Source organism: Pinus tabuliformis, chromosome 1_1 (genome assembly GCF_031772625.1).
Source record: "Pinus tabuliformis cultivar Carrire ecotype Pingquan chromosome 1_1, CPIR1, whole genome shotgun sequence".
Lineage (NCBI taxonomy): Eukaryota > Viridiplantae > Streptophyta > Pinopsida > Pinales > Pinaceae > Pinus > Pinus tabuliformis.
In genome coordinates this window covers 76116672-76188760 of record NC_142297.1, presented here as the reverse complement: position 1 = coordinate 76188760, position 72089 = coordinate 76116672, and positions in this window count along the sequence as shown.

Genomic DNA, 72089 nt, shown 5'->3' with positions numbered 1-72089 from the left:
GTCAATTTACCTGGAGTGCATTGGGAAATCATGTTAGACAAGTAGAGAGTATTATTAACCAATTCAACCAAATTACTTGTGGTTGATTTGCATCTTGAAATTGCCCTCTCTGCTTTCATTAACTGGGACTGCCATTCTGTAAATAATATTTCCTTATGTGATTCTAAAATCTTTGGTAAGTTTTCCGCCTGTCCCTGATCGGTATCTTGCCACTCAAGAAACTCAGTTAATGTTTCATCAGCTTGATCCAAGTCTGTTCTAGCTTTTTCTGATTGTTTACTTATTGATGTCGTCAAATCGCATAATGGTTCCGCCTGGGCGATTTGTTGACATAAAAGCTTGATCTGTGTTATTAATGCCTTATTTATCTATAATGCTTCTGATTTGAATTCGGCTATCTGTGGAAGATTCTTTGTCTTCTCTAGCTGGGCTGATAGTTGAGCAATCTGCTCATCTTTTGACTTCAGCATTTGTTCATTCGCTGCCCTCAGTTGTGCCAATGCCTCAGACAACTCTTTCTGCTTCTGGACTGTGCTGTGATCAATCCTCTGTTTCTCTTCCTGCAATTGTTGAGTTAATTGATTATTTATTTGCTGTTGTGTTAACAATTGTCGTTCTACCTGCTCTGCCTTCTGTTGTACTTCTGATAGTTGCGCTTGCAATGAAAAGATCTCTTGGTCTTTTGTTTTTAATAGAAGACTCACCTCTGATGCCTTATCTATTGTTGCTGCCGAATAGGCTCCAGCATATTGTGATAGTTTTGTTAGGTCGTCAGAGGGGTCAAATTCTTCCTTCCAAACCACATTGCCCATCACCGTTTGTTCTGGGAATAGGGAAGGTTGATCAGTCCTTCTCCTCTTCCTCTGTCGTTTTACCACAGCTTTGTGTCTTGGGCTATACAAGACATCCAAGGGAGGAATTTCTTCTATTTGCAAAATAATTTGATCGGAGGGATCCTTTGCGATTATCTCTACTTCTTTCGAACTGGGTAGGCCGCTGGTTCCACTTGGAACCTGTTTTGAAGTTTCGGTGTCCTTTGTATCTGCCGCTTTTGAAGTTTCGGTGTCCTTTGAGCACTCAAGATTACTGATAATTGAATCAAATTGCTGCCATTCCTGGAGCAATTTGGGATCAATTTGAGTATCTACATTTACCTCTATGCTGCTCTGTTCCTGCTCTTTAGTCTGGGTTTCCTCTTGCACTTTCTCCTGTTCTTTTGTTCTAACCGGAGGTTCCTTAGTATGTCGTTGTTCAGGCTCGCTTGATTCTGTTGTTGGGGTTGTCGCTAACAGATCTAGAGGCAAAGTTTGCAACCTCTATTCTCTAAGTCTGTTGAATTCAACTAACCCTTCATCTTTATATTCCATTATGGCCAGCGATCTAACTTGGTACATTGATTCAGCTGAGGAGAACAGGTCATCAAACTTATCTTCTTTATGATCAAACTTTGCCAATTTGGCCTGTTCAAGTGCATTGTAGGCGACTTTGTTGGGATCAAATCGCCTATTAGGGAGAGTTGCTAGAGTTAATGATTTCATCTTTGTAGCTTCTTTCTTTGCATGTTTGAAATCATGCAAAGTGTAGACACCACATCTCAGAGGAAAAGAGGACCAGACCTGCTTCTTATTTTTCTTTAGAGTTTGTGTAACTCCTTCGGAAATAATCTGATAGGCTATCTCCCTCACCAGCAGTTTATCAGGTATGTACAAAGGAAGGACATGAGGTTCGGCTTGGCTGCTGAAAATTCTTATATAAGTAAATTTTTCCTCTCCGAACCATCTTCCTATTGATGTCAAATCAATCCCTGCTTGGTAAGAAATTTTGGGAGCAGGTTTATTAAAAATAGAGTAATGAATGGGTAACATGAAGCCATTGTAGACTTGGTATAAATGGTGCTTATAGGAAGTTTTCCACAATTTCTGATGGTATATGTGAATAGGCATGGGGTCTTGTGTAGTCCACCTCCAGCCGAGCACGGGAAATTCAGAATTAAAACACAGGGTATCTAGTATATAAGCACTGTAGTAGAATGGGGGAATAAGCCTTTCGGTGACGCGGGTTTTAGTTCTAAAATCAAGAACTGTTGTTGCTAGCTTATCTGACAGTATAGTTGCCCAATCCATTATTTCACTATTACACGTCGCTTCCATCAAGGGGACCATTTCTATAGTGAAATTAGCGGAATCGTGCAACCCCCACAATCTACACATCATTATCCCAGCATAACAATAAGGAGAACATAGGGAATCAACAGAATACTTACCGGAAGTTTCATGCTTGTGTTTCGTCGGATTTTGCCTCCAATCCCGAATGGGCTCGGATTCAATTTCGTTCTCACTTCGGAATTTCTCCAGAAATGCCTTGTTGTACTTCTTCTCTGGCTCAGGCAAATGATACATTTGCCTCAAATCATTAGCATGAAATGAACCGAAGATTCTCCCATCTCTGGTGCAGAAGGTTCTGTCTATGATTGGGATTTCCTCAATTGCCCACCTCACTACATCCGTATATGGGAGAATTTGTTCCCGAGCCGCTATCCGATGAAGGAAAGAGTCAGCTAAGTCTTTTAAAGTACCATCATATTTTCGATTGGTATCCGCTGTGACTTGTACTGCTGTCACCTTTGGTTCTTCGGCCTCAATCAAATTATAGGTACTTTTCCAAGTAGTTCTGCCGAGTCCTGAACATGTAGTATCAGATATCAATCCTTTCTTTTTAATTCCTGGATCAGCGACGACTTGTCCTGTGGCTGGTGAAGCGGAAGCGATTGCAGTTTTCTTAGACTTCTTCCCCATTCTGCTTGAGTCTATTACTTCGGAATAATTTTGCACAGGAGTGAAAATAAGCGTAACACAGGGAATTGGTAGCGAAAACCAAATATGAGCGAGATATATTGATCAATGCACAATGAAGGATTAACTTAAAGTGGCCGCGGATACAATCTGTGAAAATATTTTTAAGCTTACTATTTCATTAAATGGCCGTTAAAACCTGCCAATCCTTTAAATGCCCATCATATCGTTTATCGGCCGAATGATTTGTTTAAGCGTGCCTCGGATGTTTTGGCGGTTGAGCGCAGGTGAATCACTGTTTGAAAGATAAGGCCTTTAATACGAATTAATCGTAATAACCCCGCTTTAACAATTCTTGAAGTTTGTGCTTTTGGCTTTATCGCAATCGGGCGTCGAGGGAAAACTTAAATCATTATATTGGTTCCTTTTGGAATCCCCGATCACCGATAGCGATATCGCATCGGAACGAAAGGGACTTGATCGCATTGCATCGAAGCGAAAGGCACTTTATTGCATCGCATCGAGGCGAAAAGCACTTTTGTTATGGAAACATATTATTGCCGATATCCGATAGCCTATTTCATGTTGTCGCGTCGGAGAAAACCAATGGGTCTTTAAGTTATGCCTCCTTTGTCATTGCGATATGTGATCTTGCGATCGCTTTATCGCAATGATAAAAGATTAATCATTTATATTATAAGACCAAATAATTGGTTTGTCAAAAAGGTTTTGTAATGTTTTCATTTTGCTTTCGGATTTTTTTGAACAATACAAAGTTGATACCAATTAAAATAAAAAGGGACCCATTTCATATGATAGTTTTGTGAATAAAAATGATATGAAATGGGGGGTTGTTGTAGACCACAATAGGTCCCAATCTTCAAATTTCATGGTCGGCACACGCCCAGGTGCATGCCTTCAAACATAATGCCATCTGGGAGGAGTGGGGTCTAGAGTGAACTCTTGGTCTCGTCTAGGTCCTTGGGCACTTTGGCCTTCCCTTTTCACGGGGGGATATAGGCAGGTAGTTTTGTCGCAGAGGGTATAGGTTGAGTGTCCACCTCCATGCCTTTTTCTTCTTCCTCTGTGATGATAAGGGCTTGCATGTCTTCTTCTTCATCATCTGTTTCTATAGTGACAACTTTCCCTTTCTCCTCCATCGACAGTTTTCTACGCAGTGGGTTCCGCGGGGACACGCGTACTGGAGCCATTACTTGTTTATCCTTCTTAGGTCTTGGCGTAGACGATGATTTAGGGATCTCTACCACAATCCCGGCACCTTCTGGAACATCCTCCACAATTAGGGCCTACGCGGCCTCGCTGGCGGTCACCTCTTCTATTCCCAGACCATCCTTAGTTGCTGTCATTGTATCTGTGTTGTAATCTGTCACTCATGAATTCAAGGGCTCAATCAACACTCGGCTCACAATACTCAAGGCTCTCATCAATTGCTCAATTCGCAAATGACCAAGTGTTGTTTGCTGGGTAGCCCTTTGTATTTTATAGTGCTTTTTGAATTCGAATTCAACCGTTCCCCCCAATTCTGGTTCATTAATGCTTTCTTGGTGGCAGATTTTCCCAAATCTTACCCATAAATCACGTCTTAAATGCCTGCCGCCCACTCCATTTGGCCTCAAGTCGAGCATCTCATCATGAATAGTGACTTCAATGGTCACTTCCTAGCCAATCCGCATGGCAGCGCAGCCCCTCGAGCACGGTCGCGGACCTGGTGACTCTCTGCTTCTGCACGCATCTCCAACATCACGCAGCCCCCTGGAAAGATAGTTTATAGTCTTGTGCTCCCTTCCAACTGCCTAGAGCACTAAGACTGTCCTTCCCTTGGCTAGTCAGGTGGTTGCACCACCCGTGTAGAGTTTCATCTTATCCTTCGTCATGGTTCCTGGAGAATCCCCACCTGGTATTGTTAGGTCGGCATCACGCACTTCACCATTTGCAACACGCTACCCTGGTCACTATGCTTAGCAATATTCTATCCAAGCCAAGGCATCAGACTGATCAATTCACGGTAATAGGCCTTAACCCTGTCATCGGGATCGCACACACCCTGTCTCACCAACCTGGTCTTTTCGCTGAGAAAATCTTTCGTTTTTTCGTCCTCCATCTTCTTGACTTCCACGTCCATCAAAGCGCTTTTCTTCCTTAACCGTAACCTTTCTTTTTCAAGTTCAAGGAGTCTAAGGTTTCCCTGGTGAATCTCTTCCTCAAGTCCCCTGTGTCCTGTTTCTTGCGGCTGTGTGATCCCTCCTTTCTGGGATTTGTGAACCATCGTATCTACAGGTGCTACCGTGCGCGGTCTAGGTTTCTCATGCTTCATAGGGATTATAACATCTACTTCATACTTCAGCTTTGGAAGTGCCCGCGCAGTCGGGGTTTTTCACATGGTCCTATAAGCCCATAGAATCGCTGGTACACACAGGTCCCAGTATTTCACATGGTGGACCGCGTTCAGTACGTCGCATACTTTGTCAAAGGTTTCCGCGCAGATACTCTTCGGTGTGCTTGGTCTTATCATACTTCATCATTCGCGCCATTGTCTTACCCACTCCTGTTTGTTGGTTGTGTTTCCTATCGCAAGGACGGTGTGTGTTCATGCAAGTTGCGCACCATACACCTGTACCCAGCGGGAGAGGTGGGCACGCAGGTTGTTTCGTCCATCATACCCAGCTTTTATCCACATCTGAGGCTTTCCAAACAGCATGAGTATCATCCTTCTGCATTCACACCAATCCTCAAAACTTCTTTGATGTGTACCCCATCATCTTACAAGCGTAGCGCGCAATGCCCATTTCAGAGCATCGAAACACTACTGTTTAGGTACTTCTCTTCCAAATCAGTTTAAGAAATCATCCACCTCAGTCAATCCATCATACATAGGTAGATCTCTTACTTCTGTTGTCATGCATCGCAGTGACATTGTCATCATGTTACAATTGAGCGTGGTTACCTCGTGTAACCGGTTCTGCCACCATTCTATCTCCTCATCCGAGTCTGAGGTGCAGGAGATTTCGTGCTCCCATGAAATCCTGCCATCTGTTGTTGGATTCACCCAGTCCTGCTCTTGCGCGGTTATCTTGTAAATACAGTCTAAATCGTCATCGCTGTCATAGTCGCACACTGGCTCTGTGTAGCGCAATCCTTCTGCAGGGTCTAAAGGTACCACTACGCACAGTGACTTTTTCTTGAAAATCATCTTGTGCTTCTTTAGATTTATCACCCCATTCATGTCAGTGGCCCAATCTATTCCCAATATCATGGGATAGGGATTTTTGTCATCAACAATCTCTATCACTTCGAAATCTGCAAGTGCGCTCGCACCTTCGGTATCTACCGTTATTCCCTGCAATCTTCCCATGGGTAGGATCTTTTGTTGGTTCACCATTCATAATTGAATAAAATACCATTACAAAGCGGGCTTGCCCATGTGCACCCATGTCTGCTTTGGCAGGACGTTCGCGTCCGATCCTAGATCCAAAATCACTTGATCCATTTCATATTCCCCGATCTATGCGGTCAATCTCATCTCCCTTCCTGTTTGCGTTGTGTGCTTCCCGAGCTTCTGGACTACGTGTGGTTCTCCTGGCACAGTCCTAGCACATCTAGTGATGAGTTCTTATAGTCCCTTCACCACTTTGCCATCACACAGTAGCTTCATGCATGTCTCCAAAAAGGTAGTGAGCATTGATGGGTCCGTTTCTGGTTCCATTTTGTCTTTACTACCTGAAGTGGAGGCCTCTACAAAGCTCTTCTTAGCTTCCATGAATGTCTCCTTAGCGCACTCTAAATCAAATTTTGGTTCCTTTGTTGGAGCCTTGCGAACCCAGGCACTCTCTTCGAGCTACTTGCCTTTATCATCTCCTGTCGTAATACCACTTTGGAACACGATATTTACATTCAGGTCTTCCTTGCGTGGCTCAAGCCTCATCATTTACAGGTTCTAAGTTGGGGGAGGTTGGCGTGCTCCTTTATCGCGCAACCTCTCTATTAGCGTGGGATAGTCCTCCGTCTCATGATCAAACTGGGTACAATATAAGCATGATGGTCTTGTTGGATTTGTACAATCGCGGGCATAATGCCCTGGCCCTCCACCATTGTAACAGATCAGCTGTCTGCGACCCCTTCCTGGTCCCATTCCACCTCAACCGCGTTCGTGCCCCTGAAATCCAGTGCGCGCCATCCCTGCATTTTGATTGAGGGCCTGTGTTTAGATCTGAACTCTGTAGGTAGGAGTTCGGTCCATCATCAGTTCATAACTTCTATAGGTGTACTCATCGTGGCCTACTAACCTGCAAAAGTTACAAAACAACTACTAGGAACTCTACGTATACTTCTATAATAGATGATAGTTATCTATAGCATGCTTTCCTCATATCTGACAAATCGCGCACCATAATGCAGGCGCCGCACTCAGTCCCTATTGGGTCTCTGTTCTCAATGGCATTGGTCCTCCTCCTGCCAGGTAGTTCGCGAATACTGGACAATGGTCCTTGTCATGTCCCTGGCCTTTGCACTTTACGCACCATACCTCCTCACACGCTTCTAGGTGAGTTGTCCTGTCTTGTTTCAAACTCTGCATCTCAAGGCACAAGTTTTTCAACTGTGCGTGGATCTGTTGGACTCCCAGGTTAGGATCTTGTATTGGGGTCTCATGTAGTCTCATTGCGATTTCCAAGGCCTCGGCTTGAGTGGATAGCTTCTATTGTGACAGCATGTTCCTCAGATGTAGCGTTAGCGAAGCTACAAACCATGCGCGGTGTTGCCCATCAGTCAAGGTCATGTTGGCTTCACAAATCATACACTTCAGTCTCTGATCTAGCTCCCAAGGGGTCTCACCTAGAAGCATCGCAATTTCCTTAAATCTAATAATCAACTATGTCTCTGATTTTGGCCTGCTAAATTCCCTATTTAGCGTAACTTGGATATCCATGATCCTTGCGTTTGGATTGTCATTGGAATGCTTAATGTACCATGTCAGTGCACGATCCTGCAAAGCGCTCACCAATGTGCCTTCTTTATATTGTCATTCGTGACTCCCTGCGCTTCCCATACAGCCTTTACCATGAACCAAAACTGGTCTGGATCTTCGTTCCCTACTCCTTTTAACATCGGCAACTTTATCACGCTCGCGACATTGAACTGTGGCAATGGCGAAGGTGGTGTGGGCGAAGATGGTGGTGAAGATGGTGAAACTGGTGGTGGTGTAGGTGGGGGTGGTATGCACAAAATTCGTTGCTTTATCAGACTGATCACGCTTCTTGGTGAGACTTTTGCAAGCTCTTCCTCGCTTTCCCGCGGAGGTGAAATCAAGGGGCTCAACTCTAGTTTTTCTCTACCTTCATTTCTGTAGATCCTCCCACTCCGCGTAGCCCCAAACATCAATTTATTCGCATAACCCGTTTTTCACACAGTAACATCTTAATCCAAGTGTTCAAAGATTTAACGTACTTACCTCACGATCCTTTGAGGAAGTGTCATTCCGCCTCGCTATGGCTGACTGAAGTATCTACCACGAAATTAGTGACAAACCCTCCTATAATTCGATCGAGCTAATGGTCCACAGCGCGGCGCGATCTTATCTTCTGATGCTTCCAGTCTACGCACTAACTCCGGAGTCCACACAATAGGTTTGTCGAGCCAACACCTTCCTTGGTTGTCTGCTAGCTTCGCGATCCACTTGTACAACTCAGAGGGGAAGGATGCAAAGAAAATTTCATGGATTTCCGTATATAAGTAGCAATCTAACCACTCTTCCTTTGATAACCGCGAATTCCTATTTTCCTGCACTGCGAACTCGTGAATATTTCTTTCCAAACACTCTTCAATTCCTTTCTTTTTCGGATTCTAGTGATATGACATTAGACATCTCTTATGCAGATCCCGGTCCTGGAAACAAAACCATTTGTTGGCTTATAGGGGCATGACCTAGGTTTAGAGTTAAGTTAGGAAGACAAATCCTGGTACTAGTGGCCCTTTCGGCAACATTCTGCGGAGCGCGGACTGAGGTCTCACCTGAAGTAGTATGGGAGGGTGCTAGAACCAGGTTTCCGCACCCTGGAGATGTCTGATGAGTTCAAGTGGGCCTCAGTTCGACCCTATGCACAAGTCGCTTCGCACACTTTCCCATACCTCATAGCCTGTTATACTGCCTTTGTGCGACCCAACTCGGGGGCCGAACGCTACGCTTCTGTGTTATTACCCAAGTCCTTACTAGTATTCCACTGTTAGTTGATTATTTTAGCCTACTTGTGTGCTTTAAGTTATATTTAACAACATAAACCACTCATACAGGTGCGCACAGTGAATAAACAGTATATTTTCAAATTATATCCAACATGCATTAACTTGAGAACAGGTACACAAAATGATAACAAACTTCTCTTTATTAATTTCTTCCTTGGTTACAGACTCGACTCTGCCCTGTGCACTCAGCTGTTAGGGTCCATGCACTCAGCTGCGGACTACTAGGCCTCTACGCACTCAGCTACAGAGCTTTCTCCTACTCTACGACCCAAAGACACACTTCACTTAGTCACTTGGACTCTTCCTATCTCTCTATTCTTCTCTATCTCTTTACACTTAGAGCCTCACTCTATTTATACAATCCCATGGTCCGCGGACCATGGGTAGGTCTATCTAGCCGACATTATATTACAAAACTAGGGCGGACAACCCTATGACTCTATCATATATTTCATGCTCCGCGCCCGCAATTTGCAGATCTTTACGACAAGAATGGGTCAAAACTTGGGCTTTGAGCCCCAAAACATGCCTTGGGGGGGGATTCCATGCCCAACAAAGAACTAAGTCTAGGAATTGTTAGATAAAGGTGTAATTCGTCCCTCTACTTCACCATGTGGTTCACTAATTGTTTTGGTACCCAAGAAATATGGAACCTGGCGCATGTGTGTAGATTATCGAGAATTTAATAAAATTACCATAAATAATCAATACCCACTACCTAGATTAGATGATTTCATAGATCAGTTGAAAAATGCAAAATATTTTACTAAATTAGACTTGAGAAGTGGATATCATCAAGTTAGAATAGCTGAGGAGGATATTTGGAAGACTGCTTTTAAAACCAAACAGGGATTGTTTGAGTGGTTGGTTATGCCTTTCGGTCTTTGCAATGCTCCAACTACATTCATGAGAGTTATGAATGATGTTTTAAGATCCTTTCTTGATGAGTTTGTAATTGTCTATTTAGATGATATTTTGGTATTCAACAAATCACAAGAAGAGCATGTCAAGCATGTGAGGAAAGCATTGGATGTCTTGAAAAATGAACAGTTATTTTTTAAGATGTCTAAATGTGAATTCGGGAAAACTTCCTTAGTGTATTTGGACCACATAGTTGGAGGAGGTGAGCTGAAGATTGACCCCTCTAAAGTTTCGGTCATTGTGAATTGGCCAATACCCAAATTAGTCACAGAAGTAAGGAGTTTTCTGGGAGCAGTGCAGTATTGGAGGAAGTTCATTGCCAATTTCTCTTCCATAGCAGCTCCACTACATGCTTTGACCAGCGTGAAGGTTGTCTTCTAGTGGGGAGGAAAACAGCAAAAAGCATTTGATGCTTTAAAACAAAAGATCATTTCAGCCCCAGTTTTAGCATTGCTAGATTTGAAACAACCATTTGAAATACAAATAGATGCAAGTGACTACGCCATGGGTGCAGTTATTTTACAACATGGTAAGCCCATTTCATTTCATTCTAATATTTTTAATGGTGTTGTTATTAACTATCCTACATATGATAAAGAGCTTTACGCATTGGTGCAAAGTGTGAATAAATGGAAGAATTATTTATTGTCAAAAGAAACCATTATTCACACCGATCATCAACCTTTGCAATATCTGCAATCTCAAACAAAATTGCAGCAATCAAGGCACTTTCATTGGATGGGATTCTTACAGCGATTCCACTTGGTAATCAGGTATAAGAAATTATTTATAACATATTTGTTGATATGCTTTCTAGACCGGTTGTTAATGTAACCATTTTAATCAATAATTATTCTGTTTTTCCTGAAAGTTTTGTTGAACAATACGCAAATGATGCTGACTTTCAAGAGGTATATTCAAACTTCAATCAAGGCCACCAAGATGAGGAATTAGACTACCATGTACATGATAATTTGTTGTATCATTTGGGAAAACTTTTTGTTCCGCAGGGAGAGAGAGTAAATGTCACAAGGGAAGCGCACACTTCTCTTATTATTGAACTTTTCAGTGTAAGTAAAACAGTGGAAAATATTCAGAGGTATTTTTACTAGTCTTGTATGCTTGAAGTGTGTCACGTTTTATCAGAGGTTGTTCATTGTGTGCAGTCAGTAAGCCTAGTAATAGGAAACTAGGATTTTTACACACCACTTCCAGTCCATGGGAGAGTGTTTCTATGGATTTTGTAGGAGGTCTTCCTTTATCAAGAAAATGCCATGATTATTTGTACGTAGTTATGGATAGGTTTAGCAAGATGTGCATATTAATGCCTTGTAAAAAAAAAATTGCAGTTGAACAAATAGCTCAACTTTTCTTTCAAAATGTATGTGTTCATTTTGGATTACCTACTTCTATTGTAAGTGATCGTGATTCCCGATTTGTTGGGAATTTTTGGTCAAATTTATGGAACTTGATGGAAACCAAATTAAAGAAAAGTACAACCTTCCATCCTCAAACAGATGGTCAAACTGAAGTGGTTAACAGGATAGTTATTCATTTGCTAAGAGGATATTGCAGCAAACATCCTAAGTTGTGGGATGAATAGTTGTATTATATTCAGCATGCTTACAACCGAGCAAAACACTCTTCTACTCTAACTTCACCTTTTGAGGAATGTCTTGGTTATTTGCCAAAATTGCCTTTGGATTCCATCTTTGATAAAGATGTAGTTGTATATGGACATAGCGACATAGATTGAGAAAATAAATTCATTCAGAAAATTCAGTTGATTCACCAAACAGTTCAAGAACAACTAGAAAAGAGTTAAGACAAGTATAAGGCAAGGCATGATAACCATCATGTGAATCATCAGTTTCAAGTAGGTGATGAATTTTGGCTTTAAATTAGCAAGGAAAGGCTTCAAGGTGAAGGTAAAAAGTTGAAACCAATCCATTATGGTCCATTTAAAATTCTAGAAAAGATTGGTAATAATGCTTTCAAGCTTGATTTGCCTTCATATATGCAAATTTATTCTGTTGTTAATGTTGAAAATTTGAGATTGTATGAGCCTCCTTTGATTAAAGATCAAGGATAAAGTGTACAGATTCCATCAATTGAAGATTTTTCTCCAGAATTTCTTGATGAGCTTCAGCAAGACACCATACTTAACAGAAGAATGAGGTCATCAAAGAGGGGAAATTTTGATTATCTTCAAGTGGGTCTCAAAGGTACAAATCCATCAAAGGCCAAATGGATTGAAGAGGGGAAGGTGAGGGAACAATACCCTCATATGTTCAATAACTGAATATAATCTTTTGGGGTCCAAAAGGCTTCCAGTGGGGAGGAGTGATCAGGTGCTCAAGTTTATGCTCAAAAATCAAAGTGTCAGAATTTTGTTAAACTTAGCTTCAAATCGAAGAGCTCGTCATTCTGAATCCAACGGTGCAAACGGAACTCAAATCCGAGCTCGTATGCAGAAGTTAGAGCAAGTCAAAGTTCAAGTTTGACTTGTCTACATGGAAGGATTGGATGACGTGGCATAGCCCTTCACTGAATGAGGAGGCGCCAAGTGGCAAGCTTCCATTGGCCCCTACATATCACAAATCGCAGTCGCAGGCAGAAGATGTTTGAAATCAGCCCCATCGCAGACAAGTTGAGATGTGATCTAATCGCAATCGCATATTACAAGTGGACGAGTATTACAGAATCTGCCCCTGGCAAAGCCCAGTTGCGATGTGATTTGTCGCATATCGCAATCACAGAAATAGGTTGTGTTTATGATGGTTTTGGTAGTAATCACTAAGTTGCAGTTTGCAATGGACTTCCCGGACGCAATATTTTATATATTCCAGTTAATACTCCCGTCGGGTCCATGATATCACTATCGAAACATCATCGCCATGTTAACAAGACCTTCAGCCTGCCAAACTTTGCCGATTGCGATTTACGATGCGACTGATAGGTTATAGCCCACGATGCAGCGAAATATTTTCCCGGTTAGCAGATTTTGGAGCGAAAATGGGGGTTTCTACTGGTTTTGGAGTAAATTTGTGGAACAAATAGTGGGAGAACTAGGAGAAGTCATAACTTCTTTAGTTCTTATCCAAATTGGATGAAAAAAGAGGCTAGATAGCCATTTTTGAGTATTCTGAACTCATTGAGACAGGTTTTAGAGGCATTTGAGAATTCTAAACACACTTTTGTTTTAATTTTGAGCATAATAGAGAGGCCCAAGCATTAAAACCTGGATCAAGGAGACGTAACCCAGGAGGGGTGAACTCCTGATCAAATCTTTGTGTTGTGTGTTGTATTTTGATGTTCTTTGTTGTTCTTTGGCTATTGTTCAGCATATGTTTTTATGTTAAATTGTTTATAATATTTACATAATAAACTCTCATGGGAATTAGTTAATTTAGCAAAAATGGTGAATCCTTAAGCACTTGATAAGAAAATGATAAGCATCTTGGGTTCTATTATGAATGGGGAATTATCAGAGTGTTACTAATCTTCTCCATTTCGAATGAAGGGGCTAGCCACGTATTTATGATGTAAAAGACTCTAGAAGAGTCTATTTGTAACTCTAGTTAAGAGTTGATGTAGTCAAGCTTAACCACTAGTAGGCTAACGGGTTGTGTTATAACCAGGCCACTAGTAGGCTAACGAGTTGTGTTATAACCGGGCCACTAGGAGGAAGAGGCATTCCATTCTTTTGAGAGCATTTTGTTTCATATCTAAGCAAATATATATAAGAGGGATAGGATGTAGAACACACAGGGAGGATTTGTGCACTGTAGCAACCCACGGGCCACAGGCCTTACTTCTTTGTACCTACAAGAATATTTCTAGACAGAGAAAGAGAACGAAGCGACCTCACCTTCCAACTGGGTTTTCTCCCGAAAGGGTTTCCAAGAGCATATCTTGTGTCTAATGTGTATGTGTGTGAGAGATTATTTTGTCATTCTCTATTTTTCTACATAGTTTTCATTTGCATGCATGCACTAATTACAATTAAATCTACAAATCTTTAAGTTTAATAAAATTGTAATAATGTAGAATCTTAGATTTTTAATATAATATTATCATATCCGTTGTGACGAACTTTCCAGTGGAACATTCACAACAGTTTATAGATCAACTTTTATTTTACCTTTTCCTCTTACAAAAATAATAATAAATACCAAAATTGGTTGCTTCTTGATTTTTTCTAACCAATATTTTATTATTTGACCATCTCAAATCTAACTTGGCATTTTATTGTAAATAGAGAGGTTTTCTTTCCTCATTTTCACCATGACCATTATCATTGTCGAACTTTTAATCTTATGGCATTTGAGTTCCCTCTATTAGAGCCTCACTACATTCCTTTTCTTTTCTTTTTATTTTTCAATCATACAACCAATATTTTGGAGAGAGGGAGTCACTACAACTATATGAAGGAATCATAGAAGAACCCTCCCAAATCAACATTTGTGGGGAGTCACGTTGAGATCTTGTTCTAAATTAATTAGCTAGTGGTCAGACCCTATACTTGCAAGATGGAGGCTTCCACAAACATGTCCCTCTCCAAGAGGACTTATAAGACAATGAATATATCAAGTTTACTTGTAATTTGATGTTTCCCTGTGCATCTATTATTCCAAGTAAAAATTCCATTCGCCATTGGTATATCAGTCACGTGTAACTACTGAAGGAGGGTTTTAAATTGTTTAGTTTCTAGATCCAGTCATCTGATTCCTCTTCTCTTCCGTCCAGAGATTTAATAATGTTAAAATATCCTCCTAAGACCCACAACTCCTATTGGTGAATTATCTAGATGGTATCTATACCTATGATGAATTTTGATTCATCAATGAGTGTATGAGGGCCATAAACTGTTGTCAAACAACCCCTCTCCATGGCTCACATATTGAAACCAACCATAAATAATATGGGGTCGTGCAATCTAATCACTAAATTTGATTTCTTGAGGGTTATATAGTAGTATGAGCCCCCCTTCACTTCCCCTAGTGTTAATGGAAACGTACTCACAACCCCACCAACATTGGTGTGCTATTTGGTTGACTCGCTCACCTGAAATATTTTTCTCCTATATCATCAATACTAACAAATTTCCTTTTAAATTCTTTCCTTCAGCATGCGCTTCTTACCCTTACTATTGAACCCATGAATATTCCAAGATACACTTTTCATTATGAGAGGTGTTTTTAGTAGGAAAATACCTCCGACAATAGTGTAACTTGGCCTATATTTACCAGGTGCGCTTCCAAAATCTGGGTTGAATATTTATTTTTCCTTCTTCCTCTCTTTTTAAATTATTTATTTTGTTGGACCTTCCTTCCATATTGTAGGTATGGACTCCCAAGTTAAGACTAATTGATCCAGTCTCTGTCATTAATTCTTGTAATTGATCTTTCAATCCAAAGGTAGATTTGATTGTATTGGAGCTTGGTGTTCCAGAATACTTGAGGGATCATTATCTTTCGATTCCTTATTTAGATTTAGCAAGGTTTGTTCATCCTTATTTAATACTTATGCTCCCTCTTTTGTGTCCATTCTTAGAGAATCTAGCATGGTTCCTCGTCCAAAGTAGGAGTCTCCCATGGTGCTTCTAGTGTCTTCCACTTCGGTGGGGTTTTATGTTGTTGTTCCTCCATGCTATCATCTAGGATCGTAACATCCTTTGGCAATTTTAGTTCTTCGTCTTGGTTCTTGAGCGTCAAATATTTTTTTGAGGTTTGGATCGAGCATGTCTCTTGGTTGGAAAGTGGCATTCTTTGGTTTAGTCTCATGGTAATTTCTCTCCTAAACCCTCCGAGTCAGCCATTTGAGATCCATGCTTAGTCTCATATTGGTGCAAAGGGCAATCACGGTATAAGTGGTTATATTCATGACATCATCAACATCTGAAGGTGACATGTTCGCTGTCCGAAGTTTTCTTCCACACTTCATCCTAATATGAGATTTCAATGGAGTTGGGCAAAGGATGGGATATATTCATGTAAACATAAATATAGATGTAAGCTATATATCACCATTTTATAATGACTTTTGATCTTTTTACAAAGGATCTTATCGCATTACCAATGACTTTAAGGATTTCTGGACCTAAAACTCTTTAGGAAGTGAGAACATTGTCACCCATACTCTTAAATTTGTCTTTCCATTGAACACCGAGCAAGAGTGTTGTTAGTTGGGTCTTGATCTCCATCATGGCCCATAGAACACTTCCATTTGATTAATCTTGGTTGGCTTTCCCTATGACTATATTCTTATATGAGGGGTTCACACCCCTCCCTCCATGGGCGCTCATATGATCATCGAGTTCCAAAGGAGATAGTTTAAGACCTACAACTAGTGGGGAGGTTGCTCATAGTGTTAAGAAAGCTGCATGGCAGGTCACGAGGTTAGAAACCCTAATCAATAGTTTGTGGATTGTTCCACTTTTCCAGTATTGTTATGTGATGTTTTAAATGATTATGTTTTTTATTTTTATTCGTATATTTTTTGGTAATTTTGTTTGAAATTTAATAGGGATTTGTTAAAATTAAAAGTTTGAGTTGTATAGTTTAAACTATTAGACTGTGTCAAAAAAAATTAAGAAGCGAAATCTATTTTTACATTCAAAAACACATTTTAAAAAAATAACAATATATCAAAACCTCATTTAAAGAAAAAAAATAAAAATATATAAATATATATATATATATATATACTTAAATTGTTGAATTTAGGCTTCTGTGATCCATATCAAGTTTATTGAGAAGAGTTTTCAGCGAAAATCACATCATAATTCATTTGTCGATGCATTTCGAAACAACGAGTGTGGTTCATCGTCAGGACAAGTTGAAGAGCCAGATCATGGTTGCATGCTAAATAGAGAGAGCAGGCCAACCAACGGTTAAATTTGACTAGAAAATGACTATATTTGACTGGGCAACTAGACTAGACCAACGGCTATATTGAACTAGGAAACGACTATATTTTACTGGGCAACTAGACTAGACCAAGGGATAGGGATAGGGACAATTAAATAATAATAATAATAATATAGGAAAATTAAATAATATGTAAATTAGTTTTGTTATATTTATTACAATAGTTGAATAAAGTTAATGGTTGTAATTAACTATCGAGAGTATGAATCAATTAGCTATTTAAAGATCTTTTTTCATATTAAAACAATATAAATAAATATTTAGTTAATTAATTTAAAAAGTGGTTTTGTTATATTTAATTTAAAAGGTGGTTTTGATCTTAATAGTTTGTATTTAATTATTAAGATCAATAACTTATTATAAGATCTATTTATTAATATTAAAACTATTATAAAATAATAATAAGAAAAATTAATCCAAGTTTATTAAATGTATAACCTATTAAGATAGTTTAATAAGTGACCTCATATTAACTTTAAGGAATCTATTAGTGTAGAGTATGTAGCAAATTATTCTAATTAAAACAACTATGAAATTAAATTAAAATCATTGAAGAACTAATGAAAACGAAAATAGCTTTTTATAATTGGTTAGTTAATTCATTATTAATTTTATTTAATTATATCTAAAAAGTTAATAAGTTAAATAGTTTACATCAATGATTAAGAACGGAGAATTATTATTTCAATTGTTTATATAATTATGTTAATTAAAAAAAATCTTATTAACTATATTATTTCAAAAGTGAATAGTTTTCCATAAATAATATTTATAAAAATAAAATGAAAGCGAACAAGCATTAAAGAAAAGTTAAATGGGAAATATAATATACATTAAAGAAAGGTTAAATGGGAAATATAATATATAGTTATACTAGTACACAAGTTTATTATACTAAAAAGTCTTATAAATTAAAATAAAGTTATCAAATAAAATAATAATATATACTCGACCCATTTTAAAAAATAAATATAAATAAAAGATATGAAAGGTTTACCATTGAAAGTCCATATATTTTTTAATTGTGATCCAAATTTGTCGATTAAAAATAAGGAGAACATTTGATTGATGTATATTGAGAGTCCCGAAGGGAGTGAGAAGGAAGCGTAGGAATTTTTTTAAATAATTGATTATATGATTTTCCTCTTTTTGCAAATGGTATGCTAGTGAAAAAGAAGAAAACCCCAAGAAAAACCCAGAGTGAAAACGTATTGATGGAATAATTTGTGGTGGGTGGGTACCACAAACAGTTTGTCAGATTTTGATTTTAGCGACGCGGAATCCCACGCGAGACTTTACATGTGTGACTACCACATCATATTTTGTCGGTTGTGCAGTGATGAAGGTAAAGGTCCATTTTCAATATATCTCGCACACTTGAGTGTTCGAATTAAAAATAGTTGGAATAAAAAATATTGAACACAAACGATTTGAAAATGTAGTTTTTTTATTGATATTATTAATTGAAAAAAATAGTATATGCTTATATAATAATATTGGAGTTTCTACAATGGCATGAATAATTATTTATCAAATAAATAAAAATAAGAGCACTGAAGTATAATCGTGGACTTTGGATGGATTTATTAGAGAAATCACACCCACAAAGTTTTTTTCCATGGGATCAAATTGGAACTGGCCACGCCAAGTTCTCGAGAAAAACACAATGAGATAGATAAACTTAGGATGCCCCAAATGCCTGGCTTCTATTCTCTTTTATAGACTTGATAGACTCTCTAGAAACCTTATTTTATAATTTTAACTCAAAAAATGAAGACAAATACCATGGGCAGATATCATGGGAAAATACCACATTAAATACCATTGGTAGATTTTGTCCATTTTGACCACATAAAAAAATGGAATATTACAAATCCTCTTGCCCCAAGATTGCTTGCCCTCGAGCAATCCATAGCTAACACATTTGTATACTGATATGAAGATCTCATACAAACCATTGTGCTACCCTATGCTTCCCTGTTAAGTAGACATGAACAGATCCTTCGATACCTCGATCCCAAAAAAGCCTCCGACCAATCTTGCCATTAATAGATCCACCTGGATCCCAATGCTACCCAAGTCTTGGGACATGTAGGTTATGATACCACCTCAACCCTCCATCATTGTATATGCCTAAGGGCCCATGTTGTGATATGCCCTTGGCTATGAGTATCCTCCTAAAAATCATCACATCAATAGAGTACTAACTCATAATCTCTCGCCAATCCATTATGTGGGAAAGATGAATACCTGCACATGGAATAAATCTACTTTCTTGATGTTGTTTAATGCCCAACTCATGTTGCTCCACTTGGTCACCCAACATGATCCATTAGGAGAATATTGCCCTGCTCGCCCTAATGTAAAAAGGTGGGTTGGTAGTGTAGCAAGCCCTATCTATATACTCTTGTAGAGGTCTTCTCTGGAACTCCCAATTGTACTCCTCTTGTTGTCGTGTGAGGGACTTGAGACATTCCTCTACACTAGATAGTTTGGTCGTTGACTTGGAACATACCCCAATGAGCTCCTCAATTATTCTGATCTTGCGTAAGACAGTGTCTCGAGTTATCCAAACTCTCTATTTCAACATCATAAGATTTTTCTTGAAATGCTTGATCTTTTCCCGAAAGTCCTCTACTGGAAATTTTGGTGCCCTAATGAATGTCTCTGTATCTGTTTGCACTAGATGCCCAACTATCAAAACTCCAACTTGAGCCTTTGACCGACTCTCTAGGAATGGTTCATCCTGCACACTATGTTTGTCATGCCCCCCCTCATGATCATGCTCATCATGTTGGTTCACTACTACTGGCTCCTCACTCAAGTCTCCCTAGCCTCCTCCACCTGTGAAGACAATTTGTTGTTCATCCTCTCTGGTTGTCGAACATAGATGCATTGGTGGACTACTATCTATACTTGACTACTCATATTCTTTATGGACATCCTCCTAGAGACCTATGGACTCAGTTGTATAGGATTCTACCTCATCAACACCAATAGGTAGAATTTCCTCATGCACTTTTGAATGCTTGTCATCCTGCAAGTTTCCCTGAATAATATGACGTTGTTTCTCACCATCCTGAAAATCAATAGACCCAACTATAAAAGACTCCCCATGATTTGACGCAACCTCCTCTTGTTCTGTCATTGTTTCCTCCTTCATATAACCTACACATGAATGGTTAAGTGCCCAAGATCACTTGCAGATAAAGCATAGTCTTCTTCTTCTTAGTTCATTCTTGCTGCAAGTTTTATTTCCTTTGCTCTTGGTCCCTTCATCAATCCTCTTCAACTCCTTCTTAGTCGGCACTCTTCTGAGCAAATTTATGTTTTGCATGACCAACCTTTTGACTAGATCATAGGTCATTGGTGATACAACTAGTTCCTTTCTCCAAATGGTCAATAGTTTGGATCTTCGTATCTTGCAAATGTCAGCATCTCCTTCTAAGAACATGGACACAATTTTTTGTATGCTTGTTTTGACACAGTCTCGACAAGTTGATGTAATGCTGGTGTAGAAGTTTTGAAACACCTAAAATATTAAGTTGTCACATTCCACACTAAACATGAATTTGCCAAAGTTGAACTCTGTCATGAGTTCTAAGATTTTGCACTGCTTCTAAAAGGTATGAAGCATGATGGTGTTCAACCCTTGTAGGGCTTCTACTATCAGTGGCAATATCTCCCTCATTATATCATTATCATAAGGGAATAGTGGTGATGTTAAAGTTATGATCTTGTTGAGACAAGAAGCAATTGGGAGCCTGACCTCTTCACAAGGATGTTCCCAAAATTTGGGTTGTATTAGCGCAAGCATGGATGGCTTGAGAGCCAAACTAAGTTTCTTCCATTCTAGTTGCCCCACCTTGGATAAACATGTGTCTAATTCCTCTAACTTACGAAGGTCTATGACTGACTTGGTTTGTTGCAACTTTGATCCAAGTGCAAAGAGCTTAGCCTCTCTTCCCTGTCCTTCCTTCACTTTCCATGGGCGCTTCTACTGCAGAATGACATAGACTCTTTTGAAGAAAGGGTTGTTTCTTTGACCATTATTTTGGTCTAAGGAGATATTGTTGCGTAAATGACCATATATTCTCACTAGTTGATCAAGAAGTTTCTGGGTGGTTTCTAAGGTCTCTTTAAGATGACCCATCTTCTCACATACCAAAGCAAAGGAATATGAATTCTTCAAACATCTAATTAAGAAATTAAAGCCCCTTCTTCTTTTATTCTTCTCTTTTTTTTTCTTTAATGATATCAATACTTAAAAGCACTTATATCTCCCAAAAAAAATCCAAACACACCCCTCTTCTTCTTTTATATATATATTGTTGAAATGTGGCAACAAGAATATTCCAATTTAATTTTTCCTTGAATTAAATTATGAATTAAAATCGAATTTGGTCTTAACAGCTACTTGGAAATAATTAATTAAGTTATTTTGACTTAATTAGTTGTAGAAATTCAAGTTAGAAGTATTTCTGAAGTCATGCAAGAGTTATCCCTTAGATTAAGGAGATAAGCCTTAAATTAAGGAGAAAAGATTGAGTTATATTTGAGTTGTAATTAGTTAACTCAGTTTACTGAGTTAAGTCCAGTTAAATTAGTTTCAAACTGTTTGAGGAACTAATAGAGAGTTAACAGTCAGTTGATGCATGCATGTGTTGAAAATGGCAACAAGAAATACTAAAAATAGAAGTGCTAAAAATAGCACTGGTATAAATAGCACTTCAAGTACCAATGTTGGATTGAGCAACAAGGAATGAAAAATGGAAGTGCTAAAAATAGCATTGTTATTTTTAGCAGTTCGGGATGGATTCCTATTTTTAGTCAGTCCTTAAACTAAAATAGTGAAGTAAAATTCGAATTTGAACTTAACAGCTATTTGAAAATAAATTAATTAATTCACCATGAGTTAATTAGTTGTGAAAAATCAAGCATGAAGTCTATGGGAGGACATGCAACCATTTTTCCATTAATTGAGGAATTTGTCCATCAGTTAAAGAGATAAGGATGAGTTCTAAATTGAGTTGTAATTAGTTGGCTCAGTTAACTGAGTCAAGTCCAGTTAGATTGATTTAAATAGTTTGTTTAAATTAATGTGAGTTCAGTTAGTTAATGCATGCTTGCATTAAATTGCTACACTTCAGATAACTAAATATTCTCTCATGAATAACTCATGCATGTCAGTTTAGACAGAGACCCAGTTGAGATCAGAGGAGGGACTGTGTACTATCAGTTGGATGGATTTTTCCTATAATGGAAACTCATCCATGGAGAAGTATTTATCTCCTTCAGGATTGCGCAGTTAGATCAGAGGTTAGTGAGTGTGTAAAGAGGCCAATTCACACAAGTGACAGCACTAGACCCCAGGAAAAATTGCGCAAAGAAATATAAGGTTTGGAGCCCAGAGGAGAAGGTTTGAAAGAGGCCTTTGACTGTTTATGAGTAGCAGAGGGATCGCAGAGAGAGCAGGATAGCTTGTGAGCTGATTCTTTTTGTAATCCAGACTATATTTCCACTTGTATGATAATACAGAGTTGGGGTTTTAGGCTGAGGCTTTCCCTGGGATATTTCTTCTGTGTTATGTGTGATTCATTTCTCATTCTCAGTGATATGTGTTCTCATTGATCGTGCTCAAATTGATTAAGCTTCCGCAAAGTGTTGTAGAAGTAGATCTTGTATTGTGTTTTAGTATATTGTATAATCTGTTGATCTACAGTGAGAATTTCTACATGGTATCAGAGCGAGGTTTTGTAGAAAAATTTCTACATCGTATCGGAGCAAAGGTGATCAAAGCTGTGAACAGTATACAAAGAAGAGAATTCGAAGTAAAAATAAATAAATAAATAAATAAAATTTGGCCGCGAGTTTGTAGAGCAGATCTGAACATTTTTGTGCAAAATTTTTAGAAACAAATAGCAGATCTGGATTCCTTGTGAAAAAATACCCAAATTCAAAAAAAATTCCACTGAATCGGAGTTCGGATGAGGGAGATATCGTTGATTTAAAATCAGCTCTTTTTCAAGAAAATTTCGTGACGATGGGAAAGATGAAACAGATTGGTGTGCTAACCAAGAACCTGTATGCACTTGAGATTCAAGATGCATGAAAATCCTTGAGGAGCAAGGCAAAGGTTAAAGACTTGGTGGTTGAGAGGGAGAGTACCTTACCTCTCAACATGCAGCGCCATAAGAAGTCTCAAACAATTGTGGAGGAGCCACAATTGATGAAGCAGCTTCAGGAGGTTGTGGAGCAGCCACAACTAGAGAAGCTGAGAGGAGACCGAGTGGAGGCATCCACTCATGTAGAGACCTCCAGTAGGGGGAAATTTCAAGCCAAGTGGGCAGAGGGATCACATGCATCCATACCTCCAGGTCGGAGGTGGGGCAATGTGGAGTGACAGTGCCAAGAAGGCTGGAATAGGGGCAGGATCATTGAGGTACCCAACCTCTTTGATTACACCTTGCTACAGAAGCCCCGATGAGGAGTAGTAGGACTGGTTGAGTGGGTAGAGACAGATGCGGATGGAGCGGCAGAGAGAGCTACAGTGCAGGAGTCCCAAGACAGTGTAGAGCTAGCAGGCTGCAACAATGCGAGAGGCACATGAGTGTTGCACCAGTGCAGGATGGCACAGAGAGGTGTGCAATGGTGCGAGATGCATGGAGTGTTGCAGCAGCTCAGAGGTCAGAGAGGGAGCACTTGTCAGCAGCAGATAGAGCTTCAGCATCAAAGTATGTTTCTAGCCCAACAAAGAGGTCAGTTGGGAGTTTTTTTTGTTTCTAGAGTTGCTAGAGCATCCACACTTAGGAGAAGTGTTGCATGCAGAACATTCCAAAGGTTCAGGATCGGGTTCGAGTTGAATGCCTTTCTTGTTGAGAGGGTGTGTTGAAAATGGCAACAAGAAATGCTAAAAATAGAAGTGCTAAAAATATCACTGCTATAAATAGCAGTTCAGGTACCAGTGTTGGATTGAGCAACAAGGAATGAAAAATGGAAGTGCTAAAAATAGCATTGTTATTTTTAGCAGCTCGAGATGGATTCCTATTTTTAGTCAGTCCCTAAACTAAAATAGTGAAGTAAAATTCGAATTTGAACTTAACAGTTGTTTGAAAATAAATTAATTAATTCACCATGAGTTAATTGGTTGTGAATATCAAACATGAAGTCTATGTGAGGACATGCAACGGTTTCTCCATTAATTGAGGAATTTATCCATCAGTTAAAGAGATGAGGATGAATTCTAAATTGAGTTGTAATTAGTTGGCTCAGTTAACTGAGTCAAGTCCAGTTAGATTGATTTAAACAGCTTGTTTAAATTAAAGTGAGTTTAGTTAGTTAATGCATGCTTTCATATAACTGTTGCACTTCAGATAACTGAATATTCTCTCATGAATAACTCATGCATGTCAGTTCAAATAGAGACCCAGTTGAGATCAGAGGATGGACAATGTACTATCAGTTGGATGGATTTTTCCTATAAAGGAAACTCATCCATAGAGAAGGATTCATCTCCTTCAGGATTGCACAGTTAGATCAGAGGTTAGTGAGTGTGTGAAGAGGCCAATTCACACAAGTGACAACACTGGACCCCAAGAAAAACTGCACAAAGAAATAAGAGGCTTGGAGGGTAGAGGAGAAGGTTTGAGAGAGGCCTTTGACTGTCTATGAGTAGCAGAGGGATTGCAGAGAGAGCAGGATAGCTTGTGAGTTGATTCTTTTTGTAATCCAGACTATATTTCCACTTGTATAATAATACAGAGTTGGGGTTTTAGGCTGAGGCTTTCCTCGGGATATTTCTTCTATGTTATGTGTGATTGATTTCTCATTCTCAGTGATATGCATTCTCATTGATCGTGCTCAAATTGATTAAGCTTCCGCAAAGTGTTGTAGAAGTATATCTTGTATTGTGTTTTAGTATATTGCATAATATATCGATCTATAGTGGGAATTTCTACAGCGTGCACTCAACTAGTGTACTCCAGTTAACTGAAGATTCACTCATCAGAAACTCATGCATGTCTATTCTGAAAAAGACCCAGTTGAGATTAAAGACAAGGATAATGTACTATCAGTTGCATGTGTTTTCTCTTGGATAAAACCCATGCATGTAGTCAAGGCATCATTCCTTGAGGATTGCACAGTTCTGACAGTGTGTGAGATCAAGAGATCATCCACTGGGTAGAAGAGGTTTTCCACTTGGTGAGGTGAATATCATCCACAAGGAACTACGCAAGGAAATAGGAGCTTGGAGGGTAGAGAGGAAGGCTTGAGAGAAGCCAAGATTGCCTGTGAGCATCTGTGAGGATTGTACTAAGAGTTGGCTAGCTATGAGAGCTAAGGCTTTGTATAATTCCTATGTATTTCCACCTTGTATGATAATACAAATAGTGGGGGTTTTAGCTCAGGCTTTCCCCAAAGTATTTTCATGTGTATTGTGCAATTGATTCATTCTTCTTCTGGTTATATTGTTCATCTCGATCTTTAAGCTTCCACAAATTGATAGTAGAAGTAGGTTATAGTATTTTTCTTTGATTTATATTGCATTATCAAGTTAACCTACATACAGATTTTCTACATGGTCTTAGAGGGAGATTTGTAGAGAATTTCTACATGGTATTGGAGCAGTGAACAGTATACTGAGAAGAGAATTCGACGTTTGAAGTTCAGGGTTGTAGGTGCAAATCGAATTCATATCATACTTCAAGGTTGGCCAATGGTGTTCTATAGCTTGAGACTCGAGTATGCCTTGGAAGGTAGCTCAAATTACATAGCATGGAAAGATAGAATGGAGGCTGTATTAGAAGACAATGGCTTGAAGGAATTCATTGATCAAGAAATCTCAAAGCCAGCTTCAACTAATGCACAAGAGTTGGCTGAGTGGAAGAAGTGTGTGGCGAAGGCGAGACGGATCATCCTTGAAGGAGTTTGAGACCATATTGTCTCGAGTCTCCATGGGAAGGATACTCCATTTTCAATGTGGAAGACATTGAAGGACCTTTACCAGAACAGTAGAGACCAAAGGAAATTGGCGCTCAAGGATAAGCTTCAAAGAATCAAAATGGAGAAGGACAATACTATTTCTACATATCTGAACAAGCTCACCACCTGCAGAGATGAGCTTGGCAGTGTGGGAATAACTACCGCCGATGATGATATGGTGAGCCTCGCTCTCCTTGGCCTTCCAAAGAATTGAATAGCTACCACGACTCTGTGAATGGAAGGGAGAAACTGCCGGATTGGGAATGAATGTAGTCAGATCTTATGCACGAGGAGATAAGGAGGAGCACACGAGATGGTTCTTCATCCAAGAATGATGATGAAGAAAATTTGGCCTTAGCAAGTAAGGGAAGTGGAAGGCTTCCCATTGAAAATCGAATTCTTCTCATGGAAGGAAGAAGGGTGACATGTCTAAAGTAAGATGCTTATATTGTCACGAGATGGGACATTATGCGACTAAATGCCCATCGAAGAAGTCCAAGAAGAGATCCTCGGAAGGATCGGAAGGTGAAGCATTAGCCTCTTAGTTCAAAATGGACTTTACCCTCATCGCATGCATGGTGTCATCGATGATGGGTTGTGTTTGGTATCTTGACAGTGGAGCCTCATTCCACATGACTGTGTTGAAATGTGGCAACAAGAATATTCCAATTTTAATCTATCCTTGAATTAAAATTCGAATTTAGTCTCACCAGCCGCTTGAAAAAATAATTACTTAATTCATCTTGAGTTAATTAGTTGGAGAAATTCAAGCTAGAAGTCTCTGTGAAGTCATGCAACAATTATCCCTTAAATTAAGGAGATTATCCCTTGATTAAGGAGATAAGGATGAGTTGTATTTGAGTTGTAATTAGCTAGGTCAGTTAACTGAGTTAAGTCCAGTTAGATTAGTTCCAAACAGGTTGTGGAACTGATTGTGAGTTCAGTTAGTCAATGCATGCCTGCATGAAACTAGTGTACTCCAGATAACTGAATATTCTCTCATAAATAACTCATGCATGTCAGTACAGACAAAGACCCAGTTGAGATTAAAGGCAGGGACAGTGTACTATCAATTGCAAGAATTTTCCTATAAGAAAATCTCTTGCATGCAGAAGGAATTCATTCCTTGAGATTTGCACAGTTTTACAGTGTGTTGGAGCAGTGTGTGAGATCAGTGTCACACAAGGTTATAGCTGGAGCACCCAGGGAAAACTGCACAAGGAAATAGGAGGCTTGGAGGACAGAAGAGAAGGCATATCAGCAGCCTATTCTGTCTATGAGCAATAGTGAGGGATTGTACTGAGAACTGGATAACTGTGAGAGCTAAAGTTGTGTGTAATCCTGAGATATTTCCACTTGTATGATAATACAGATAGCAAGGTTTTTAGCTGAGGCTTTCCCCAGAGTATTCTTCTATGTTTCATGTGTATTGATTCTTCTTCTCTGTTATATGTGTTCTGTTTGATCTTGCTCAAATCGATTAAGCTTCCGCAAGTTTGATTGTAGAAGTAGATTAAGTATTTTGCTTTAGTTATATTGCATAATCAGGTTAATCTACAGTGAGAATTTCTACATGGTATCAGAGCAAAGGTGATCAGAGTTGTGAACAGTATACTGAGAAGGGAAATTCGAAGTTTGAAGTTCTTGGTTGCAGGTGCAAAATCGAATTCTTATCACACCTCAAAGTTCACCAATCAATGGCTTGAGACTCGAGTATGCTCTGGATGGCAGCTCGAATTACATAGCATGGAAGGATCGCATGGAAGCAGTATTAGAAGACAATGGTTTGAAGGATTTCATTGATCAAGAAATCCCCAAGCCAGCTGCAGCTAATGCACAAGAATTGGTTGAATGGAAGAAGTGTGTGGCGAAGGCGAGAAGGATTCTTCTGGAGGGAGTTCGAGACCATATTGTCTCGAGTCTCCATGGGAAGGAGACTTCGTTTTCAATGTGGAAGATATTGAAGGACCTATATCAGAACAATAGCAACCAAAGGAAATTGGCGCTCAAGGATAAGCTTCGGAAAATCAAGATGGAGAAGGACGACACTATTTCCACATACCTGAACAAGCTCACCACCTACAGAGATGAGCTTGGTAGTGTGTGAATAACAACTGTCAATGATGATATGGTGAGCCTTGCTCTCCTCAGTCTTCCAAAGAGCTGGAATAACTACCAAGACTCTGTGAATGGAAGAGAGAAATTGCCAGATTGGGAACAACTATGGTCAGATCTGATGCAAGAGGAGATCAGGAGGAGCACAAGAGATGGTTCTTCATCTAAACATGATGATGAAGAAAATATGGCCTTAGCAAGTAAGGCAAGGAAAGGGAAAGGGAAGGCTTCCCATTCCAAATTGAATTCTTCTCATGGAAGGAAGAAGATTGACAAATCTAAAGTGAGATGCTTTAATTGTCATGAGGTGGGCCATTATGCAACTAACTGCCCATTGAAGAAATCCAATAAGGGATCCTCGAAAGGATCAGAATGTGAGGCATTAGCCTCTTAGTTCGAATTAGATTTTACCCTCATTGCATGCATGGTTTCATCGATGGTGGGTTGTGTTTGGTATCTTGACAGTGGAGCCTCATTCCACATGACCGGCGATAAAAGTTTATTCAGTACCTTGGAGGAGAAAGACCTCAAGATGCACATAGAGATGGGTGATGATGGAAAGTACTGTGTTTCAGGAGAAGGCATGGTTGCTTTTCAGAGGGAGCATGGAGCTCCTCTCACCTTGACTGATGTAAAGTATGTGCCTGGACTGAAGAAGAACTTGGTATCGGTCGTGATGTTGGAGGACAAAGGCTACGATGTTGTCTTCAATAAAGGAAAGGCGTTCCTGAGACACATAGCCACAGGTCAGACCAAGAGGATTGGGATTCAAGTGAAGAATCTCTATAAGCTAGAGGTAGATGATTGTGCTGCATTGAGTTTGAAAGCAGAATTGGTGCAAAGCCAAGAAATTGGCGAGTTATGGCATAGGCGGTTGGACCACTTTCATCATGGGGCCTTGAAGATAATGTAGCAAATCTCTACCAGACTTCCCAAAGGTAAACTTGAGAAAGTGGACACATGCAAAGGTTGTACCTTGGGAAAGTACACCAAGTCTTCCTTTCATGATCGAGACAATCGAGTTGAAGCAATCTTAGAGCAAGTTCATACTGATTTATGTGGACCATTCTCGACAGCTTCCACCGTGAAACAAAGATATTATATGATTTTCATTGACGATTTTTCTCGTAAATGTTGGATTTATTTCATGCAGAAGAAGGACCAAACCTTCTCAAAGTTTCGTGAGTTCAAAGCTTTGGTTAAGAAAGAGTCAAGGAAGAAGATCAAGGCCTTGAGAAGCGAAAATTGTGGAGAGTATGCCTCTCAAGAGTTTAAGGAATTCTGTGCAGCGGAAGGAATTAAACGGGAGTTGACGACACCTCATAACCCACAGCAGAATGGGGTGGCTGAGAGGAAGAACAGAACGATTGTGGGGGAAGCTCGGGCGATGCTACATGACCAAGGCCTACCACTTCATTTATGGGTTGAGGCATGCAACACAACGGTCTATTTGCATAATAGAAGCCCGCATCGTATACTTGGGATGAAGACACCAGAGGAAGCTTTCTCCGGGAAGAGACCAAATGTGAGTCACTTCAAGATCTTTGGCTTATCGGTATATTGCCATGTGACCAAGGATGCTCAGAAGAAACTTAAGCCGACAGCAGAGTTGGGGATACTTGTGGGGTACACTGATACACCTCACAACTATCGGGTGTACTTGCCTACCAGTCGAAGGAATATGGTTCACAGAGATCTCAAGTTTGATGAGAAGAAGGCCATGCAAGGTTCCCTTAAGAAGGAGCTCCAGCTACAGGCTGTGGAGGAACTTTTGGTTCCTAACGAGGAGAAGCCTCAGACTGATGCGGAGCAGCCACATGCAGAGGTTCCACGAGTGGAGACATCCACTCAAGCAGAGTCTTCCAAAGAGGGATGGAAGCGCACAAGAGAAGATGACAAATTGTTTTTGGATACGAGAGAGAATGTGGGAAAACCATCCTCTCAGCGCAGATATAGGAGGTCACCTGATAGGTACACTGGATACAAGGCCCTTGTTGGGGAATGTGTTGAGACCGAGCCATCTTCCTTTAAGGAAGCAGTGCAACAACCGATTTGGGTTGATGCTATGGTGGAGGAGTATAACTCCATAGTTCGGAACAGTGTTTGGGATGTGGTTCCAAGACTAGAGAACAAGCCAGTTGTGAGTTCCCGTTGGCTTTATAAGGTAAAGCAAGCTGTTGATGGTAGTGTGTGTTAGAGTCGGTCTGGTCAGTCCTCTGTCAGAGATCAAAACTCTTTATGCATTTCATTTCTAAGTGTCCCGCTCCATTCATTCAGCTGCATTCCGCTAGGGGCATGCCATGATCTGACGGAGAAGGTCATGTTAATCAGTTCCCCTCATGTTTGGCTCCTGCTGGCTTATGTCTTTGTGTCAAATAATCAAAAAGTCCATAACAGTCAAGGTCTGGTCCTTCAATGGACATAGGTCATTTTTGGTCATTAGGTCTAGGGATTGATCAATGTGGTCTTTAAATATGTCCAGTAAAGCCATGCAGGCCAGAGGGATGTTCTTGCAAAGAAATGATCTGCAGAGTTCCACCATCACAATGATAGACTTCGACTCTTCTTCAAAACTCTGTTTTGAAGAAAAGTCAAACAGTGTCATTTATGACAAAATTTTCCAGAAAATCGCCAGTTGACTTTTCAGAGGCAGTCATGGTTTCCATGGCCAGATGCTCCGTCATACAGTCCCTGCAAAGATGTGCCGAAAATTCCATCATTTGAGCCAAAATTGCAAAGAAAAAGTGAAAATCAGTGTGTTTAAAGGTCAATGAAAAAGTGCAGAATACAAACATTAGAAAATGGGTTTATAAGGAAAAAAATGGGTTTATTAGGGTTCTTGGTTTATTTATATCCAGGTCGCAAGGCTCTCTTCTCTCAATAATCTTTCATTCATATTCTTTCTGATTTGTCCTGATGATGGACCCCCTTTGGGGTTTGAAACGTTGGCAGAATGAACTAGAAACTGTGGATAATCCGGATCATGAAACTACAAAAAACTTCCACAGAAGCTTAAAATCTAACAAGGAAGAAAAAATCAAACCCATCTCTCCCAAGCTTATATATATTTGTTTTTTGCCCAACTCAAAGGCATTGAGCACTTGTAAGACTTGGAGAGACATTCCAAAGGTAAGAGAAACGAAGTTTGAGGAAATTGAGTGAGTGGGAGGCGATTACAGAGAGCGCGGCGCATACACCAGGTCACGCGGCGCACTGGCAGCCAGCCCGCAGTGGAAAATTTGCAAGGGCGTGATGCATATAAGGCGCGCGGCGCACACAGTCCAGAGGCATAAAAACATTGCAAACCGCTTCAAATCTTGGGGAAGGCTAGCAAAACATGAGGTAGGTTTTATGACACCTTTCTCCATCAATTTGGTCAATGTTTAGCTGTTTGTAAGATGTTTGAAAGGTATCCAAAAGCGCATTGGCCATCCATGAAAACAATCACCAAGAAAAACAATGAATGGGGTTGCAAGTTTGCAATGATGCCACCAAGGTTTTGTTTCCCCTCCCCCTTGTCCCCTCACTCCTCGTCATAGTCACCTCTATTCCACCTTGCCTCCTAAAGAAAACACCCAAAAATGCCCTGAAACCCTCTCCCCTGTTTTTCCAAGCAAAGAAGTGTCATTTGACAGTGCGCGGCGCACACACATGGTGGCGTCGGGCACTCAGGGCGCACGGCGCACTGGGAGCCCGGCCACAGTGTTAACATTACACTGGCGCGGCGCATACCCGGCGCATGGCGCACTGGGCAAAGCGCGCGGCACACAGGCCTATGAGCCTAAAAAAGCACCGAATCTCCCAAATTTTCATAAATAGCTCTCAAATTTGCAAAAGTGGCCATAGATCCTTTCAACATTGTTCCTTAACTCAAAGAAAAATATGTTTTGGTGACCATGAAATCGAAGGCAAAATCTTTATTAAGTAAACACAAAAATGGCACAAAGAAGGGCAAAAAGCTAGGGTTTTGCTACAGTAACATGATTGCAAAATATGCTCCTATCCTACCTCTATCAGCTAATTCCCCTGGAGCATTTTCTCCTTACCATCACCCTAGCAACATTTTAATCATATCCATGCATCCCTTTTATCCCTATAGCCCAAAAATCCCAAACCCTACCCCATCAAAACCATACCCCAAACACCCCCAAATCCCTGATAACTTTCCCCTCTTAATCCCTATTCCCCTTTTATCATTCCCCTCCTAATATTCCCTATTTTATTGTCCCCTTGGTGACAGATTTGTAGAGCAGCTACCAGGTCTATTGGATTCAGAGGGCAGCAATAAAATTCAGGGTACAAACAGCAATAATGGCATCAGAAGTTTCATCAGATTATGAGGGGGAGACTCACAGTGATACAGCTTCAGGAGAACAGGTTCCTCAGAGACCTAGGAGTGGCAGACATGTTAGAGATGAACCAAACACCCTCACTGAGTTGCAGGCATGCCCTCTTGCTATGTCTTGTTTCCAGCACTTAGCATGTTTTGAATTTTGTCAGAGGGTGACAAATGTCAGAATTCATCATGAGTTGGCCCGTCTTTTTGCACTTCACCTACATGGAGGACAGTCTATCTTGGCAGGGGTCACTTTCACATTGACACCCGAAACCATATCAGTGGCAAAAAGCATACCAAATGTTGGAGAACAGTGGCACAAGAAGATGAAGGTGGAGAGGGAACTTTATGAGCCTTACATTAAGGCTAGTTGTTTGAGTCATCTCACGAGAGTTTTCCATTCAGATTTCTGAGGGATGATTATGCTCCGCTCATGAAATTGATCATGAAATACTTCAGTTGTGAGGGGAGGTTTTCTCGCCTTTATGCCTATCACATCAGGTTGCTCATGAATTTTACCAGGGTGCGGATGATGAACCTCCCATTTTTCATTTGTGGGAACATAGAGAGGATGAGAAAGTTCATGCAGCACAAGGCCCCTCGGCAGCAGCTCAACAGTGTTTATCACTTTGCTCTTATCCAGATTTTGGTGGACCATCAGTTGGGATTGCAGGGCATTGCTTAGGAGGACTTCATCTCTCGTGACTTCTTCAGCTCTCCACAGGTAGTATCAGAGGCAAAGCATGAGATAGGTGGTCCTTCTCATCAGCATGAGCGCCATGAGACCACTGTGGTGCCATTTCCCATCACATATCAGAAAGGTTATCCGAAAGGCACCAGGCCTTTGTTTGCAACGGCAAAGCGAGTGTTATCTCCACCCAAGGTGGAAGGGGCCTCGCTTCCTACATCAGCAATACAGGTACAGGACAAGGGCAAGAAGCCCAAGCATGAGGAGGGGCCTTCAGGTGTGCCACTAGGTGAGCGAGAGACTGAATTCATTCTCCTTCATGATGATGATGATGCCGACACAGTTCCGCGAAGTGCACAACTGAAAGAGATCTTCCAGGAGCAAGAGACAGAGATTCACTCCTTGTCAGTCAAGCTAGAGATGGCCAAATGGAACATCAGGTATTTGGAGCAGAGGAACAAACAGCTGGAAGACCAGCATGTGATCATGGAGCTGCAAAACATCCGTGAGGGTCGCCAAACTGCCCAGCAGAGGAGAATTGAGTTCACTTCCTTGGAACAACAGGTTAATGATGATCATGAGTCCGTTCTTGAGAGAGTTAACATGAATTTGGAAAACATGCTGAACAAGGCCGACGAAGACAATACACTACTGAGACACATGACTTATCATTATAGGGCACGGAACTTAAGTTTAAAGGCCCGGATAAGGAGTTTGAAGGAGAAATTGAGGAAAGCCACAAGAAGGGAAAAACGGGAAAAAGAGAAAGATAGGCTTAGAATCTTGGCTGAGGCTTCCTTAGCTCAGCATGGCACCCCATAGAGAAACTCCAACCCAAATTCCAAAAAATTTGGGGCAATTTTGTGTTTTTGGAAATTTTTTGGCGAAAAACAGGGATTTCCAGGGTGCGCGGCGCTAAAATTCTAAGGCTCTAATCGAAGAACGGCTTGCATATTTGGATTCAGCATCGAAATTTACGTCTACTGGTGTCCGGGCAAGAAATTTTGGTAAATTTTGGGTCTCCTAAAGGTCAAAAAACACTCAAAAATGGCCTTTCTGCCACTTTTTTGACAAACAGAAAGTAGTCTTGGGAGAATGAAGATTTGGAGGGGCAAATGAGCACCAAATTCCAAAATTCCAATGGGGTTAGAAAGTAGACAGGACAAGCTTTCCAACAAGCCCACTTGGGCACATTTTGGAAACCTTCAAGTGCCCCAAAACAGGCCCCAAAGTAGCGCGACGCACAGAGAAAAGCGCGTGGTGCACAGAGGAAAATTTGCCCAGTTTGCTTCCGTTTCGCGAAATTTCGAGTCGCGTTTTCTCCAAGTGGACCCGCTCATATACACTTCAGTTTTTTGGCACCAATGGCGGAACTTAAAGAGTTTTTCCTCCAGATTGGCTTCTATCCAAGTGGAGAAGGAAGGCAAACGGTCACCCAAAGCCAAATGTCACGTTTGCAGCGCTGCACCTGTAGCTGATGGTTGGCTCTCCATCTCCATTTCGCAATGATTCGAGTAACTCCCCACTCCTTGGGTGTTCTATCTCTTCATGGTACATTCTATATATTGTATGCATTTTATTTGCAAAGGGTTGGTTGGCTTGTAGCTTCTGGGAGACTGTGGGAAAGAAACTTTGTTTCCGCATTGTACATTTTTACAGAGAATTAATGAAAGGCAGTGGCTCTGTTTCATGAGATTCATGTGGTTGTAAGTGTAGAAAATGTGTTTCTTATGTTTCATATGTATCTTGTTATGTTTCATAGCTCATCTCATATTCATTTCCGGTGAAGTTTTCTAAGTTAGCTAAGGTAGAATTCAATTCTATTGCTCTGCCTGTGGGAAAATTTCATTTTCAGTGTTTCATTCTTCTGTTGAAAAGGATTCATGTTTTCCATGCCCTTTTCACCCTCTTAATCAATCTCTCCATTCCGCACATCTCTTAAAACTAAAATTGCTGGGCTTTCCGCCTATCTTGCCTCACGAAATAATCCGTGCCTTCATATTACATTCTCTGTTCTTTATTGATTGTTGGTCCCATACCATCCCAGAAAACAGTCATTCACAAAAAATCAATTTCTCGGTTCCATATTCTTTTACTAGCCTAAATCAATTTTCATTTATCAGTCATCTCAGACCATCTTGTTTATCCATTCACTGAGCGTGACTCAGAGAGAGCCCTCTCCTGTTCTGGTAGGGCTAGCTACCAGACTGAGCGTGGTTTGTGGTTACCTTAATTTTTTCCTTCCTTCAGCCTGAGGTAGATTTAGGTGCTAACATAGTGGTGACTCCACTGGGGACACAAACTGAAATCAAATCCCCTTGTTTCATAATAATTCTAAGCTTTCGGATGATGAGCTTGGGATTGGAAAGGCTGACTAAGTTGTTCATGTCCTTCTGATTTTTTTTTAAAGTAGCACGCTGGCTTCAAGAAGATATACCAGAGCAAATCCCGACCCGGATCCTCCTCATATCTATGAAAATCCCAATTTGATTCTGAGACTCCTTCGTCAAGAAAGCACCATAGCTCCTGTGTTCAAATCCCATTCATGTCCCGACATTTTTGAGTATCTTGAAGAGCTTGAGTTTGACGAATGGTTTGAAATATCATTGTTTGAGTCTAAGTCCGAAAAGGCTGTTGATTGTACTATCCCCAATCCTCGATTTCTTGTAGATCTCGAGACTGAAAGAGCTAATCGGTTGATTGATAATTACATTGCAACACAGCCCCAAACTCCAACTGTTGTCCCCTTACAAACTATGCAAACTCCTCCAACACTTCCAAGGCCAAATCCACCAAGAGTAATGGCTGCCCGTTTTTCAACCCTGGTTCTACCCCAAGTTCTAGATGATATGCCAGCGGATTATCAAAGTAAAATCCCGTTTTTTGATGGCACTCCTAACAGCATCACCGCTCAGCAACATATAGACAAAATGGCAGACGTCTATGAACTTCATGAGATCGATGCGGAGAATGTGGCGATGAGACTCTTTGTACAGACATTTGCAGGTGATGTGAGGAAATGGTTCAGAGGTTTGCCGGCTGCACATATCGCCAACTTGGCTGAACTACAAAGACAATTTTTAGACCGCTGGGAAGTGAAAAAGAATCCTCTTCAAATTCTGGCTGAATATGAGCAAATCAAACAAAACGCTGGTGAGTCGGTCCAAGATTATTGTGTTAGATTCAATGCAGTTTATAATGAAATTCCAAATCATCTAAAGCCACCTATGGGACTAGCTATGATGAAATTTCCGGATGGTTTTGATGCTGACATGGCCTATCAATTAAGAGAAAGAGAACCAACTACAATGGAAGACATGCAGAAAATTGCGGTCAACGTTGAGGCAAATCTGCTGTCCAAAAGAGCTAGAGCAAAGGCAGAGAAGAAAACCACGGCGAAAGAAGAATCTTCTTCAATGGATCAGCTACTCAGAAAGGTGGAGCAGATGCTTGAAAGAGTGAAAATTGACAAACCTGAGCCACAAGTTAGGAATCCTAACTTCCGTGACCAGCAGCAGCAGCCACAATATAGGATAAGGCAAAGAGATCAGCGAACTCAAGAGCAGACAGTGCAACAGCCCATACAGACACCTTTGCAGCAGAATTTTGTGCATGGACCGGAATCAGATGAGGAAGGGAACATAATAGGTGAAGAAAATCATCTCTTTACTCCAAATGAGCTGCCTACTTACATTACCGAAGAGGAAGAATGTGCAGTGAATTCAACTGCACACCAAGACACTGATTTTATTCTAGCAAGTGACACTGTTTTGGAGGAAGAATCAGATGAGTACCAAAGAGGCTATATGAATGCTCTATCCGCCCAACAGCAGCGATATTCACTAAGGAATAGAGATGTGCCGATCAAACCAATTCAGAAAAAGAAGGACGGTGAGACATCAAAGAATGATTCAGCAGTTGCACAAAGGAAAGGAAAGGAGACGGTTGATCCAGAGAGCAACAAATCAAAATCAGTAGAACAGTCACAGCATCAAGTTGCATCAAAAGAAAAGGAAAAGAAAGAGACTCCAGTCAAAGAGGCAGAAAAGACTCCCACTTTTAGGTTGGAGAATGAGATTTCTAAATTGAAAGTGTCCATCCCCTTGACTGAAATAATGAAGAACAGCAGCTATAGAGGACAAATATCTAGGATGCTGAATTTAGACCCAATGTCCGACATGGTGAATGTTGAGGACGATCAGCCTGAAATGATTTTTGGACCAGCATCGAATGGTGAGTCTCCTGATAGCGATGTGCCACCCTTTTACATCAGTTTGAGATTGCATGATTTTGTGTTACATAATGCCATGTTCGATTCTGGAGCTTCTCACAATCTCATGCCCAAGTCTATCATGGATAAGCTCAGCCTAGACATCACCCAGCGATACCACGATCTCTATTCATTTGATTCCAGCAAAGTGAGATGTATAGGACTCATCAAAGATTTGGTTGTGAGTTTGGATCAGCTTCCCATGAAAAATGTTTTGATGGATGTGGTTGTAGCAGATATTCCTCCAAGGTTCGGCATGCTTCTTTCCAGGTCTTGGGCAGTGAAATTGAAAGGGACACTACAGCTGGATTTCTCCTATGCAACAATTCCGGTGTTTAGACAAATGAGAAAACTGTATAGGGAACAAAAAATGAAATATATGATCACAAGCAAGGAGAAACCCATAAATCATCCTATTAACTATGTACATACAGATTTAGAGTCGTTTGTTTTGTTTTCAGATAGTTTAAATGATGTAGATAGTCAGATGGTAGAAGCAGATGATATTCCAAAAATCACATAAAATTTCAGAGAAATTTTGAAGAAAGAAGGACAAGAAAAGCAGGAAAATGTTGGGCAGTCAGTTGAAAGTAATGGGCAACAGACAGACAAGGCACAGTAAACAGATTTCCAGCACTTACAAGAGGAGGAAGAAGGCTTGTGGACCATGGATTTTGATGGAGCAGTAGGAAATGATGGCGCTGGAATTGGAATTTGGGTACGCAGTCCTTTCTCCGCCCCAAACAAAGTGCCTAGCAGCGTGAGGGTGTGTTCTTACAAGCTAGCTTTTGATTGTACAAACAATGAAGCTGAATATGAAGCTCTGATTGCTGGCCTGAAGATTCTTAGGAAGCTGAATGCAAAGAGGATTTCGGTATATGGCGACTCCGAATTGGTAATAAAGCATATCAGAGGTGAGTACCAAGCAAAACATCCTAGGATGCGGGCCTATCGTAATGCAGTTTTAGACATCTTAAAATTATTTTCAGAATACACCTTGACATGTGTGCCACATATACAAAATAGTATTGTTGATGCTCTTGCCAAGGCAGCGAGCAGTTTGAAGATCCCAATGAATTCCAGCGATAAATTTGAAATCCATGTCAAGCATCGCCCAACCATTCCAGACAATCAGAAATATTGGCAAGTGTTTCAAGATGATGAGGAGATCAATGATTTTCTGCAAAACAGAGGCAAGTTTAAAGAGACCTCAATTGATGAAGAAAATGATGATGGTAAAGAGAATGGTACAGATGAAGTGCAGATTAATCAAATGGACGTGTTGCAGCTGAAGAATAACATTATTCCTAAAGGCTTGATACCTCTAGAAGAACTTTTTGATCAGGATGATGTAGCCCGCAAGCCAACATTGCAGCCAACAGAGAAGGGTGTGGAAGAGGTCAACATTGGAACAGCTGCCAATCCTAAGTTGGTAAAATTATCCAAAGCATTGCCGCCAAAGATCAAGGACGAATATATCAGTTTGATGGCTTCATTTGCAGATGTGTTTGCTTGGGATTATTCTAATTTAAAGACATATGATACAAATATTATTCAGCACACAATACCTATCAAGCCCAATCAAAAACCATTTAGACAAAAGTTGAGAAGGATAAATCCAAAGTTGCTGCCATCTATTGAAAAGGAGGTAAACTAGTTATACAAGTCAGGTATCATTGTGCCCATCAGATTTTCAGATTGGATTTCTAACTTGGTGCCAGTAAGAAAGAAGACCGGTGAGATCCGCCTATGCATTGATTTCAGAAATCTCAACAAAGTTTCTTTGAAGGACAACTATCCACTGCCCAAAATGGACCATGTACTTCAGCGAGTAGTGGGGGCATCTCGTATGTCACTGCTTGATGGTTATTCCGGATATAATCAAATTGTTGTCCATGAAGATGACAGAGACAAGACAGCATTCACCACTCCATGGGGAACCTTTCACTATGCCAAAATGCCATTCGGTTTAAAGAATGCAGGTGCCACATTTCAGCGTGCAATGGACTTGGCTTTTGCAAATGAGAAGGATGTGTTTTTGGTGGTGTACCTGGATGATTTAACAGTATTTTCTAAATCTGACGAAGAGCACATGCATCTTCTAAAAACTGTTTTTCAGAAGTGCAGAAAATATGGTTTATCGCTGAATCCTAAGAAGAGCTTGTTCGCCATGGAGGAAGGAAAATTACTTGGGCACATCATTTCAAAGGATGGCATTCGTATTGACCCAGCACGTGTCCAAGCAATTCAGCAAATCGATCTGCCCCAGAATAAAAAGGAGATACAATCTTTCAATGGTAAGATGAATTTTCTGCGTCGTTTTGTGCCTAATCTTGCAGAACACTTGAAAGAAATGACCAACATGCTTAAGAAGGACAGCCAAGTGAAATGGACAGAGGAGGCTGTAAAATATTTCAACTTGGTCAAATTGGCCCTTTCTTCAGCTCCAGTTTTAGTCAGCCCGGACTACACTCAAGATTTCATCTTGTTTTCATTCGCTTCTGTGCACACTATGGCAGCAGTATTATTGCAGAAAAGAGATGATCATGAGAGACCCATTGCATTCTTTAGCAGGGCTATAAGGGATGCAGCTTTGAAGTATAACATCATTGAGAAACAAGCTTTGGCATTGGTGAAGGCATTGAAGGATTTCCGGGTATACATTCTACACTCTCACATTCTGGCCTATGTTCCTAACGTTGTTGTAAAAGATGTTTTAGTGCAGACCAATCCGGAGGGAAGAAGAGGCAAATGGATTGCAGCCTTGCTGGAATATGATGTGGAAATAAAGCCCACAAAGCTGGTCAAAGGACAGGGATTGGCAAAGTTAATGGCGGAATCAAACTTGCACGCTTTGGACATAAATCTGATCGCTGCTATGTCCGATGAGAATGAAGAATCATCATCAATGCAGGTATCTAAAATGTTTGCTCTTTCTCCATGGTATTCAGATATAATATATGTGCTGAAAAATCTATCACCACCGCTTGGCATGCCTAGAAACAAAGCAAGAACACTCAAATTGAAGGCTGCCAAATTCTGCATTCTAAATTCTACACTGTATTGGAAAGATCCCGGTGGCATTTTGTTAAATTGTTTGGTGGAAGAGGAGGCAGAGAAGGCCATGGAGGACTGCCACCAAGGAGAGTGTGGTGGTCACCTTTTTTGGAAGTCCACAGCAAACAAAATTTTGAGAGCAGGGTACTATTGGCCTACATTGTTTACTGATGTGTACAAGATGGTCAAGAGCTATCACAAATGTCAGATTTTCGAAGGAAAACAGAAATTACAGACTTTGCCACTCAAGCCTATTGAAGTGAGCGCCCCTTTTCAGCAGTGGGGGTTGGATTTCATTGGGGAAATTCATCCCGCCTCTTCCGGACAGCATAGATGGATCCTTACAGCAACGGACTATTTCACAAAATGGATTGAGGCAGCCCCTACCAGACAGGCCACAGACATGGTAATCATCTCATTCCTCGAAAATAACATCATGTCTCACTTTGGTTGTCCAAACAAATTAATCACTGATAATGCAGCAGCTTTCAGATCGAAAAGGATGGTAGAATTTTGTCATAAATATCACATCATTTTGGGTCATTCAACTGCCTATCATCCGCAAGGCAATGGATTGGCTGTTGGAAATAATACTGAGAGGGGGGGTGAATCAGTATTATCAAATCCTTTTCAATATATCTTCCTTATTTATATTTTGAATTATTCTTGTATGTCAGTACCATAAAATAATGAGCATGAACAAGAAAAACAGATAGTCACACCAAAGAACACCAGATATAAGGTGGAAACCCAATGTGGGTGAAAACCACCTGCTGCAATATGTCTCTATCTTCTTTCAATTAGAAACTCCTTTTACAATGATTTTGTACTGGTGCAGTCCTTTACCAGTACACAGGCTGCAACCTGCTGAGAGCTGCAACTCTCTCTCTCGTTTTCCAGTCTCTCCTGGAAGGGAGCTACAACCCCCTACTTCTTTTCTTTCAAGGACCACTTTTCATAAATTTTCAAACTGGATCCAAGAATATAAAATAATCATCAAGTACATGCAAATCACCCAAACTCCTTATACAATCAACCAAGAATCACCCAACTTCTCAGAATGTTGTAAACAGAAAGATACTACCAGAAATGTAAACCCATAACTCTGCAGCAAGAGATAAAAGATAACCAACAAATGTTTTCAAGACAAATCCGCAGTTTTTCCTTATCTAGACTGCGTGACTCCGCACCCTGACTTTTGTTTTCCTGCGTAACCACGCAGAGCGTCTTCTGCTTCACTGCGTATCTCCGCAACTCACCTTCCGTCTTGCTGCGTACCTTTACTGTGCCAACGCACCTTCTTCTTTTATCGTGCCGCGTGCTTCTATGTATCTCCGCAGCTTCTCCTTCGATTGCGTCGTGTACCTCTGACCTTACTCCGCACTTCTTCTTCTGTCTTGCCGCGTGCCTCCGCACTGTACCCTCTGTTACGCCGCGTACCTAAACTGTATCTCCACACTGCACCTTGGATCACACTGCGAGCCCCCGCACTGTACCTTTCTATAGACCGCGTACCACCGCACTGCACCTTTCACCAAACTGCAGACCTCCGCATCTGAACTGTGAGTCTCCTGCGGACCTTTGATTTGAACCGAATTAGCAGCCCTCCAATGTGCCACCGACAGTCTGATGGACAGATCTGATCATGCGTCCGTGAGATCACGACTTGATAGATTCACCTTCAAATTTACTTTGACTTAGATTAAGCATTTAACATTGATAACCCAATATTTCCGATCTTAAGATATTCAACTTGCAAAGATACCTTGGCCAAGTGATCTCCTTCCCTATTTATAGTCAAGCCCTTATTCACACCATGGGACAAAACCATCAATAACCAATACAAGGGATCCAAACCGGGGCTAAATTAGATCCTATACCACGGGCCAAAACCATAGGATCAAGAACGGCGGGCTAAATACCATGGGCCAAACATAAGAAACCCCACGTGAGCGCGCTTCTTTGCCTTGAAGTGAGTGAACTGGGGGACCGCACTTTCTGAACGGATAACTTGCGGGTATGACCGCACTTTCTAGACGTCGAACCTGCGGGTCCGCACCTTCTGAACCATTGACCTGCGAACCTCTTGATTTCCATCATTTTGAGAGCCTGAACAGAGCTTTGCCACTTGAGTGAGTTGCCATCAAGTACAACACCTGTATCACAGAGCCATACCAGAAACATAATGCCAACAATCTCCCCCTTTGGACTTGATGGCAACCTCAAGATCCTCAACGTCATTCTCCCCCTTTGACATCAAGGGCAAAGGGTTATGCTCCCCCTAAGAACATGCTCCCCCTGACTATAAACCAGATCTGCAAAGAAGAACCATAATCCACCAAACACCATAAATGACCATGAAAGAGATAGAGACATATTGCAGCAATATTCAGACCAGCATCCATGATCTCCTTCTGTACTTCCTCCATAATGCCAACAATGCATTATATGCTCCCCCTGAACCTATGCCATTCGATCTTCGACCAATCCGCAACCCAGCAAATGTACGCATATACCCCAGATGAACCTTGCGTACAACCAACAATCAGAAGAGATTCAACAACAAGATGATGCATCAACAACCCCTAGCTTTTGCCTGAGGTATTCAAAGGTCTCCCTGGGCAATGGTTTGGTGAGTATATCAGCAACTTGTTCCTTAGAAGGAACATACTCCAACTTGACCTTTTGTTCAAGCACTTGTTCCCGGAGAAAGTGATACTTGATTGGTATGTGCTTGGTCTTTGAATGCATGACTGGGTTCTTTGAAATGCTGATTACACTTGTATTATCACATAAGATGGAGATAGGTGGTGTACAAGTGATTTGAAAATCCTGCAAAGTCTGCATCATCAAAAGGAGTTGAGTGCAGCAAGATGCAGCAGCCACATATTCCGCTTCAGCTGTAGACAAAGCAATCGAACTCTGTTTCTTGCTGAACCAAGATACTAATCTGGAACCCATAAAGAATGCACCACCACTTGTGCTCTTCCTGTCATCCACGCTTCCGGCCCAATCTGCATCTGTATAAGCATGAAGTGTGAGATCTGTATCTCTAGGATACCATAAGCCATAATTTTGAGTCCCTTGAAGATATTTGAAAATTCTCTTCACTGCCTGAAGATGAGTTTCCTTTGGATTTGCCTGAAATCTTCCAACTATTCCCACTGCATGCATGATGTCTGGTCGGGTACCTGTCAAATAAAGTAGACTCCCAATCATAGATCTGTAGGTTGGTTGATGCACTGCTGCTGATTCATCATTTGCACTGAGGCTACATCCTGTGACCATGGGTGTACATACTGGTTTTGCATCTTCCATGCCATATTTCTTCAAAATCTGCTTGAGATACTTGGTTTGAGACAAGAAGATCCCTCCTTCATTTTGTTGGATTTGCAATCCAAGAAAATATGTCAGTTCTCCAAGCAAGGACATTTCGAATTCTTTCTGCATCACCAAGGCAAAGCTTTGACTCATAGCTTCTTCATTGCTGCCAAAGATAATATCATCTACATACACAACAAGTATTAGCAATTTGTCATTTTCAATTTTTATATAAAGATTGCTATCTACTGATCCTTTTGAAAAACCTTGTTGATGAAGATATTTGTCCAAACGATAGTACCAAGCCCTTGGAGCCTGTTTAAGACCATAGAGAGCCTTTTTCAGTCTGCATACAAGATTTGGATCATTTCCAAGAATGAAACCATCTCGCTGCTCAATGTATACTTCTTCTTCTAAGTCTCCATTCAGAAAGGCTGATTTCACTTCCATTTGAAATACTTTGAACTTTTGAAAGCTTGAGAGAGCAAGGAACATTCGGATGGCCTCAAGTCTTGCAACAGGAGCAAAAGTTTCTTCAAAATCTATTCCTTCTTGCTGGGCATACCCTTTACAAACAAGTGTGGCCTTGTTTCTAATTACTTCCCCATTTTCATTCAACTTATTCTTGAAGATCCATTTTGTCCCTATAACATTCTTATCCTTTGGTCTAGGAACCAACTCCCAAGTGTTATTATTGTCGATCTGCCCAAGTTCTTCATCCATTGCTTTGACCCAACATTCATCTTTGCATGCCTCTCTTACATTTTGTGGTTCAGTGGAGGAGAGTAATGCCAAATAGCTTGAAGCTTCTGCAATTGTTCTTCTTGTTTGCACACCTGCTTCTTTCTACCCCAAAATCTGAGATTTTGGATGATTCTTCTGAACGTACCTGGATGGAGTCTTCTCTTCTATCCTTATCTGTTCCTCTGGTGCTTCTTGAGGTTCTTCTCCTTCATCATTCTGTCTTTGAGGGTAGTCTTCATCTTCTTCGATATTTTCATGATTTACTTGCCTAGGAATGTATCCTTTTTCATCAACCACTACATCAATGCTGTCAACAATTCTTCCAAGTCTTTTATTGTAGCACTTATATGCTTTGCTATGAGGAGAATAACCAAGAAGAATACCTTCATCTGCACTAGGTTCAAGTTTGCTAAGTTGCTCATCAGTATTCTTAATATAGCATTTGCTCCCAAAAATTTTGAAATGCTTTACCGAAGGAGTCTCACCATACCAGAGCTCATGAGGAGTTTGAGTGTTGTTCACTCGGACATTTGTTTTGTTGAGAATAACAACCGCAGCATATGCAGCTTCACCCCAGAAAGTTGCGGGAGTTCCGGATTCATCAAGCATAGCACGAGCCATTTGTTGGACTGTTCTGTTCATCCTTTCTACCACTCCATTTTGCTGAGGAGTTCTAGCTGTAGAGAATTCCCTTCTTATCCCATGTTCTTCACAGAAATCAAAAAATTCATTTGAGGTAAACTCCCCACCTCTGTCGGACCTGAGGCACTTAATTTTGTAACCTGATTCATTTTCAACCAAGGCTTTGAAGGATTTGAATTTTTCGAATGCTTCGTCTTTGTGCTTCATAAGTCCTAACCAAACAAACCTGGAGAAATCATCAATGAATAATATCAAGTATTCTTCTCCTCGAGGTGTCCTTTTCCTAAAAGGACCACATACATCTGTATGGACTAGCTCAAGAGGCATGCTAGCTGATCCTTCCTTCTCCGGAAAGTTAGTTCTGGTTTGCTTTCCAAACTGACATGATTTGCATATGGTGTTGTCTGGAATTTTGATGTTTGGAATACCACGAACTGCCTGATATTTGCATGCCTTCCTTATTTTTGAAAAGCTTAGATGCCCCAACCTCTGGTGCCATAACCAATGTTCATCATCCTTGCTCAAATAGCATTGTTGTTGTCCTTCTTCAAATATGTATAGATTATTTGGAGTTCTTCTGCCTTTGATCACCGTTTTCCCTGTATCAAGATCACGAACACTACACCCATTTGATCGAAATATTACTTCGGTTCCTTGATCGCACATCTGACTGACACTTAGAAGATTATGCTTCAAGCCATCAACATACAAAACATTTCTAGCTTTGACCTTTTCTTTCAACTGAGCAGTGCCTTTTCCTTTTATAGCTGCAGGAGTATCATTTCCAAAAGAAACTTTCTTTCCCTTTTCTAAAGCAGAATATGATTCAAGTTTTTCTTTATCACCTGTCATATGCTTCGAACATCCACTGTCGATGTACCATAGATTTTCCTGTCCCTCTGCATAAAAGGCTATCCCACATCTTTCTGTTTGTGGTTCCTTTATCCTCCATGTTCTGGTACTTGAGGCTTGTTCCTTTGTCTGCTGAAACCTGCTCCTGCATTCAGAATCTTCATGACCAAATTTATTGCAAATAGAACATTCAACTTCATTTTCAAGAGCCGAAAAGTTGTTATAGGTCCTTTTTGTAATCCCAATCATACTTCTTTGTTTTTGAGCTTCTCTAGTCATGATTGTTTTATATGCAACACATTGAGTTGCTTTATGACCGAAGTTATGGCAAGAGAAACATTGTCCATTGAAGAAACTTCTGCGGTTATCAAATCTACCGGCCAAATGATTGTAATTTCTATTGTCATCCATTCTTGAAGCAAATTGAGAAGATTTTACCTGTGGCTGGTTGTAGCTTTTGTTCACCCTTAAGACGGATTGCCCCTGGTTTACCTGAAAGTCTTTGTTTGTTCTTGATGTAATTCGTCCCTGCTTAACTTGGTGATCTCCATTGTGCTTTTGCTCATTCCTTCTTGCTGCATCAAGATAACTCTTTGAGGTGGATGCTTGAGATGTTTCTCCATTATACCCCAGACCTGTTTTGTTTAGCGGAGAACGTTGTACATTGATGATCTCATCCAGAGTTTCAGATCCTTTGACAAACTTAAGAGTAATAGCCTTTGTTTTCTCAATTTCTTTTCTAAGGCCAACAATTTCACATTCTAATTTTTCAAGAAATTTTTCTTTTTCATCAATTTGAAATTGTAGAGTATCAATGATCACATTCTTTTCTTCTATACATGTCTTGAGTCTAGAAATCTCTTCATAAAAGCTATCCACATCTATAGCATCCATGTAATCATCATCTTCAAAGGCCATTAAAAGTTTATAGTCATTACCTCGTTCATCTTCATCACTATTTGATAGCCCATCACTGTCTTCATGAGTGTAGTATCTTTTCTTGTTTGCATTCTGTTTCTTGTTCCATCTGATAGGTTCCTTTCCCTTGTCGATCTTATCCTTATGAGGACATTTGGCTGCATAGTGACCTACTCTTCCACAAGCAAAGCATTTGAAGGGCAACTTACCTCTGAACCGTCCAGCACCCCGTTGAAGATTTCTGACAAAATTTGATTCTTCTTCTTCTTCTGACCCATGTCCTGATTCATAGTACTCTCCTTTGCCTGAAGCCTTGAAGGCAGCTTCTCTCCTGTCAGATGGACCTCCTTTCCTCATTTCATAAGCAGTTAGAATACCATGCAGTTGTGACATTTTAAGATGTTGTAGATTCTCCTTTTCTTCTATAGCAGAAACTTTAGATTCAAACCTAGGTGACAAAGATCTTAGAACTTTTTCAACAACAACAGCCTCTTTTATTTCTTCACCCAAATTTTTCATACAATTAACAATCTCATCCACACGAAGAAAATAGTTAGCCACACTTTCATCATTATACATCCTGAGATTTTCATACTGAATTCTGAGGGTTTGAAGTTTTGCCCGTTTTACCTGTTCATCTCCTTCATAGCTCAAAACAATCTTGTCCCATATCTCTTTTGCGGACTTAAACTGCATTACCTTAACAAATTCTGATTGAGATAGGCATCCTAATAGAGTATTAACTGCCTTTGCATTTGTTTCATATTTCTTCTTTTCAGCCGGATCTGTAGGAGTTGCAGAAGGAAAAGTATACCCTGTATCTATGATATCCCAGACTTCTGTACCAAGAGATTGAAGATAGGCAGTAACTCTTACCTTCCAATAAACGAAGTTTGTCCCATCAAAAATTGGTGGCCTGATTGATGCTTCCCTCTCGTAGTTGCTCATAATGATAGATCTTCCTTCAAGCGATCAAGCTCCTTCAGAAGGACCTGCTCCGATACCAATTGTTGGAAATAATACTGAGAGGGGGGTTGAATCAGTGTTATCAAATTCTTTTCAATATATCTTCCTTATTTGTATTTTGAATTATTCTTGTATGTCAGTACCATAAAATAATGAGCATGAACAAGAAAAACAGATAGTCACACCAAAGAACACCAGATATAAGGTGGAAACCCAATGTGGGTGAAAACCACCTGCCGCAATATGTCTCTATCTTCTTTCAATTAGAAACTCCTTTTACAATGATTTTGTACTGGTGCAGTCCTTTACCAGTACGCAGGCTGCAACCTGCTGAGAGCTGCAAAACTCTCTCTCGTTTTCCAGTCTCTCCTGGAAGGGAGCTACAACCCCCTACTTCTTTTCTTTCAAGGACCACTTTTCATAAATTTTCAAACTGGATCCAAGAATATCAAATAATCATCAAGTACATGCAAATCACCCAAACTCCTTATACAATCAACCAAGAATCACCCAACTTCTCAGAATGCTGTAAACAGAAAGATAGTACCAGAAATATAAACCCAGAACTCTGCAGCAAGAGATAAAAGATAACCAACAAATGTTTTTAAGACAGATCCACAGTTTTTCCTTATCTGGACTGCGTGACTCTGCACCCCGACTTCTGTTTTCCTGCGTAACCACGCAGAGTGTCTTCTGCTTCACTGCGTATCTCCGCAACTCGCCTTCTGTCTTGCTGCGTACCTTTACTGTGCCAACGTACCTTCTTCTTCTATCGCGCCGCGTGCTTCTATGTATCTCCGCAGCTTCTCCTTCGATTGCGCCGCGTACCTCTGACCTTACTCCGCACTTCTTCTTCTGTCTTGCCGCGTGCCTCCGCACTGTACCCTCTGTTACGCCGCGTACCTAAACTGTATCTCCGCACTGCACCTTGGATCACACTGCGAGCCCCCGCACTATACCTTTCTGTAGACTGCGTACCACCGCACTGCACCTTTCACCAAACTGTGGACCTCCGCATCTGAACTGTGAGTCTCCTGCGGACCTTTGATTTGAACCGAATTAGCAGCCCTCCAATGTGCCACCGACAGTCTGATGCACAGATCTGATCATGCGTCCGTGAGATCACGACTTGATAGATTCACCTTCAAATTTACTTTGACTTAGATTAAGCATTTAACATTGATAACCCAATATTTCCGATCTTAAGATATTCAACTTGCAAAGATACCTTGGCCAAGTGATCTCCTTCCCTATTTATAGTCAAGCCCTTATTCACACCATGGGACAAAACCATCAATAACCAATACAAGGGATTCAAACCGGGGCTAAATTAGATCCTATACCACGGGCCAAAACCATAGGATCAAGAACGGCGGGCTAAATACCACGGGCCAAACATAAGAAACCCCACATGAGCGCGCTTCTTTGCCTTGAAGTGAGTGAACTGGGGGACCGCACTTTCTGAACGAATAACTTGCGGGTATGACCGCACTTTCTGGACATCGAACCTGCGGGTCCGCACCTTCTGAACCATTGACCTGCGAACCTCTTGATTTCCATCATTTTGAGAGCCTGAACAGAGCTTTGCCACTTGAGTGAGTTGCCATCAAGTACAACACCTGTATCACAGAGCCATACCAGAAACATAATGCCAACATTGGCGGAATCCTCGAATAAATCTTTGGTCAACATCATCAAGAAGCTGCTGGAATTAAACAAAAAGAGCTGGAACAAGAGGCTGGTTCATGCACTTTGGGCAGATCGGATCAATCAGAAAAAGTCTATTGGTATGTCACCGTTTAAGCTTGTTTATGGAGTTGACACAGTATTTCCCACCTCTCTGGCTGCCCCGGTAGTCAGACTTCTTTAGGAGGCCGGTAGCGAAGAAGATCCCATGTAGAGAAGGCTGAATCAAATGATCCACTTGTAGCAAACAAGAGAAGAAGTTTTCAAGAACACATCCAAGTTGCAGGAGAAGATAAAGAAAATCTATGACAGAAAAGCAAAAGCAGATAAATTTCAGTTGGATGATGTGGTGCTGAAGTGGGATGCAAGGAATGAAGAGAAAGGTAAGCACGGAAAGTTCGAAAATCTATGGAAAGGTCCTTTAAAAATTGCAGCATATAAGGTTCAGAATGCCTCTCTTCTGAAGGAAATGAACGGGGAAGATTGTCCAGGAGGGCCGATCAATGGTCGGCTGCTCAAGCGGTACTATTTCTGAGTTATTAAAGCTGCTTCCACTGTCATTGTAAATACCATTTTTATTTCAGTTTAGTTTCAGTCTGTAAAGTTAGTTTTTGAGTCATTTCAATGTCAAGTTTGAGTCAATTTCTTGGTCATTTCAGTTTCATAAATAAGTTAGAGTCCTGCGATTGTAGTTGAAATAATGATTCCATAGCCCAATGGACAATAGGCACTGTCTAGCTCCTCCAGAGATCTGTTGTTCTTGGCACCTCCAAGGAGCTACTATCCCCCATTGGAGCCAATGTTAGAGTCGGTATGGTCAGTCCTCCGTCAGAGATCAAAACTCTTTATGCATTTCATTTCTAGGTGTCCCGCTCCATTCATTCAGCTGCATTCCGCTAGGGGCATGCCATGATCTGACGGAGAAGGTCATGTTAATCAGTTCCCCTCATGTCTGGCTCCTGCTGGCTTATGTCTTTGTGTCAAATAATCAAAAATTCCATAACAGTCAAGGTCTAGTCCTTCAATGGACATAGGTCATTTTTGGTCATTAGGTCTAGGGATTGATCAATGTGGTCTTTAAATATGTCCAGTAAAGCCATGCAGGCCAGAGGGATGTTCTTGCAAAGAAATGATCCGCAGAGTTCCACCATCACAATGATAGACTTCGACTCTTCTTCAAAACTCTGTTTTGAAGAAAAGTCAAACAGTGTCATTTATGACAAAATTTTCCAGAAAATCGCTAGTTGACTTTTCAGAGGCAGTCATGGTTTCCATGGCCAGATGCTCCGTCATACAGTCCCTGCAAAGATGTGCCGAAAATTCCATCATTTGAGCCAAAATTGCAAAGAAAAAGTGAAAATCAGTGTGTTTAAAGGTCAATGAAAAAGTGCATAATACAAACATTAGAAAATGGGTTTATAAGGAAGAAAAAATCAAACCCATCTCTCCCAAGCTTATATATATTTGTTTTTTGCCCAACTCAAAGGCATTGAGCACTTGTAAGACTTGGAGAGACATTCCAAAGGTAAGAGAAATGAAGTTTGAGGAAATTGAGTGAGTGGGAGGCGATTACAGAGAGCGCGGCGCAATACACCAGGTCGCACGGTGCACACACAGCGCGCGGCGCACCGGCAGCCAGCCCGCAGTGGAAAATTTGCAAGGGCGCGACGCATATAAGGCGCGCGGCGCACACAGTCCAGAGGCATAAAAACATTGCAAACCGCTTCAAATCTTGGGGAAGGCTAGCAAAACACGAGGTAGGATTTATGACACCTCTTCTCCATCAATTTGGTCAAGGTTTAGTTGTTTGTAAGATGTTTGAAAGGTATCCAAAAGCGCATTGGCCATCCATGAAAACAAATCACCAAGAAAACAATGAATGGGGTTGCAAGTTTGCAATGATGCCACCAAGGTTTTGTTTCCCCTCCCCCTTGTCCCCTCACTCCTTGTCATAGTCACCTCTATTCCACCTTGCCTCCTAAAGAAAACACCCAAAAACGCCCTGAAACCCTCTCCCCTATTTTTCCAAGCAAAGAAGTGTCGTTTGACAGTGCACGGCGCACACACATGGTGGCGCGCGCACTCAGGGCGCACGGCGCACTGGGAACCCGGCCACAGTGTTAACATTACAATGGCGCGGCGCGTACCCGGCGCACTGGGCAAAGCGCGCGGCGCACAGGCCTGTGAGCCTAAAAAAGCACCGAATCTCCCAAATTTTCATAAATAGCTCTCAAATTTGCAAAAGTGGCCATAGATCCTTTCAACATTGGTCCTTAACTCAAAGAAAAATATGTTTTGGTGACCATGAAATCGAAGGCAAAATCTTTATTAAGCAAACACAAAAATGGCACAAAGAAGGGCAAAAAGCTAGGGTTTTGCTACAGTAACATTATTGCAAAATATGCTCCTATCCTACCTCTATCAGCTAATTCCCCTGGAGCATTTTCTCCTTACCATCACCCTAGCAACATTGTAATCATATCCATGCATCCCTTTTATCCCTATAGCCCAAAAATCCCAAACCCTACCCCATCAAAACCATACCCCAAACACCCCCAAATCCCTGATAACTTTCTCCTCTTAATCCCTATTCCACTTTCATCATTCCCCTCCTAATATTCCCTATTTTATTGTCCCCTTGGTGACAGATTTGTAGCGCAGCTACCAGGTCTATTGGATTTAGAGGGCAACAATAAAATTCAGGGTACAAACAGCAGTAATGGCATCAGAAGTTTCATCAGATTATGAGGGGGAGACTCACAGTGATACAGCTTCAGGAGAACAGGCTCCTCGGAGACCTAGGAGTGACAGACATGTTAGAGATGAACCAAACACCCTCACTGAGTTGCAGGCATGCCCTCTTGCTATGTCTTGTTTCCAGCACTTAGCATGTTTTGAATTTTGTCAGAGGGTGACAAATGTCAGAATTCATCATGAGTTGGCCCGTCTTTTTGCACTTCACCTACATGGAGGACAGTCTATCTTGGCAGGGGTCACTTTCACATTGACACCCGAAACCATATCAGTGGCAACAAGCATACCAAATGTTGGAGAACAATGGCACAAGAAGAAGAAGGTGGAGAGGGAACTTTATGAGCCTTACATTAAGGCCAGTTGTTTGAGTCAGCTCACGAGAGTTTTCCCATTCAGATTTCTAAGGGATGATTATGATCCGCTCATGAAATTGATCATGAAATACTTCAGTTGTGAGGGGAGGTTTTCTCGCCTTTATGCCTATCACATCAGGTTTCTCATGCATTTTACCAGGGTGCGGATGATGAACCTCCCATTTTTCATTTGCGGGAACATAGAGAGGATGAGAAAGTTCATGCAGCACAAGACCCCTCGACAGTAGCTCAACAGTGTTTATCACTTTGCTCTTATCCAGATTTTGGTGGACCATCAGTTGGGATTGCAGGGCATTGCTTGGGAGGACTTCATCTCCCGTGACTTCTTCAGCGCTCCACAGGTAGTATCAGAGGCAAAGCATGAGATAGGTGGTCCTTCTCATCAGCATGAGCGCCATGAGACCACTGTGGTGCCATTTCCCATCACATATCAGAAAGGTTATCCGAAAGGCACCAGGCCTTTGTTTGCAGTGGCAAAGTGAGTGTTATCTCCACCCAAGGTGGAAGGGGCCTCGCTTCCTACATTAGCAATATAGGTACAAGACAAGGGCAAGAAGCCCAAGCATGAGGAGGGGCCTTCAGGTGTGCCACCAGGTGAGCGAGAGACCGAATTCATTCTCCTTCATGATGATGATGATGCCGACACAATTCTGCGAAGTGCACAGCTGAAAGAGATCTTCCAGGAGCAAGAGACAGAGATTCACTCATTGTCAGTCAAGCTGGAGATGGCCAAATGGAACATCAGGTATTTGGAGCAGAGGAACAAACAGTTGGAAGACCAGCATGTGATCATGGAGCTGCAAAACATTCGTGAGGGTCACCAAACTGCCTAGCAGAGGAGGATTGAGTTCACTTCCTTGGAACAACAGGTTAATGATGATCGTTAGTCCGTCCTTGAGAGAGTTAACATGCATTTGGACAACATGCTGAACAAGGCCGATGAAGACAATACGCTGCTGAGACACATGACTTATCATTACAGGGCACGGAACTTAAGTTTAAAGGCCCGGATAAGGAGTTTGAAGGAGAAATTGAGGAAAGCCACAAGAAGGGAAAAATGGGAAAAAGAGCAAGATAGGCTTAGAATCTTGGCTGAGGCTTCCTTGGCTCAGCATGGCACTCCATATAGAAACTCCAGCCCAAATTCCAAAAAAATTGGGGCAATTTTGTGTTTTTGGAAATTTTTTGGTGAAAAACAGGGATTTCCACGGTGCGCGGCACTAAAATTCTAAGGCTCTAATCAAAGAACGGCTTGCACATTTGGATTCAGCATCAAAAGTTACGTCTACTGGTGTCCCGGCAAGAAATTTTGGTAAGTTTTGGGTCTCCTAAAGGTCAAAAAACACTCAAAAATGGCCTTTCTGCCACTTTTTTGACAAACAGAAAGCAGTCTTGGGAGAATGAAGATTTGGAGGGGCAAATGAGCACCAAATTTAGAAATTCCAGTGGGGTTAGAAAGTAGACAGGCCAAGATTTTCAACAAGCCCACTTGGGCACATTTTGGACACCTTCAAGTGCCCCAAAACAGGCCCCAAAGTAGCGCGACGCACAGAGAAAAGCGCGCGGCGCACAGAGGAAAATTTGCCCAATTTGCTTCCGTTTCGCGAAATTTCGGGTCGCGTTTTCTCCAAGTGGACCCGCTCATCTACACTTCAGTTTTTTGGCACCAATGGTAGCACTTAAAGAGTTTTTCCTCCAGATTGGCTTCTATCCAAGTGGAGAAGGAAGGCAAACGGTCACCCAAAGCCAAATGTCACGTTTGCAGCGCTGCACCTGTAGCTGATGGTTGGCTCTCCATCTCCATTTCGCAATGATTCGAGTAACTCCCCACTCCTTGGGCATTCTATCTCTTCATGGCACATTCTATATATTGTATGCATTTTATTTGCAAAGGGTTGGTTGGCTTGTAGCTTCTGGGAGACTGTGGGAAAGAAACTTTGTTTCTGCATTGTACATTTTTACAGAGAATTAATGAAAGGCAGTGGCTCTGTTTCATGAGATTCATGTGGTTGTAAGTGTAGCAAATGTGTTTCTTATGTTTCATATTTATCTTGTTATGTTTCATAGTTCATCTCATATTCATTTCCGGTGAAGTTTTTTAAGTTAGCTAAGGTAGAATTCAATTCTATTGCTCTGCCTGTGGGAAAATTTCATTTTCAGTGTTTCATTCTTCTGTTGAAAAGGATTTATGTTGTCCATGCCCTTTTCACCCTCTTAATCAATCTCTCCATTCCGCACATCTCTTAAAACTAAAATTGATGGGCTTTCCGCCTATCTTGCCTCACAAAATAATCCGTGCCTTCATATTACATTCTCTGTTCTTTATTGATCGTTGGTCCCATACCATCCCAGAAAACAGTTATTCACAAAAAATCAATTTCTCGGTTCCATATTCTTTTACTAGCCTAAATCAATTTTCATTTATCAGTCATCTCAGACCATCTTGTTTATCCATTCACTGAGCGTGACTCGGAGAGAGCCCTCTCATGTTCTGGTAGGGCTAGCTACCAGACTGAGCGTGGTTTGTGGTTACCCTAATTTTTGCCTTCCTTCAGCCTGAGGCAGATTTAGGTGCTAACAGTGTGGAGAAACATAAGGCAAGATTTGTTGCCCGTGGTTTCTCACAGGTCGAGGGGATCGACTATGATGAGACTTTTGCTCCTGTAGCAAGGTACTCATTTATCAGATCGATGTTGGCACTATCAGCACAGATGGGTTGGAAGATCCATCGAATGGATGTGAAGACTGAATTCCTCAATGACAAGATTGAGGAAGAGGTGTTCATAGAGCAGCCGGAAGGTTTTGAGACCTTCGATCATGAGTCGCATGTATGTCGACTCAAGAGAGATTTGTACGAGCTGAAGCAAGCACCTTGTGCTTGGTACACCAAGATTGACAATTACTTCATTGGTTTGGGCTTCACAAAGAGTGAAGCGAATGTGAACCTGTACCACATCATGGTAAAAGGTAAGCAGTTGATCATTGTTCTTTATGTTGATGATATGATATTGACAGGTGATGATCAGTTGATCATGTCTTGCAAGGAGGACCTTGCAAGATAATTCGAGATGAAAGACATGGGTCTCATGCACTACTTCCTTGGCATGGAAGTGTGGCAGAAGGATGGGGAGTTGTTTGTGTCTCAAGGCAAGTATGCCAATGAGATACTCAGGAGATTCCACATGGAGAAGTGCAAGCCCATGCAGACTCCTCTAGCAGGTAACTAGAGGAAGGAGGATGCTACTTCAGGAGAAGTAGTAGAGGCTACTGTGTATCAGCAGATTGTGGGTTCACTGATGTACTTAATGAACACACGACCAGATTTGTGCTATGCGGTGAACCAGTTGAGTCAAGCTATTGTTCAGCCTACCAAGATGTTTTGGAAGGCAGCTAAGCATGTTTTGAGATACCTCAGAGGTACATCTTAGTATGGATTATGGTACAGACAGACAGATGGAGTGAAGCTATAGGGTTTCACAAATGCAGATTGGGCAGGGAGTCCATCAGATCGGAAGAGCACATCAGGAGGAATTTTCAATCTTGGGTTAGCTGCAGTTTCTTAGTACAAGAGGAAACAAAGGTCAGTTGCACTTAGCTTAGCGGAGGTTGAATACATGGCTGCAAGTCAGTCAGCATGTGAGGCCATTTGGATGCGGAAAATTCTAGTTGGTTTGTTTGATCAGAGGATGGATCCAACTGTGATCTATTGTGATAATCAGAGTTGTATCAAACTCTATGAGAATCCAGTATTTAATGATAGGTCAAAGCACATCGACATTAGGTATCATTATCTCAGAGACTATGTGGCGAGGAGGATCATGTTGTTGCACTATATTTTGACCGAGGAGCAAGATGCTGATATTTTGACTAAGGCATTGTCAAAGTGTAAATTCGAGTTCCATAGAGACAACATCGGGGTGGCAGATAATCCCTTTCTTGTTGAAAGGGAGTGTTGAAATGTGACAACAAGAATATTCCAATTTTAATTTGTCCTTGAATTAAAATTCGAATTTAGTCTCACCATCTACTTGAAAAAATAATTAATTAATTCATCTTGAGTTAATTAGTTGAAGAAATTCAAGCTAGAAGTCTCTGTGAAGTCATGCAATAGTTATCCCTGTAATTAAGTAGATTATCCCTTAATTAAGGAGATAAGGATGAGTTGTAATTAGTTAGCTCAGTTAACTAAGTTAAGTCTAGTTAAATTAGTTCCAAATAGTTTGAGGAACTAATTGTGAATTTAGTCGGTTAATGCATGCATGCATGAAACTAGTGTACTCCAGATAACTGAGAATTCTCTCATAAATAACTCATGCATGTCAGCTCAGACAAAGACCCAGTTGAGCTTAAATACAGGGACAATGTACTATCAGTTGCAAGAATTTTCCTATAAGAAAATCTCTTGCATGCAGAAAGAATTTGTTCCTTGAGATTTGTGAAGTTTTACAGTGTGTTGGAGCAGTGTGTGAGATCAGTGTCAAACAAGGTTACAGCTGGAGCACCCAGGGAAAACTGCGCAAGGAAATAGGAGGCTTGGAGGACAGAAGAGAAGGCATATGAGCAATCTATTCTGTCTATGAGCAGCAGTGAGGGATTGTACTGAGAGCTGGATAGCTGTGAGAGCTAAAGCTGCGTAATCCTGAGATATTTCCACTTGTATGATAATACAGATAGCGGGGTTTTTAGCTGAGGCTTTCCCCAGAGTATTCTTCTGTGTTTCATGTGTATTGATTCTTCTTCTTTGTTATATGTGTTCTGTTTGATCTTGCTCAAATTGATTAAGCTTCCGTAAGTTTGATTGTAGAAGTAGATTAAGTATTTTACTTTAATTATATTGCATAATCAGATTAATCTGCAGTGAGAATTTCTACAGACTGGGGATAAAAGTTTATTCAGTGCCTTGGAGGAGAAAGACCTCAAGATGCGCATAGATATGGGTGACGACGGAAGGTATAGTGTTTCAGGAGTGGGCACGGTTGCTTTTCAGAGGGAGCATGGAGCTCCTCTCACCTTGACAGATGTGAAGTATGTGCCTGGACTGAAGAAGAACTTGGTATCAGTCGCGATGTTGGAGGAAAAAGGCTACGATGTTGTCTTCAATAAAGGAAAGGCATTCCTAAGGCACATAGCCATGGGTCAAACCAAGAGGATAGGGATTCGGGTGAAGAATCTCTATAAACTAGAGGTAGATGATTGTGCAACATTGAGTACAAAAACAGAATTGGTGCAAAGCCAAGACATTGGCGAGTTGTGTTACAGGTGGTTGGGCCATTTGCAACATGGAGCTTTGAAGATAATGCAGCAGATATCTACAGGACTTCCCAAAGGTAAACTTGAGCAAGTTGACACATGCAAAGGTTGTACCCTGCGAAAGTAAACCAAGTCTTTCTTTCATGATCGAGACAGTCGAGCAGAGGCTATCTTAGAGTGAGTTCATACTGATGTGTGTGGACCATTCTCGATGGCATCCACACCGAAGCAAAGGTATTATGTGATTTTCATCGATGATTTTTCTCGTAAATGCTGGATTTATTTCATGCAGAAGAATGACCAAACCTTCACAAAGTTTTGTGAGTTCAAAGCTTTGGTTGAAAAAGGGTCAGGGAAGAAGATCAAGGCCTTGAGAAGTGACAACGGTGGATAATATGTCTCTCAAGAGTTTAAGGACTTCTGTGCAGCGGAAGGAATTAAACGAGAGTTGACGGCATCTCATAACCCACAACAGAATGGGGCAGCATGGGCAATGTTGAATGACCAAGGCCTACCACTTCACTTGTGGGTTGAGGCATGCAACACAGCGGTCTATTTGCAGAATAGAAGCCTGCATCACATACTTGGGATGAAAACACCAGAGGAATCTTTCTCCGGTAAGAGACCAGATGTAGGTCACTTCAGGATTTTTGGCTCATCAGTATATTTCCATGTGACAAAGGATGCATGGAAAAAGCTTGAGCCAACAACAGAGTTGGGGATACTTGTGGGGTACATTGATACACCTCACAACTATCGGGTGTACTTTCCTACCAGTCGGAGGACAGTGGTTCACAGAGATCTCAAGTTTGATGAGCAGAAGGCCATGCAAGTTTCCCTTGAGAGGGAGCTCCAACTACAAGCTGTGGAGGAACATTTGGTTCCTAAGGAGGAGTCTCAGACTGATGCGAAGCAGCTGCATGTAGAAGTTCCAGGAGTGGAGACATCCACTCAAGCAGAGTCTTCCAAAGATGGACGGAAGCGCACAAGAGAAGCTGACATATTGTTGGAGGATGCGAGAGAGAATGTGGGAGAACCATATTCTCAGCGCAAACAGAAGAGGTCACTTGAGAGGTACACTGGATACATGGCCCTTGTTGGAGAATGTGTTGACACCGAGCCATCTTCCTTTGAGGAAGCAGTGCAGCAGCTGATTTGGGTTGATGCTATGGTGGAGGAGTATGACTCCATAGTTCGTAACAATGTTTGGGATGTGGTTCCGAGACCAAAGAACAAGTCGATTGTGAGTTCCCATTGGCTTTACAATGTAAAACAAGCTGCTGATGGTAGTGTGTAGAAGCATAAGGCAAGATTTGTTGCCCATGGCTTTTTAGAGGTCGAGAGGATCATGTTGATGCAGTATATTTCGACAGAGGAGCAAGATGCTAGCATTTTGACAAAGGCATTGTCAAAGTGTAATTCGAGTTCCATAAAGACAAGATCGGGGTGGTAGATAATCCCTTTTTTGTTGAGAGGGAGTGTTGAAATGTGGCAACAAGAATATTCCAATTTAATTTGTCCTTGAATTAAATTGTGAATTAAAGTCGAATTTAGTCTTAATAGCTACTTGGAAATAATTAATTAAGTTATTTTGACTTAATTAGTTGGAGAAATTCAAGTTAGAAGTCTTTCTGAAGTCATGCAAGAGTTATCCCTTAAATTAAGGAGACAAGCCTTAAATTAGGGAGATAAGATTGAGTTATATTTGAGTTGTAATTAGTTAACTCAATTTATTGAGTTAAGTCCAGTTAAATTAATTCTAAACTGTTTGAGGAACTAATAGAGTGTTAACAGTCAGTTGATGCATGCATGCACTCAACTAGTGTATTCTAGTTAACTGAAGATTCACTCATCAGAAACTCATGCATGTCTATTCTGAAAAAGACCCAGTTGAGATTAAAGACAAGGATAATGTACTATCAGTTGCATGTGTTTTCTCTTGGATAAAACCCATGCATGCAGTCAATGCATCATTCCTTGAGGATTGCGCAGTTCTGACAGTGCGTGAGATTAGGAGATCATCCACTGGGTAGAAGAGGTTTTCCAATTGGTGAGGTGAAGATCATCCACAAGGAACTACGTAAAGAAATAGGAGCTTGGAGGGCAGAGAGGAAGGCTTGAGAGAAGCCAAGATTTCCTATGAACATTTGTGAGGATTGTACTGAGAGCTGGCTAGCTGTGAGAGCTAAGGCTTTGTATAAATCCTATGTATTTCCACCTTGTATGATAATACAGATAGTGGGGTTTTTAGTTGAGGCTTTCCCCCAAAGTATTTTCATGTGTATTGTGCGATTGATTCATTCTTCTTTTGGTTATATTGTTTAGCTCGATCTTTAAGCTTCCGCAAATTGATAGTAGAAGTACGTTATAGTATTCTGCTTTGATTTATATTGCATTATCAGGTTAACCTACATACATATTTTCTACATGGTCTCAGAGGGAGATTTGTAGAGAATTTATATATCTATATATATAGATATATATATAGCTAGAGCAATATGCAAGCCACTCCATAGAAAACATAAATGATGTATATTGGTTCAACACACACCTTTTTAGCAAAATACAACCCAGATCACTGCCAATACACCCAGCTTCAAAACCCACGATCCTCCTATAGTATCTGGCCAGTCACCGAGTGATAAATAATGTTGTCAATCTTGGACATAGAAATTCCCACAACCTGTGCTACCTTTGTTCTGCCAAAGATCTAAAAACCCTTGACTAGTCACATGCAAATTATTGGAAATTATTTGCATAAATTGTTCCTTGCAAACCAATTTTCCAACCCAATACAATTGATAAACCTCCAAATATTTAGCCTTCTGAGACCAGGGATATTTGGCCCTTATGCATGATAAACTCGTCTTTAGGAAGGAATACTCTTGGTCCCCCTTAAATAGTATGCTCTTAACCTGCACAAATAGTCATGATTATGCTCATAAATGTTGAGGCTCTCGGCCTTCTCAATTTTAAATACTCGTCCTGGGTATTCTAAGATAATAGAATTGCCTCAAGATTACCCCTTTTTCCCCTGCCATTTTTTAAAATTCATCCTATGAATCAACGCTCCTATAAATCGATCCTTGTTGTCAACAAAATTCAACTTTCAGAGTCGGGAAGAGAACCAATTCTCTTATTGAATTGTTTCAATCTCTTAATCTCATGCCCCAGCAATAAGCCACAAATAATTGTGCCCATATACCAGTCCTCGTCAAAGAAAATAATTTGGCCATGTGAATAAAAATTTGGCCTCCATATACAATTTAGCTCCCCCTTAAAGATTACACAATTTGACAGGGATCTACCTAACTCTCTCCTCGGCCTCCGGTAACCACTTTCTGCTGCTTCACATCAGTGACCCTTCACTTCCACTGTAAAATCCATTAATGACCCAAGGAACAAACAATATAATGGCTAGCCCTTGATTTATATATTAATTACGTGGACTTTGCAAATGTCATCGATGATGCCTCCTCGTGCAATGAGATGATGCGCCCTCGGCAAGGTTCCATGGCCTTGCAGCTCTGTTCCCTTGGCCTCCCAATCTATGTGGCACTGTATAGGCTTTCCCAACTTCCACTTAGTTGATCCACGCAGGCGTATCCCCTTTTGGGCCTGAAATAAGTGTGAGGTCGACCTTGTCACCGATCTGAAAATTTATACACAGATGTGTGGCATGTCGTCCTTCAAGCTTGATCTTCGCTTGATGCCCAAATCCATTTTCATAACTTAATGGACACACAATCAACCAGATCAATGTGAATGGCTTTGTCCCATGATACGCTCAATATTTGACTGGTGATGCAGTCGATCTATTGAATAAAGACATCGGGGTAGCAACAGAAAAAATTAAATGACCTCTCGAGCTCTACCACCAGCGTTCCACGAATGCTCCTTTTACCTTATGCATTCCAATGAGCCTGTGAATTAGCGTCCACGGATGATGGCTTTTCCAACTAGGTAATGTGCTCTCACAAAAATTCCACAGCCTCTTTGTATGGCTCCCTTGTGCGGACAATAAGTGGAGCGACCCAATGTATTGCTGCAAATGCCCACCTGACCTTGCAACGTGATGGTTGCAGTCTTGGTGCTTCGATTTGACAACTCCTCCCGAGCATACAACTTCAATTAACTATAAGAATCCTCAAGACTTCAAACCCCACGTGTAGTCTCTCGGTCGTGGCTTTTGTTTAGCCATTATATGTTATGTAATGATTATGCGACTCTTTAAAGAGTGTGCTCTTCAATGGTGTTATGACGGTGCCCTTGGTGTGGTTAGATTTGTTGAAGAAAGTGTAACTAGGGTTGGATCTTCATAAATGTAATTTTGGTATTTATATTTATAAAAGAAAATAAATATTATTTTTGTTATTTATATCAATGACTTTCCTGCGCATTGAATAGGTCTAGCACATGTCAAAGTGCTATAGGAAAGTCAAAGAGTCAAAAGAAATGTTAAAGACCCTTAAGGGCATGTTACACCATGTATATTTATGTATTAGAGTCAAAGATACTCCTCCAAGCAAATTCACAAGTCCTCTCCTAGCAACGATATCACCAAAGAAGCAAATCTGAAGTAGAAAAATGAAGTCAGCCTCAAGTCCACTAGTCGGCCTCAAGTCGGCCTAAAGGAGGGACATACCTCTATATATAGATGTTTTCCACTCCAACGACAAGACACAATCACCTTTGACATCAGCGAGAAGGAAGACAAGTTAAGGGTGAAGGGAAAGCGAAGAAAATGATCCTCTAGTGCAGCGAAGGAGAAGGAAGAAACACCGAGCCTTGGAAGTCTGTTCTAGGGCCTATTATAGTCACACATGCAAGAAAGAGAGGGTCTCTCTGCTGTCATAGCAGCCCTCTATCACAGTCACACATACTTCATTATTTGGGCTAGATAATTAGGCCTATAAGGCCTCTCACTCAAGCGATGAAGGAAGAGGTCAATCTCACAAGGAATCCCCTCACACATAAGAAGAAATAGGGCTGCACTATTGTCATAGCAAGTTCGCAACTATATCTCAAGAAAGATCTTGATTGGGCAAGAGAGAAAGGTCTCCTCATATGTGAAAAAATCCACTAAGGATCAAGGAAAAATATATCTTCTAGAGCTAGCATAACAAGGTCTATCATCATTTGTTGAAAGAAGAATGAAGTGTCGGAATAAGGAAGGACTTGACTTGTGCTTGGAGGATAATCTTGTCAAGGGTCTAGGGTTTGGCATTGATCAAGAGAAGCTTCAATAAGAGAAATTTGAGAAAGGGTTTTCCTCTCTAAGAGAGAGTTTTTACCCTGGCAGAGAGCCAATATCTTGTGTTCTTGTTTCTTATGTTTTTGGTAGCATTTTGATGAAGTTAAAGAACATACACTAATAATAAAAAGAAGAACAAGCTAACAATAAAAGTAAAAGTGCTTCACAAATTGTTATCATTGCTAGAAAAATCCTATCATAACTAATTACCCTAGATTATTCAACATGGTATCAGAGCTAAGGTGACACATCAAGGAAAGGGAATCTCAAGAACACTCATAAGGTGACACATCAAGGAAGGACATCTCAAGAATACTCACAAGGTTGAAACATCAAATTCAAGAAGTCTCTAATAAATTAAGGACAAGAAGGCCTACCATCTTCTATCCATCAAGAAAGACTACAAGCAAGAAGAAAATCCTTTCATATAAAAGCACCTACAAGAAGATCCATCCAAAGAAGGGCCTACACCAAGTTACATCATCTACAAAGGAAAACACACTACAAGTCAACCCCCACTCTCCAAGCATATCTCATCATCTAGCAAGTCTATTTGAAGAATTGAATTTAAAGATCATCAAGATCTGAGAAGGCAAGCCATCAAGTCTTCAAGAAGAAAACAAGACTACTACATCACAAACAAAATCAAGCAAGTATGTATATGCCCGCTTCTAAACATATCTCAATGTCTTTTTGCAAGGAAAGCAATAAATTGGCTGGGACTACTAACTTCCTTGCATGGAAAAATAGGATTGATTTACTTCTCAAGGAGAATGAACTTCTAGACCACATCAAAGGGAATATTACTATCCCTGTTAAGGAACAAACACAAGCCTTAGAAAAATACAATAAGGATGAGACAAGATCTCAAAGGATTCTAATAGAATCCATCAAGGACTCTCTCATTCCTTATGTTTCCAAATTTAAAACATCAAAAGAAATCTATGATAAACTAGTAGATCTATTCTTGGTAAGCACAGCTAGAGAAGTGATATCACTACGCAATGATTTGTATAAGATGAATATATAAAAGGAAGGAATAGCTCCCTACTACATGAATATCTCTAAGATGAGAGATCAACTTCAAGAACTAGGAGAAGTCATGTCTTACAAAGAAATGACAACGGTAGTACCCAATGCACTACCTGAGGTTTGGGGCAACTTCACATCAAGTATATATGCCAAGAAGGAAACTACCCCACTAAGTGAACTTTGGTCTCTATGCAGAATAGAGGAGACTAGACTCAAAGCCAAGGATGATGTGGGATCAAAGGAACAAGCATTTGCTACCTTGGCCAAAAGAAAGGGAAAAATTGGCAAAATTTGTCCATGAAGAACAAGCAACAGAGATATGTCCAAAGTCCAATGCTTTCGCTGTCAAGAATATGGACACTGCAAAAGGGATTGTGCCAAGCTTAAGAAGGACAACAACAAGTGAAAATGGAAGAAGCTCACATGACTCAAGAAGTGAAAGAAGAGGACAAGAAGCAGAAAAAGGAAGATCTTCCAAATCTCTACCATGACTAAGTCAACTTCTTTACATAAGTCTTCTTTCATATTTTTGAGTATCATAAGAGCATATAGAAATAGGATAGAATGCATGGTTAGTAGCATATTCTAGATTATAGGAGCATGATATAGAAATTGCTCAAGATATTCATGTAGGAAGGATGTAGCTAGTGAATAACCTCATCCGTGATAAAAGAAAATGATCATGATTCTTAGAAAGCCTCCATGGAAATTTTTTTGAAAAAGGTGCATTCTCCAAATCTCATATGGCTGCGCTGGAACTACAGTCCCTGCTCTTCCTTACGTTCCTCAATTTCGATGAAAATTTTAAGAGTTCTACAAGTTCAAGGGAATAAATTAGAAACATTGTGGGAAAAGGAAAAGCAGGTAATTAAGATTTTTTGAATTAAAATTTGTGTTTATTTGATCTGAATTTAAGCAGGAATGCAACAAACTAAAAATATAACCATAAATATAGAGTTGCAACAGAAATAACACTTCATTTTATTAATATCAAATACTGAAATATGTTTACAAACAGAATGGAAATAAGATTAGCTCAAGTGATGCTAGCTCATCTCTGAGAAGAGATGTGTCAGCTACATGCCTCTACACTATGTTACAATGAGGCTGAAGGGCCTATTTATTATTGAAAAACATGAGAAAACCCTAAACAACCAAAACCCTAACCCTAGGAGATGTAACGCCAAGAATTTGTGGGCCCCGTTGGGGTTAGTTGGGCAGCCAACTTCCTGGGGTCATAACTTGGTCATATTATCTATGTTTGGCACGTACAATACCTTGTTGGAAAGTTATCTCCAAGTACTATAGATTTTGCCACAAGCCCCTATCTATGGCTACAAGCCTACAATAGACCTAAAAAACTTCGTTTAGGGGGTCAAAACTACTCTAGAATTTCAGGACTCGAAAAAATGCTAAAAATAGTAAATGTTGAAATAAACAAGGAAACAAAGGAAACTGACTAGTGGTCTAGGTGGGATAGGTGGGTGACCACCAATATCCACCTAGATCATTCCCCCCCCCTTAGGAAGAAATGGTCCCCATTGCATGCAGAGCTCCCATGAGGTGAGGAAATTTCTGTTGAACTTGGTCCCTGGTGAGCCACTTGCCTTGGTGCAGGAGATGGCGAGATTTGACAACCCGATATAGTTGGATCTATTGCTAGTGATTGTTCTTGACCTATGTGTCCATACTCTAATTAGTTGTGGCCTATTCCATGCAGCCTGGGTTCAACTCTGTAGGTGTGAGTTGTTCTGCAATGTCTGATGTGTCCAGCAATGGTGGGGAGTATGGTCGAAGGAAGTCCACATTGAACACTAGGTGAAGACCAAGGAATGAGGGAATGTTGAGCTCAAAATCATCGTCTCCCATAACCTTGGTAATGGTGTAAGGACCATATCGGAGTGGTTTGAGCTTCCGATGGGCTTCGATAAGACGTTATTTCTGCAAATGCAACCAGAATTTGTCGCCCACCTAAAACTTGTGTGGCACCCGATGTTGATCATGTCGTTGCTTGTACTTAGCATTTGACTTCTCCAAGATGTCGTGAACCTGCTAGTGGTTGTGTTGGATGCATTTAATAAATCTGGTCACTTTATCAGCCTCAGACAATACATGTGTGGCTTTTGTTTGTGTAGTCGCTTGAGGCATGGCAACGTCAATCAGAAACAATGGTTGAAATCTTAGACCCACTTGAAAGGGATTGTGACGAGTCGAGCTATGGAGAGCTCTATTATAACTGTCTTGCACATATGGAAGAATCTCATCCCAGGTTCGAGGATGCTTGGAGTTGTACATGCGGAGTATGTGAACTATCATCCTATTGATGACCTCCGTCTGTCATCAGTCTCAGGATGGAAGGAATCGACATGGTGAGCTTGGTGTTCGATTTGATATAATGGTCTGTGGCATCCCAAAATGTACCCATACTCATTCAAAGAAGAGTTTGGAAATGTCCTCAGCTGTGATATTCTTCTTGCAAGCGGCCAATATAGCCATGTTAGAAAATTTGTCCATGACCACAAATACATATTCATTACCATGCTTGGTAGAAGGGAGGCCAAACATATAGTCCATCGAAATGGATTCCCATGGCTGGATGGGAGTAGGTAGAGGAGTGTACAGGCCTTGCTTCTTGATGGATGGGTTGGCGATGGTGTAGGCAGTGCAGGATATGATATATTTCCCAACATCCACTTGGAGTTTGGGCCAATAGGAGTACTTTTGTAGTATAACCATAGTTTTATCCACCCAAAAGTTTCCTGTGATCTGACGGTAGTGCACCTCCCAAGTCAGTTTGGCACACTCGCTTGAAGGAACAAACATGTGGTCCAGGTAGCATAATAATGCATCCTGGAGGTGGAAATCGGGAAATTTCTTTCCATCTACCAGCATCTGGTATGTGGAGGTGAAATCTAGATCATTTTTGTATAGTTGCAACCATCCAAAGGTCTCGTGATCATAAGAGTTGATAATAGTAGTCAGTGGTGCAACTAGGGGGTGGCTGAGGTAGTTTGCAACATGGTTGGTGCTACCCTTTTTGTATTTAATGTTCAAGTGGAATTGTTGCAGATATGTAGACCACTTTTTATGGCGATTGTTCGGCAACTTCCCTTATGTCTGTATAAACTGAAGAGGTCAGTGATCGGTGTGGATGATCGTCTCCTTCCCCAAAATGTATATCTTCCACTATCAGCAAGCATGCATGATGGAATACATTTCCTTATCATAGGTGGGGTACTTCCGAATTGTATTAGAAAGTGTCTCACTATGATAGGCCACTGGATGCCCGTGCTGGGTGAGGACTGCACCAATAACATAATCTAAGGTGTTTGTCTTGATTTCAAATGGATGTTGCAGGTCTGGAAGTGTGAGTACCGGTGCAGAGGAAAGGTGACGCTTCAACTCAACGAAAGCCTTTTGTTGGGACTTGGTCCAGGAAAACTTTGCTTTCGCCCCGCCCTTAGTAATTTGACTCAAAAGCCAAGTGATATGGGAGAATCACAACATGAACCTCCGATAAAAATTTGCAAGGCCCAAAAAGTTGTGAAGCTCCGTTAGAGTGGTCGGGGCTGGCCAATCCCAAATGAGTTGGATCTTGGTAGGGTCTACATGCACGACATGCTCATCTATGATGTAACCCAAGTATTCGACCCAAATCATGCCAAAGGTGCATTTCTCTAAGTTGGCACACAATTTGTGCTTCCGAAGGGTTTGAAGGACCTGTTGAATGTGTTGCAAGTGTTCTTCCTAACTCTTGTTGAAGATGAGGATGTCGCCCAGATAAACCACCACGAACGAGTTGGTGAAAGGTCATAAGATGGCATCCATTAGCCTCATAAAAGTAGTGGGGGCATTTGTCAACCCGGAGGGCATAACCAACCATTCGAAAAGGCATTCCTTTGATTTAAAGGCGGTCGTCCATACATTTGTGGGATCTATTGGAACCTGGTGATAACCAGACTTCATATCGATGTTGCTGAAATACTTGGCCCCCTTGAGTTCATCTAGCAGGTCATCAATCCGTGGGATTAGATACATGTTCCTAAAAATGATTTTGTTTAATTCTCGATAATCAATGTAGAGCCTCCAGGTTCTTTCCTTCTTCTATACTAGTACAATCGGGCTCCCACAAGGCGAGGAATTTGGTCGGATGTGCCCATTTTACAGCAACTCCTGGATCTGCCGCTTGATCTCTTCATTTTCAAGAATGGAGTGGTGATATACCGATCAGTTGGGTATAGGTTCTCCGGGAGTCAAATCGATCGAATGCTTAACCTGACAATGCAAGGGTACCCCTGTGGGTGAAGAGAAGATGTCCCTATATTCTTCCACGACCGTATCCACCTGATTCTACTGCTTTGAGGATCCCTTCCCGGGGTCCATGGATGTGGCCACGATCTTCCCCTTACTTTGAGAGCGAATCAGAAAGAAAAAAAAATTCCCCGTCTGGGAGATGACCTTATTGCATTGCTTAGCAAAGATCAAAGAGATGGTGGTAGGTGTGGCTACCTCTGGTATCCTGTATAACTTACTACTCAAATAAATAATAGTAGAAAGAGGTTGAGACTCATATACAACATGTTGCTTCCATAAGTATGTTTTTCCTAATAATACATCACAAACTTCAAGAGGAGCAACATCACACAGTACCTCATCCGTAAAGGGCTTGATGTTATAGGGAAGGCAACACTGTTGGCTAACACAGAGATCTTATCCTTGGTGAAGCCACCCGATGGTGTACAGTTGTGGATGTGTTTTAGTTGGTAGGCCCAACTACTTCACAACCTTTGTTGAAATGAGATTCTTTTGGCTCTTGCTACCGACAATGAACTGCAGTGGAGAACCCTTCACCCACATCTGTGAGTGGAATAGACGTTCCCCCTCTTCTGGATCTTCAGGCTCGGTCTTCTAGATTTTGGTGGTGGCCATAGTAGCACTAGGATCCACTTCAATGAACTACTTCACCTTGTCATTCCCCTTGTCTGGTTCTGAATCAAAGTGGGAACATGCGTATGACTCGGAAGCCTTCATCTTGGCGACCAGTGACTGCTTGGCCTGACACTCACTTGTGTTGTGAGTGGAGCTCTTATGGAACTCACACCAATTTCTGTGTCCTTCTTTGTCTTCGTGGTCTTGTTCTTTGCTTGCAGCTTCGGAGGGTTATCTTGGATCGCCCCGCCTTAGATTTTCCCTTTGCTTTGTGGTTTGGGGGAATATTTCCCTTGTTTCGGATTAGAAAATCCAAAGTCTCACTTTTTCTGTTTAAATTTCTACTCAATCTTGACAGCATAACGGTATGTTGTGCTGAGCGAGGAGATGTCCAGGAAATCCATCTCATCCGAGATGTATCTGTGTAGGCAGACGCGGTATTTGAGTACCAAATGTTTCTCAGAATTCTTGATACCTAACTTCATGTGAAGGGTATGAAAAACATTGGTAAACTTCAACATGTCTTGGTCCCTTCCCTGTCGCAGCGTGGTCCACTTTATGTATTGATCCTCATAGCTCCCGACAGGGTAGTACTTCTCCTTGATGGCATCTCGAAACGAATCCAAAGTGGGTGCAATCGAAAAAAGTGAGGGTGTACTTTCATCCTTCTTCTCACAGTAGGTTTCCCACTAGTCCTTGACATGTGGGGCAGCTTTGAGAAGAGTGAAAGTAATATTTTCCTTGCTGGAAAAATCATGAAGAGGAAAATATTCTTCTAGCATATTTAACCATTTATCTACAGCATCCGCATCTATGTGACCCTCAAATATGGGAATGTCAAAGTTAACTTATACCTTAAAGGGTGTGGCACTTCTAGAGTAGCTGTTGGAAGTAGATGCGTCGCCCTTGGGTAGTCGCTGAAGGATCTGGGAAAAGTTGTCCATCATCGCGTTCCTCTGTCGCTCGAGGGTTTCTTCGAGCAACATTTTGAAAGGATCTCCTTCCCCCTCGTCTTTTTTTGCTTCCACCATGGGAGGCTGTCAAGATTTGCGAGGTTGGTCTTGCAATTGTTCGACTAGTTCAAGCCCTAACTCATAATATCCCAACCTCGTTGGGGACATGCAAAGAAAAACAGAGAAATATAAGATTGCTCTGATACCACTGATTCAAATTTAAATAGGAACAAAACAAACTACAGATATAATGATCAATACAGAGATGTTGCAGAAATAAAATTTCATTTCATTAATATCAAATACTGTAATATGCTTACAAACAAAATGGAAATAAGACTAGCTCGAGCAATGGTAGCTTATCTCTGAGAAGAGATGTGTCAGCTACATGCCTTTGAACTGTGTTACAATGAGGCTCAAGGGCCTATTTATTATTGAAAAACATGAGAAAACCCTAAACAACCAAAACCCTAACCCCTGGAGATGTAATGCCAAGAGTTTGTGGACCCCGTTGGGGTTAGTTGGGCAACCAACTTCCCGGGGTGATAACTTGGTCATATTATCTCAGTTTGGCACATACGATACCTAGTTGGAAAGGTCTCTTTCAGTGCTATAGGTTTTTCAGCAAGACCTTGCCTATGGCTATGGGCCTGCAGCACACCTCAAAAAACGTTGTTTAGGGGGGTCAAAACTGCTCCAGAAGTTAAGGACCCAAAAAACTGCTAAAAATAGTAAATGCTGAAATAAACAAGGAAACAAATGAAATTGACTGGTGGTCTTGGTGGGATAGGTGGGTGGCCACCAATATCCACTTGGATCATGATTAACTAGTGATATTGTATCATAGGGTCTCCAATAAGTTCACAAGGTTCCTTTTGATGACAAGGATAACACATTTATATTTATCTGAACATTTTGTAGCCACCATTACAGTTGCGAGAGTTGGAAATTGAGGCTCCCCTATTGGATATTCCGAAGTATATAGGTAACTGAAGCATGTGGAATGGATTGTAATTCGTTCAGAAAAGGAAATGGTCCCTATCACAAAATTTCTAGAATAATTTTGTCATCTGCAGTTGTTGAAGGTTTTGGTGTTAGCAAGATGGTAAAAATTGAAGGCACTACCGGAGTGCTTTAGTAATTTAACCGAACTCCAGCACATCGATGTTTCTTTCATAACTTTAGAGAGACATTTAGAATTTTTTGGTAATTTAACCAATCTCCACCACATTCAATTGTCACATTCCTCCGCTTTCAAGAGGGTGTCAGAATATTTTGGTAATTTAACTAGTCTCTAGCACATCGACCTGTCTCGCTATGAGGTTTTGGAGAGGCTACCAAAATATTTTGGTAGTTTAACAAATCTCCAACACATCAAACTTTCTTTGTGCTACACTTTTTTAATTAATTCAACTCCAATGGAGTAGTCTAATAGGTCGACGAAACACCCTTCATGTTTCGCACCCACTCATCACTGGTGAAACCCCTCCAGCAGACACATATACCCTGTCAACACCCGTGGGTCCCATCTCCTCGACATAATTTTCTCTATCTCCGTTAAAATTTGAATTATTTGTCTCCAACTCCATTCTGTCTCCAACAACTCTATCACTCTGTCTCCAACAACTCTATCACTGCCACTATCTCCAACATTCCTTTTGCACCCTCGTTAACTACGACATGACGTCTCGCTTACTATAGGGAGCCAAACCCATAAATGAATTAATCGGGGATTTCAAAATTGTCTGGTGAGCCTTTCCCGCCTTTTATTTTCTGAATTCCATATATCAAACACCCTTATAATCACACCTTGTTCATTTTGAATAGATTCCTTCAGTGAGTCGACAAGCCTCTCGCTCTGTCTGATAGGTTCCCGCAAATGTCTCGCAATTGGACACACCTCTCGCTACGTCTTATAGGTTCCTGCAAATGTCTTTTAATTGGACAGTTGATTTCTTCCTTTGCAAATGTCCCACAATTGGACATGCCTCTCATTGTGTGTGGTTTCTTCCCACAAATGTCTCGCAGGAACAAATGTATGGATGCCTGCAAACGAAAATGAC